The 60,948-nt window shown below is 37.1% G+C and overlaps 4 protein-coding genes and 1 long non-coding RNA gene across 10 annotated transcripts in view; 3 read left to right on the forward strand and 2 right to left on the reverse strand.

Moving 5' to 3' along the window:
- Window positions 1–2,475, reverse strand: part of LOC121253019 — a 5,456-nt gene extending 2,981 nt beyond the window's left edge. For 2 of the 3 annotated variants that reach the window (XM_041152909.1, XM_041152907.1), the window contains exons 1-2: window positions 2,321–2,475; window positions 529–776 (exon numbers count right to left, since the gene is read on the reverse strand). The gene's annotated coding sequence lies outside the window, so the exon portion shown is untranslated. Of the gene's footprint in view, window positions 777–2,320 lie in introns of all 3 variants that reach the window. The other variant, XM_041152908.1, reaches the window with a different exon arrangement.
- Window positions 2,476–13,040: 10,565 nt separating this feature from the next.
- Window positions 13,041–15,801, forward strand: LOC121253020 (sm-like protein LSM5). Its single transcript, XM_041152910.1, has 4 exons — window positions 13,041–13,217; window positions 13,320–13,443; window positions 15,245–15,317; window positions 15,571–15,801. The coding sequence occupies exons 1-4, from the start codon at window positions 13,181–13,183 to the stop codon at window positions 15,601–15,603; spliced, it is 267 nt and encodes an 88-aa protein (XP_041008844.1). The 5' UTR covers window positions 13,041–13,180; the 3' UTR covers window positions 15,604–15,801.
- An 11,738-nt stretch (window positions 15,802–27,539) lies between these two features.
- LOC121253021 lies at window positions 27,540–32,699 on the forward strand. 2 transcript variants are annotated; one of them, XR_005938321.1, is made up of 4 exons: window positions 27,540–27,749; window positions 27,886–28,064; window positions 31,243–31,286; window positions 32,305–32,699. It is a non-coding gene; the product is annotated as an uncharacterized LOC121253021 (long non-coding RNA). The 2 variants fall into 2 exon arrangements; XR_005938320.1 differs by having other exon boundaries at window positions 27,541–27,749; window positions 32,353–32,699.
- Window positions 32,700–39,096: 6,397 nt separating this feature from the next.
- Window positions 39,097–50,354, reverse strand: LOC121253022. Of its 3 annotated transcripts, XM_041152912.1 has the most exons (10): window positions 50,007–50,352; window positions 49,726–49,811; window positions 46,336–49,302; window positions 46,161–46,247; window positions 44,166–44,318; window positions 43,685–43,848; window positions 43,455–43,602; window positions 42,852–42,974; window positions 42,636–42,723; window positions 39,097–39,748 (listed from the first exon to the last, which is right to left on the reverse strand). In XM_041152912.1, the coding sequence occupies exons 3-10, from the start codon at window positions 49,273–49,275 to the stop codon at window positions 39,537–39,539; spliced, it is 3,915 nt and encodes a 1,304-aa protein (XP_041008846.1). In that variant the 5' UTR covers window positions 49,276–49,302; window positions 49,726–49,811; window positions 50,007–50,352; the 3' UTR covers window positions 39,097–39,536. The 3 variants fall into 3 exon arrangements, with proteins under 3 accessions (XP_041008846.1, XP_041008845.1, XP_041008847.1); XM_041152911.1 differs by having other exon boundaries at window positions 46,336–49,811; window positions 50,007–50,351; XM_041152913.1 differs by lacking the exons at window positions 39,097–39,748; window positions 42,636–42,723; window positions 42,852–42,974 and having other exon boundaries at window positions 43,461–43,602; window positions 43,685–43,843; window positions 46,336–49,811; window positions 50,007–50,354.
- A 351-nt stretch (window positions 50,355–50,705) lies between these two features.
- LOC121253347 lies at window positions 50,706–51,488 on the forward strand. The gene has a single exon (XM_041153373.1). The coding sequence runs from the start codon at window positions 50,706–50,708 to the stop codon at window positions 51,486–51,488; it is 783 nt and encodes a 260-aa protein (XP_041009307.1).
- Window positions 51,489–60,948: the final 9,460 nt, after the last annotated feature.

Consider the following 60,948-nt stretch of genomic DNA (forward strand, 5'->3'; position numbering starts at 1 on the left):
AACTTCCACTAGGGCTCTGTCAGCTTGCCAACAACTCCACCACTTGCCAAATGCACTACATTAAGCATAGAGGAACCATCCTCCAAACTTCTGAATTCCGACTTCCACAAGGGCTCTGTCTGCTTGCCAACAACTCCACTACTTGTCCAGGCATGACCCACTCAAACCCAAACTTACTAATTCCTTTAATTTTAAACCAAAGCCTACTAATATATGAATTTCTAACCATTGATGCAATGGATCACCCAAACAAGACATTTAACTCCCGAAACCTTACCCCTGCAGATTAAGATGAACACAACTCTGACTAATGAATAGATAACTATGAAAGCCACAAACACGATCAAAAGACAAAGTGATGTTGTGTTGTGAGAGGAATAAACACTGCTGAACCATATATAGCAGGAAATAAAACAAGAAGGCTGCCAATAAAACACAAATTTGTGTAATGTGAAAGTAATTAGTAAATGAGATGAGGCAGAAACTGACACGAGAGAAAAAAACATATTCAATTGCGTATAGACTCACCAAGAGTAGTAGTTGCTCTAAATATTTTCCTAATCAAGGCGTCTGAATCTCTACTTGTTTTGCCAGTTGAAAAATACAGATCTTTACGTCACTTTACATCCTAAATAACAAGCATACACTATGCAATGCTCCAGACTGTGTTCTAAATAATGCAGTGCAATAGTACTACAGAACTCGAAGCAAAAGGTCTTGAATAATTGCCTATGGACTGCTTCTCGAGCCACCAGGTCACCAATAAATAGTAAAAGCTGCAATTGTACAACAAACGAAAGTGACAGTCACATACTCGGATTCCAATCAACTATTTTATCAAAAAGCACACGGTAGATGACATGATTGTAAAAAAGAAAACTCATTTTAATTATAAAATGAAACAGCGTCTACTTTAAATTATAACACACAAAGGAAACTCATTTTAAAGAAAAAAGAAACAGCTCAAGGAAATGCAGCTCCAGTTAAGACTGTTCCTAAACTCAAGGGGCTATATTCCCATCAACTGGTGAGAATTTAATATAGTAGTGAGGACAACACCAGTTTAGAAAACCCTGCAGTTCAAAATCGCATAAATTCACATTATCGTCATGAAAATATTTCATGGCATCCAAAACTGACTTCCTTAAGAATCATATACCATATGTAACATTTGAAAAATGCATTCCCAGAGGGAAAAATTTAAAGAAACTTCAACACTTCTTTTTTTATATAAGTAATCGAGCATTTAAAAAAAAAAATTGGACAAGTACTTGAGAATTCTATTGAAGAATTTAATAAACAGAAATTCAAGAGAGATCTGATTTAAATATAACAAAGCAGCCAGCATTTATAGCCAATTACTGGTTAAGGTTTATGGAATTTATGGAGCTTCACTGGAAAATGAGAATTCTTCTTACAAACATTAGCATAAGTATAAGAAGAGATTATAAGCATGCATTAGGCATTATCTAAAAATAGTCATGATTATAAAATGAGAACAATAATCATTATCTAAAAAACCAATCATCTCTATGCTACTGTAGTTTTGATAGGTTCTTTGCTACTGTATTTCTGAGATTCCAAATGTACATTAGATTTTATTCACATGCATCTGCAATTATAGACAATTGCACAAGATAAATTGTCAACAAGATACCCATCAGTTTTCAGTTCGGAACAAATACACAAATTGAAATCCAGTAGATAGCAAATCAAGACAATTATTAACATGAAAAATGATATTCACAAACCTTTTAATCATCATCCCGTCATGTGGCAATAAAAGGATTATGAATAACATTCCTCAATTAAAAAAATAAATAATTTTGATCACCAATAAACCGTATGACTTGTAACAGATATTCACAAACCTTTTAATCATCATCCCGTCATTGTGACAATAAAAGGATTATGAATACATTCCTCAATTAAAAAAATAAATAATTTTGATCACCAATAAACCGTAGACTTGTAACAGGTTAAGCTTAGAGAGGGTATTGCAAGATCGCCCCAAAAAATCTCTTTTTTTATTTCCACGAATACCAATGGCTTCAAAACCTATGTAAAACCCTAAATCACATCCAAGTCAAATCCCTTCCCACAAGTTGAAACCTCTACCAAACGCTAACCCTAACTCTAACGCGCCCAATTTTAAAAAATCTTTCTGCAAATAAAAATCTAGAAAATGAAAATAACAAACGCACCATAAAAAATTTACCGATCGGACAACGATCGTATTAAATCAGAATCAGAATCAATCAGGACAATTAATTAAACAAAACCATTAAAATTCAATCAAGATCTGAGGGTGAGGATTTACGAAATAATTGAATTTTTCCGTCACCAGATTCGATGAGATTGCGGGAGGACTTCGTGAGAAAAATTAGAAAAAAGCTTGAAGAACTGAAAATTTTGTGCCTATGATAACGCTATCGGTTATATAGACAGACTCAAGATCCAAATGCCACATTTCTTTGTTTTTTTCTTTTTTTGCGCGTGCGAAGAAAAAGACGAATGGACCCCTGCAGGCTGCAGAAATTTTTTAACGGGCGGTTTTGAAGTGGAGAGCCGGTGGCCGCAGGATTTACTTTATCTACACGTGGCGTGCATCGGGTAGGGCTAAGACCTGTTACTTAATTCATTAGCATGTCCGGACGGGGAGAATCTTGTATTTTTACACGATTACTGTGATTAAAAATTAATGTATATAATGAAATATCATAATCATCCTCGTTTCTATACTATACATCTGTTTTATTTTATTATTATTTTTCCTTAACAAATATATAATATAAGGGTGATAAGTAAAACTATTCATATATAATATTAATTAAATGATAATTATTATAAAATAATAATAATATTAAATAGCTTGTTGCCAATTGATGTATGATATTCTTGTTGGTGTGCCCTATAGGGTATTAAGTATTTTGGTTTGTATATCACGTCTTATATGGGGAATTTCACTTATATCATGGGAAAACAATTATTTGGCAATTAAATAAAATATAAATATGAATTTCTCTAATAAAAAAACTAAATAAACTTCAAGGAGTTGATCCTAGTGGTAAATGTCTTAGTTTTGAGATATCACTCTTTTCAAGATCCAATGTTCAACACTTTATAGGTGCAAACAATTCTTTGAGACCATATTTCTGGTGAAAAGTCAGTGATTTAATCAGTTTCGTGAAGTAAAATTTTTGAAGATACAGTGCACGAGACCTTACTCTATAGGGATGAATCTGAAGGATGCTTTGGAGAGGTTCTCTAACAAAAAATAAAAAATTTAGAAAAAAAACATAAAATTTTTCTCATACATTACAAACTTGCCTATTCATTTTTTAACAAAAGACGTACAGTTAAAAAGTTGCGAGATAGGAGAGTCAAAAACTTTTTTCACACATTTGGATACAGAAATCTTGGCTAAGAACAAAATCTTGGCTAATCTAAAAGGAAATTCTCTCAATTCGATGAATCCAAGAATATGAAATCGGACTTTCAAAGTAATAACTAAGTAAGAAATCAAATGATGATGCATTGAATGTATTCAATGCCTTTATAACCTAAGTTTTTTAATTGCTTAAAGATATTTTGACATGGAAAGCTAAATCGATTTAAATGAATTATTTTTTTATTTTTTATTTTTATGGAGTATAGGCGTCTCAAAAGATAACAAAGGCGTGCAAAGGATTTTCTAGAGGCTAAATCAAAATTGGCTCTCGAGTACGCTTGGCCGCACGACCCACACATTAAACAAGAATGAAAAATAATTTAAAGTTGTGAATAGAATATTTTGTGGGTCTCATTGAGATGAATTTAACTTTTTTAAGTTAAGATAAGTTTAACTTTTAAGGTTAAAATGTATAAAGTATGTTGAGATTTAATTTTTTATGAAAAATCAGAAAATAGTGAGTCTCATCAATTATTAGTTTGAGATAAGTTGAATTTAGTTCCCTTTTTTTTTTTTTTAAAAAAAAGGACGGTACCCTTATTTTATTAATAACCCTCACTTATAGAGGAGGAATACTGTGATTACATCTTGATACCTAAGGGTTACACATTAAAAAACAAAAAAAAAAAAAAAAAACCCAAGTGTTGATGCGGAAAAAATCGCTCAGCAGGGCGAAAGGGGAGAAAGAGTCATTCTCGGTCCACTGAGGCGACTTGGGCCTTGTTCAGTGTTGTTTGGAGCCCCCGTTAGTGTTCCAGTGCAGCTGTACGGCGGTGGTACATACGTCCATGGCGATAAATAGAAAATAAGAGCAGAGAAAGTAAAGAGAGATGACACCAAGATTTATATGGTTCGGCACCAGGCCTATATCCACGGGGGTTTGGGAGGAGAAATCTGCTATAATATTCTTGTTTATAGTCTCTCATAGTCTCTCATATCTCATTGTACAATGGTGATACTGAATATAAATTTTACTAGAGAATATGCCTTCATTGGAGCTCCCTGCGTATCTAGTTTTGAAAGAGAAGTTGACTGGGAAGAAGGAGAACTAATGACCAAGAAGAAGAAGACCTCAAAGAAGAAGAACCTCTCCGTCTATTTATCTGTATCTCTTTTCCCATGTGCGCCTGCCAAGCCCTTTTTTCATGTCTGACTGCGCCCTTTCTGCCAGTCCCGGCACCCACGTTACCTCTTGGCCCCCCTGGCACCCACGTTACCTCTTGACAGCCCCACACCCCCATTACCTCTCGACCCCCCTTCTCCCTTCTTGTCCCATAGTTTCTACCCAGGTGGGCTAGGCTTGGTGGCTAGGCCTATATGAGCTTTTTTATTTTTCCTCCTTACACCAGGCATTCAAACTAACTAGAAAAAAGCTAAGCATTATACAGTACATCAGAAAACAACAAAAATACCAAAAACAACAATGATAAAGATGAACTAAAATAAAATAAACGGCAAGACAAACAAACTTGTAACCAAATCGGTTATTTCTTACTAAAAACGTGTAAACTAGCCTTATCCATACGAACAACTCCCAGAATGTCTTTCAGTAGACTGTGAGTGGACTCAAAGAAAGCTTCCTTACCATTTGGCAAGTATGTCGGCTATGTGATTCGTGTCTCGAAAAGAGTGGGAGATCCGTATCACCATCGTTTTAACTTGTTTCTAGTAAGCCTGACTCCTCCACAGGACAGGCCCACCTTTATCCCACCATTGAGTCACAAGTTTAAAATCAGTTTCCACTTCAACATGAGTTGTATTCATCCGTGCACAAATGATCAGTCTATCTGATAATGCTCAAATCTCAGCAATATTATTTGAACTAATGTTGTAGTATTTGGTAAAAACACAAATCATATGACCCTTCGTATCTCTAAAAACTCCTCCACCTTTGCTTCTTCTGGGGTTCCCGATGCTACTACCATCCACATTCAGCTTCATAAAGTTCTGTGTAGGCCGCATCCATTGCAGAAATTGAACTTCCTTTTTCTTGACAGACATAGTCTGTAAGCCGAGTTGATGTAAAATAGCATTATCTGAAGCCTTGTTGAACATTTTATTCGATTTAGTATATAAGACTTGAGTTAGGAAGTGCTTGATTTTAATGTATAGTTGCTCCCCTGAATCCACAGTCCCCTCTATGCGGGCTTTGCATCTGAAAATCCAGAGAAACCAACTAATAATAGAAGGTAGAATACCGATCACCACATTGATTTGAGAAACCACCTGAACCTTAGATAACCACTGATGTATTTTTTCCCCCATGTACGAGCTGGCCCAATATTCAGCCTATACTAGATTCAAATACCGTCTAGACATACGTGAGAATCTCACCTATCAGAAGCACATGATCCAATGACTCATTGGAAGCAATTTACAACATTCACATTCGGATGCCATAGAGATATTTAATTTCATAATATTCTTGTCACAAGGCAGTCTATTATTCATACATCTCCACATAAAAGTAGGATTTTTTTTAGGCAATAAAGAAATCCATATCCATTTAGTCCACTCCAATTTCTCTCTGCGATCACAAATGTAATTCCAAGCTGAAGATGTAGAAAAATTACCATTTTGTTCAGCTTTCCATATCGGAATGTCATGACCTGTAGCAATCTTCACATTTTGTAATTTCAGATTTCCAATAACGGTATTCCCCACTTACTCTTGTATTTTCTCCCAATTCCCCCTATCTCAGAATAAATATCAGCTACTTTCAAAGAGGAATTAGTGATCTAACGTATTTTACCCAGGATGCCTAAAGACGACCAGTTTTCAAACTAGAAAAGGATATTACCTTCATTAATAATCCATCCGGAACCCCTACGAGCATCTGCATCGGCTTCTTCAAACAACATTTCATATTCAAATTTAACTAATTTTATCAATAGTTGGCCCACATTAAATTAGCCAAACCCTTTTCATTTAAAATATAATCTACAATAATTTCATCTTTTTTTTTTCAAAGATGAAAATTACTGTATGAAGTCTAAATGTGTTGTTTATTAATTTTGGCTCCCTCTCTCCCGCGATTTCTTTCTTTCTCTTCTTCTTCCATCTTTCTCACTCGCGTCTCTTTTTTCTTCTCTTCTTCCCTCTTTCTCTTTTGCGTCTCTTCCTTCTTTCTCTTCTTCTAGTTTTTTTTTTTCTCTTCTTTCTCTTCTTCTTCTTCTCTCTTTCTCTCTTGTAGCTAAAAAAGCTTCAATCTTCTCTCCCGCGACTATTCTCTCTAGCACGACATCGTAACAACTTCACTCCAGCACGACAAGCAATAACACGGTAAAGTTCGAAACCTTAGCCTTGATTTTACTCTTGATTTTATTGTTTGGGTTTGATTTTGTTGATGTTTTTTGGGTTTGATTATGTTGATGTTGTTTGGGTTTGATTTTGTCTTAAGCAAGAGTTTTTCAATTTCTAGTTTTGATTTTAACACGATAGGGCTTGATTTCATTTCTATTTTCTAGTTTTGCTGCTTGTATACAAGTAATTAAAATTTTATTGGCTTCTGTAAACTACTGTTAGTGTTGTAATATTCTTAATGAAAATGATATTAAGAAAAGTGTTTATGGGGATTATATTGTTGGTGTAATATTTTGGGGTTGTTTTTATTTTGCAGTTGTATTTGTTTTGAGGTTGTAGCCTATGCTATTTTGTGATTTTTTGTTATTTTAGATCACAAATATTGGTGTTTGTGAATGTGGACAGCAACTATATATGAATGTTGTACTATGGGCAATGATGAAACTTTTATATTTGGATATAGTATAAATTGTTCTTCATATTGTTCTCATTTTTCTTTAAAGCATTTCGTGTATATAATAATATTCATTTGTTTATTGGATTATGAAAATGAAAACGAATATAATTGTTGGAGATTATAAAAAAAAATTAATTAAAAAATAATAGTTAATTAAAAATTTATAAAAATAAAAAATAAAAATATTTTATTATTATAAAGAGTGTGATGACTAATCTAATGTAGACTTCAAGTTTTGAATGATTAGCTAAAAATGAAAAAACTACATATTAGTCAAAATTTGAAGAACAGGATGGTCAATCCAATGCTAATGCTCTAATAACCATTTTCAGCAATGGTTTTAAGGCCTTCCAAAAACTAGATTCATAGGACTTATAATCAATTAAGAAAGGGTAATGCATATTACTATATCTGGCATGGAAAAAGTTGGCCCAAAGAGAATTACCGTACAGGAATTGCCACACAAATTTCATATGAAGTGCTTACTCCATATCTTATATTTTTCGTATTCCTAGCCCACCTTCTTCTGTAGGCCTGCAAATTTTATCCCAAGTCACCCATTTCTTTTTTCTCTTGCCATCTTTACTACCCCATAAGAAATTTGCAAAAACTTGATTAAGCTTGTGAAGCACACTACGAGGCATTTTAAGCACTGCTAGAAGATGTATAGGAATGCTGCCCAGCACGTGCTTTACTAGCACTTATCTACCCCCTTTAGCGAGTAAAGCTTCTTTCCAAGAGGCTAATTTCTTATGCATTTTTGAATTAGAGGCTCAAGATAAGTAGCATGAACACCATCCATACATATAGGTGCACCCAAATATAAGTAAGGAAACAACCCTTCATGAAACTCGGTAGTAAGAATCTCCATCGTTTTATGAGTAGTGGAGGTCTGATTAGCAAAATATATAGCAAATTTAGAATGGTTCACTTTCTGGCCAAAAATGATCTCATACAGCCTTAAAGTATCCATGCAAGCCTTCAACGAACTCTTAGATTCATTCAGAAAGATCATAAGCTCATCTGCATATAGAAGATGAGAAATAATAGGGCATCCTTTGTGCGTTTTGAATCCAATGACCTTCCCATCTACAACACTTCTATTACTTAACCGGCTCAAGACTTCTTCAGCAATAATGAATAAATAAGATGATAACAGATCTCCTTGTTTCAACTTCTGGGAAGATTGGAAATAGCTTTTACTAGTGCCTTTCATTAAAAGAGAGAAAGGAGTTGTGACGCAATTTGGTATCAGGTGTCTCCACTTAGCAGAAAAGCCAAAACATGGAGCACCTCCATAAAAAAATTCCATTCGAATCTATCATATGCTTTAGCCATATCTACTTTGATCATCACATTGCCTCCCCACACCTTGTCATTCATACTTTGAATCATCTCCTGGGCAAGAGTTATATTTTCATGAATATTATGGCCTTTGATAAAAGCCCATTGTTCTTTCAAGACAATTTTATGAAGTAAAGGATTGAGCCTATTAACCAGAATCTTGGAGAATACTTTATACACCACCTTGCACAAACTAATGGGCCTGAATTTAGCAAAACTCGAGAGATTGTCTTCTTTTGAAATAATAACAATAAAAGTGGATGAATAAAATTTAGGAAGAGAAGAGCCATGAAAGAAATCAGCAGCAACTTCTAGAAGGACTTCCTTGATAATATCCCAACAATGCATAAAGAAATGAGAACCAAATTCGTCAGGTCTCAGACTGCTATATTCTAGAATGTCAAACAAAGTAGTTTTGACTTCCTCTAACGAAGGATTTGACAAAGAGCACCATTTTCTTCATCTGTGATAACCGATTGAAAGAGATCCTTCCAATTATCCATATGATGCAACCTTTTTGTGTTAAGAACATATTGAAAGTAATTAACAGCTTTCTCATAAATCTCCTAGGGAGAATTGAGTTTCGTTCCATCTTTTAGCGTGTCATATATTGTTACATCCCTCTATTCATTTTAGTCTATAGAGTTGCATGAAAAAATTTAGAATTTGAATTCCCTTCTTTTTAGCCATTTCACGAGTGCTTTTTGTATGTTCCAACTCGAATAAAAAATTGTCCTAGCTAAGACATGCATGTACTGAGTAATTAATTGAGCCTTAGTATTCATGATTTCATCTTTAGCATTTTGCACATATAATTTCACCTTGCCAAAAATCTCTTTATTCCAAGTTTGGAGGATAGGTTTCAACCTTTTTACTTTAGCAGCAAATTTCATGAGGCCTCCCCCATTAAGGGGATGGTTCTAGTTATCCGAGATGACTATTGTAAAAGACTTATGTGTGCACCACATCCTCATGAATCTAAAAACAGGAGGGTCATATCTCAGAACTTCCTCTTTGAATTGAACAAGAAGAGGACTATGATAAAAACATGTCCTAGCTAAGACCCCAATATATAAACGAGGAGAATCTGCAAGCAAGCCGTGTGAAACTAGAGTACAGTCCAACTTGGCCCATATACATGCTTGTCCCTCACGCCCATTACACCAAGTATACTTGGAACCATCAATACTAGGTTCCAATAGATTGCATTGAGAAATAAATTTATTAAAATCATCTATAACCACTTACGGTTTGGCTCTGCCTCCAATCTTCTCAGAGTTGCTCCTTAGAGTATTAAAATCACCACATATCAACCACTTATTACTAATGATGGAGATTTGTTGTAATTCATCCCATAAAATCTTTCTATCTAAATACGCACAACTCGCGTAAATAAAATAAACCATGTACGACAGATTACCACAATTAATGAAACCTATAATGGCCTGTTGCTGAATGGAAACAGGAGAAAAAGAAATATCGTCCGTCCAAAATACCCAAATTTTATCGTGTTTCTCTTCATTGGATATAAAATTCTGCATCTGCAATCTTTTAGCTATTGCTTCACACTTATTGAAACTAATAAAAGGCTAAAAAATGGCAATCATTTTAGGTTTAAACTTGTTGACAATTTTCTTCAGTTTTCCAATTGTGGGCATATTACCGATCCCACAAATGTTCCAGACCAGGGTCTTCAGGATCATGTATAATTCGTAAGTATAGTCCCATTAACTAGGGACTAGTATTTTTTTTCTTCTTGCCTTCTTTCTAGCCTTTTGTTTTTGTCTTACATAATGTGACTTATACCCCTTATGAGAACTGACTATAGCTTGTAACAATTCTTCCTCGTCATCCAGGTCATTGAGAGAATTTGAAATCGGGTTCACAAGGCCCTCTTCTTCAACTTATTCACCATGTGAATTTTGGCCCTTTGATAGATTTGTTTCTCCCAAGCTAGACCCTCTCATGTTATCCACCTCAAACGGCGGTACTAATCCACAGGTAGCCTCAACATTGTTCTTTGCGAGACTATTGCCTGAGATTTCTTTGGATTGAATGGACCTCTTCACACATTTGGACATGTACATCAAGCCTTTGCCCCTTTGTTTTTTCCTCTTTAGCAGTAATGTCTTCAATATCCACTTTTTCTGCGTTGTGTCTATTATTATCAAGAAGTTTCTCCTCCATATTCTTTCCAGCTATTACCATTACCTCATGTTTACATGTCTCCTTTTGACCTTCCATTTTGTCGTGTAATATCTCATTGTCTTTCGTATTAGCCTCCTGAATCACTATAAGGCTTTCATTTTGGCTACCCTGTAGATTTTTAACAACATACTTCATGTTTGGGGCTTTTCCTATGGGTTTGGTGGATTTACCCAAAAGATTGTTCTTAGAGTCATTTTAACAAACACCTGCATAGTGTCATTGTTGCTTACATTTGGAGCAGTAGGCAGTGACTTTTTCGTATACCACAGGTTGCCAAAACCATTATGCTCCGATGTCCTCACCCAGAAACCATCACTCAAATTTTGTAAGATATCCACTTCAATACATACACGAGCACATGAAGGTCTAGTTCTATTTTTAGTCGGATTGTCAGTACATAAGAATCTACCCATATCACTTCAAAAAATACGAAGATAAGGTAATTCAAAAAAATACAGAGATAGATATGGAAAATTTACACAAATTGGAGCCAGAGGAGGTTATTCTCTTCCATTGAAAACCACTTGAAAACTTGATATGTGAAGCTCTCCATTTCTTGTCTCTCTTGCCCAAGTTTTAGCGAAATCATCTTCACTCTTCATTATCACCATGATTAGGGGTGCTACCCGCATGGTGCGGGGTGGGGGCACCCCCTCCTCGCCCCCGCCATCTCCTTCTCAGAAACAATAAATGCAAGGGAGCTGTTCAAAGTCATTGAAGAAACCATGGGAATAGTAGTAGAAGAGGTCGCCAGCACTTGAGTTTTGAGCAGCTCGGCATAGGTGTGGGAGGAGCCTGCAGTCGGAGCCGGCAGGGCGATCCTAACATAACAATCATTCGCGGGCAAAGCTATAGAGCTCTTTAGGGTATGCCGGTAAAGGGGTTTGCTGTCGCCAGAAGCATGGGCATCTCAACCTGGGTGAGGGAAGGCCCCACTGTTAGGGCCGACGGGGCCATGGACTCCAATAGCAGTAGCGACGATCACAAAAACCCTAGGGAGAAAAAGATGAAAGGCGCGTGACCTCACGTGCACCTTTAGCCAAAAACTCAGATACAATTGAGTTTAATTCGACCAACAAACAAAGCCTAAAGTGATCCGACAAACATAAAAAAAAAATGGTCAAAAAATGGTGTTGTGTGAGGCAAAGAAGATTCAAAGCACAAACATTTTGCAACTTTTTTTTTTTTTTTTTGCAGTAAAACATTGCCATTCATATAGAATATTTTGCAACCTTGATGCACCATTTGGTCCTAGCATTCATTCCTTGATAGTACCTTTAGGTCGATCCAAAACCTTGCCGATCACTCAAGATTTCTAATTATTCTAAGAAATTTTCATCTTTTGTAATCCCAATTATTTATATTCTATTATTTATAAGTAATACTAAATACAATTATAAATGAGAAATGCTACTGACATTTTTTAAGCAAGTATACAATCATATGGGGCTCGTGACATTTTTTTTAAACTTAATGATCAAACAAGTATTTTTTAATGATGATGTGAATTTTTTTAAAATATTTAAAAGTGTTAAAAAAATACATAAAAATATACTGTTGGGAGCCCTATGTGTGGTTGTAGGTTCATCATCATAAGTTATACAATAAATCTTTAGAGCAGCCACTGTTTCGCAGCATCCGGGCGCACACTTGATGTGTCCATCAAATGGTGTGTTTTGTTGAATGAGTTCAAAGTGACTAGTATAGACGGATGAAAGAGAGAAAGTTGATAGGAGAGAGAGTGCTGATGGGAGAGACCTGAGGAGGGAGAGAGAGAGTTGATGGATGAGAGAGAGAGAGCTAATGAGAGAAAGTCATAGACAAGAGATAAAACTGATGAGAAAGAAAGGTAGATGAGGTCTGGTGCGTTTTGCGTATAATAATAATAAAAAAAAAAAAATTAAAAGAGATTGGCACGTAACTGCTGTGGCTGATCCTAAAATTTATTATAAAAGTTATATAAATGTCACGTATTTAATAAAAAAAAATAGAAATCACCCTCAAATTTTATATTTTTACTCATTTTAAGTAAAGGGTAGTGATATTTACTACTTATTTGAATTTTTTTTAATCAAATTTTTAAATATTTTTTAACATCCTTAATTATTAAAAAAAATTAAAAAAAATGTAATTTTACTAATAATTACCTTTTTAACTATTAAGTAAAATAAAAAAATTAAAAAAAATTAAATACAAAAATAATAATAAATGAGTAATAAGAAGAATAAACCTATCATTTTCCTTAACTAAATTGCGCGACAGTCACGCACTGCAAATTTCATTAGTCATTACTGTTGTTCTCTCTCGCTATTGTCAAAAATAAAGTTCTTCCTGCGTATCCCAGAGCACACTTTCAAACACGAAGGCTAATCTCGATTCGCGCAGTTCTGCCACCGGTCTCTGCTTTCGAACTTCGAATGGCTGCCAACAATCCTTCACAGCTGCTCCCATCAGGTCCCACTCTTTGCTTTTTTCTCTCTCTTTCTTTTCCCAAGAAAATCGAAGGCCAAATTATAACTGGTTTTTTTTGGGGGTTCTGTGGTGGAAAATGTGCAGAGCTAATCGATAGGTGCATAGGGTCGAAGATTTGGGTAATAATGAAGGGAGACAAGGAGCTCGTTGGTACTCTCAGGGGCTTCGACGTCTATGTCAACATGGTCCTCGAAGACGTTACTGAATAGTATGTTCCTCACCGCATTGCTCATGTCTTGTATTAGGATTTTTAGATTTATTCTGTGGTTTATGCTAATCGGCTGGGAATTGTTTCCTTATTTGTGTACCTGGGCCATGGGACAAGGTAACAGGGGTGATAAGTAGCTTTCCAGGTTTCTATCCATTGCTCAGGAAAGTTAACAGACAAAATTCAGATATTTGGTACCATCATCTATTAAGTGCCCAGCACACAGGCTTTTATTTGAATAGGCAAATGCTCCTTTTTATTATAGAGGAATCGAAATCCTAACAGGAAAAGGAGGGAAAGGGACACCTGATTTAAAACAAATAAACAAAGGATCTCATATATCTCTGCCGGCCTTTGTGTTGAGGTGATACATTGTGATCTTGCCTAATAGAGTGGTAATGTTTATTCCAAATAGCAATTTTGAGTCTGGCCCCTGGCGAGGACACCCTCCTTTTGAGTTTTTGCAGGGTCCTAAATGGCTGTGTAAATGCAAAACCTTTCTTTAATTTTTCAGTTAGGTCCCTGTGGTTCTCTTGTTTAAATTCATTGTTGCACCCGATTTCTCCATCTTGTGATGAATATTTCTTATCCAAATATTTGGAAAATTCTCATCTAGGAAAAGAAGGAAGCAATTTTTTAGGGTATCTTTAGATCTATGGGAGAGGGTGCATGTATTATTGTTTTCCTGTACCTTGGTGTCTATATTTTCTAGGGGGTTACATGTTTCTAATTTTGAAGTACAAGGGGTAAGGAACACAGTAATGCTTTCTCTACCACAGTATATTGTATTTCTTTTTGATTGGTAACTGACTTGACTTGCTGAAAAAAAATTAGGTAACTGTGTTGTATTCCAAATCTTTGAGTTTAGCGCATCCTTCTCATGACGTCTTTCAACTTCATATACTGTTCTTTGTAAAGAGTCCAAGATGGGAATTAGTGATACTTAATTCACTGCTTTATTCACTTTCTCCAAGCCTTTTGTGGTCAGAAAAGCTAATATTACGATATTATGTTGAGATAGGAGTTCACTTGCTCTCAAATTTCCTGTTCAAGGTTATCACACAAATGCTATTGAATAAATCAAGTGTAGTTTTATTTTATTTTATTTTTATTTTATTTATTGTTGTCAGAGGCTTATTTTAAATGCATGACTAAGTGGGATTGTATGCCTGTGTGTTGCATTTTTTGAACTGATCTTTTTAGCAGTCTTTTTGCTATTCCAATTCCTGTGTTTCTTCTCAATGGACAGTGTCTTTTTAGTAATGGAAAGTCTATTTTTTGCCGACACAATTTGAAGGTATGGCAAAAGTAGAACTAGCTTTCTTACAAAGCAGAAAATAATTTGGAAAATGTAGATTATATTTATTTGTATCTTCTTCTTCTATATCACTTTGCAATTACTTTTCTGTATCTTCTACAGTTGTATGGTCTTAATAAGAACTTTAGCGAACCAATGTGTGTATAGAATCGGTGTTGACCCCCCCCCCCCCCCCCCCAAAAAAAAACCCAAAAAAAAAAAGAGATTGAGATACAAAAACTTAGTTTCATTTAGTGACAACGGCAGAGGCTTTACCAATCACTTAATGTTTTTCCATGGTATATTCCAAGATGCTTGTTTAGTATGTAATGGTGTTGCTTTGACCCGCCCTCTGTTATTCACACCTCCAGTGTGCGTCCATGCTACTTCCAACTATGCTCTGTCTACTTTTTTTTTTTTTAATCATAAAAATTCTTGATGGTAAAAGGATCTTCTCATTCTTCCTGATTATATTAGTTTTTCTGCTTTAATGTTTGTACACAGCGAGATCACTGCAGAAGGGAGGCGGATAACAAAGCTTGATCAGATTTTACTAAATGGAAACAACATTGCCATTGTAAGTGTGACACTGTTTTTTATTCCCTTTCTGGCCATAAATAAATCAAAAGTCACAGGTCTCTCATTACACTTGAGTCTTTGAATTCTATGATTTAAACTACTTTCCGCAAGTCTTAGGTTTTTAGCTGGTTTTTGCTTATCGTAACTAATGCTAAAGGTAGCCTTACCACAAAAAAAAAATAAAAAAAAAAAAAGGGATATATGTTTTAGATATCTAAATCACCGTGCTTATACTTTTGTGTGAAATGCAGCTTGTTCCCGGTGGTTCGCCCGATCCAGAATGAGAGTGCAGTTAACCTTATTTGATTCTCGATTTTTCTCCTTTTTATTGTGGTTGGGGTCAGATTACTCCTCTGTTTTAATGAAAATTCTGGCCACCAGCACGCTCTTTTTCTCTACCACATTGTTGTGTAGTAATTGTCATGGTTGTAGGATAATGGGAAGTGGGTTTTCCAAATGATCATGAAGTAGAGTTTTTTGTAGTTTGCTACTTTTAATGTATTATTTTTTTTCCCACTTCAAGTGCCATGAGCTCGACCTTTACTCCAGATATATCTTATGGCTTGTTTCAAAAATGTTACTGACCTTCTCTGCTGCTGTCAAAATCAAAGGACTAATTACCTATTATGATAAACAAATAATTTAGTACTTACATTTGGAGTTTTGAATTAGTCATTTGATGTGTAGAACATATCATTTACATAACTTAAATGATAGGATTTAATTTGTCAGATTCATATTTTAAAATTTCTTTTTCAAATCAAATTTTGTTATGTAAGCAATTTACTTGATGTGCTTTACACACCGACTTAAAAATATGATTTTTCTCAAATGTGTGCTTTCAAGAAGAATTCCTCATCACTACATGGGCAAGGGGATGTCTTTTTCTATTTTCTTGGCATTTTCAATGTCTTTTGGTGGTGTAAAGATCGAATCATTTGAGGTTGGCAGTTGGCACAGCTCCTCGAAGAATTTATTGCTCGTCCTCATCGGATTTACAATATCAAATATGCATTAAAAAATACTTCTGATACCTTTGTTTTATTCTACTAAATTGACGATGATTTTTATGAATGAAAGTGAAACCCTCTCAAGACGGTGCCTCTCTCAACCGCCAAGTATGGTGCTCGTAATTTCTTCCACCCATTGGCAAGTGTATCCACAAGTTACTAAGGTTTATTAAAAGTTACTCAAGTTCACGTATCAACAAATTTTTGTAGCTCAAAATGTGTAACACACGAAGACAAAAATGATTCAGACACTGGGAAAAAGCTCACTTCGAGGGAAGCATCTCCAGAAAGGGATGAGAGATAGAGAAGATTAAAAAAAGAAACTAAGTTTTCATTACTTTCTAGATAGTTCCTCCTTTCACTAGAGAGAGCATATAAACTAAAGACTTGCAAAAAACAGCCTCAATCTTGTACAGGCGTGACCCAAGAGATAACAACAGCCAAACAAAGCAAATTTAAAAGTGATGAAGCCCGATGAGCTTGGCCTAGGCCCAGCCCATGATCAATCTCCCTTTGACTTCCACTTCCTACCAAGTACACGGAAGTCCTTCATTCACTTCCTCAGAAAGTCTCATTCGACAAACACTTCACTTGCAAGTGGGTTAGGTTTTCTGCCCTAACCACTTCGTCGCTCACCTCCTTCCAGATTCTTTTCTCCATCGCATGCAGGGGTTGCCGCTGAGACCTGTCACATACCGCTCCCCTTAGTACACCTTGCCCGCAAGGTGTGAGAAGCCCTCCTTCAACTCCGAGTAAGTTTCCCAAGTGGCGTTCGCTGCCTTCTGGCTGTGCCAACGGGTAAGTAATTCCACCACTACCTTGTACCCTACTTTTCACATTCTTCTGATTATGATTTCCTCTGGCTCTAGGTAAATGACACCATGCTCATCAATCGGTGGTAGGATCTGGATTGTAGAAATTTTGGAGCCCAATTTCTTTTTAAGTTGAGACACATGGACTGTTGGGTGGATCCGTGAGGATGGTGGAAGATCTAGCTTGTAGGCGATGGATCAATCCATTGTAAAATTTTGAAGGGGCCATAAAATCTGGGTGCAAGCTTGAGGCTTCTATGCTGAGCAATACTGGTCTGGCGATAGGGCTATAGCCTGAAGTATACTGCTTTTCCCACTTCAAAACTTTGTTCTTTCCTTTTTAAGTTTGAGTATTTCTTCATTCGATTTTTTGCCTCTTAAATGTTGTGTTTGAGGAGCTTTGTGATTTGATCCCTATTGCATAGTGTCTGGTCGATTGAGTCAACCCTGGCTATCTTAGGGATATAGTCTAGAATCCAAGGTGGAGGGTAGCCATAAAGTGCCTTGAAGGGTGTCAATTTCATGGATAGATGTTGAGTGGAATTGTACCACCACTCAATAAGGGAAATCCATAACACCCAATCCTTCGGCCTGTCACGTGTGAAACACTTTAAATAATTCTCTACCATCTTGTTGACAGCCTCGATTTGGCTATCTGTTTGCGGGTGATAAGCCGTGCTCAAGTACATCTAAACTCCTTGTAGGGAAAAGAGTTCCTGCCAAAATTGGCTTGTAAAGGTGTTGTCCCTATCCGACACAATTGATGTTGGCAGCCCATGTAATTTAAATATGTGCTTGAGAAATAATTCAGTCGTTGTCTTGGCAGTGTAGGGGTGCTTCAGTGGGACAAAGTGACTATATTTCGTTAATCGATCTACTACAATCTAGAGGCTATTGTAGCCTTGAGAGTTTGGGAGACCATCTATAAAATTCATCGTTATGTGTGTCCATGGTTAGGAGGGGATAGGTAAGGGATGTAGTAGTCCACTGGGCAGTGAATTATCATATTTCACTCTTTGACAAATATCATAGGCCCTAATAAATTTTTTGAGATCTTTCTTCATCCCGGGCCAATAAAAATTCCTTCGCATTATGTGGATAGATTTGTCGTAACCTAAGTGGCCCCCCCACGGGCTGCTGTGTGAGAGTTCCATTAGCCTATTCTTGAAGTCTTCATTGTCAAGAATGTATAATCTACTTCTGTAAAGGAACAGACCCTCGGTTATGGTGTAGCTTGGATTCAAACTGCCCTTATTGTAGTTCTCTAGGAGTATTTGCAAGTGTGCATCTGAACCATAAGCTTGTTTCAACTCCTTGACCCACTCCACACTAGGAAACGTAATCAACATAAGTGTCCCATCTTCTATTTTCTCCATTCTGACAGAGCATCAGCAGCTCTGTTTTCAGATCCCCTCTTATATTGCACAACAAAATCATAACCGAGAAGCTTTGTAATCGACCTTTGCTGCATTGGCATTCCAATTTTTTGATCCAGCAAGTGTTTAAGGCTTTGCTGGTCAGTCCTCACCACAAAGGTACTTCCTAGCAAATAGGGTCTCCATTTCAACACTGTCGAGACAAGGGCAAAAAGTTTCTTTTCATATGTAGACATAGAAAGTGCCCTACCCTTTAGAGCTTGGCTGTAAAAAGCTATAGGTCTGCCCTGTTTCATCAAAACAGCTCCCACAGCAGTGTCGGATGCATCACACTCAACCATAAAAGGCATAGTAAAATTAGGTAGTGCCAACACCAAGGGTTGGCTCACTACTTCTTTCAACTTGTGAAATGCCACCTAAGCTTCTTCACTCCAACAAAACCCATCATTTTCAAGCATTCTTGTTAGAGGGGCTGCAATTGCTCTATAACCTCTAATAAATCTCTGGTAGTATCTGGTAGTATCCCGTTAATCCCAAAAATCTCCTTAATGCCTTTAGGGACTTTGGTAAAGGCCATTCCATCATATCTTTGAGTTTCTCAGGGTCCGCCTTCACACCTCTAGCGGAGATTAAATGACCTAGGTAGGCTATCTCCTTGCAAGCAAAATGACACTTAGATTATTTTGCAAACAACGAGTCTATCTTAGCGTCTCAAGAGTGAGCTTTAGGTGAGTAACATGCTTCATTTTAGATCTGCTATACGCAATAATATCATTAAAAAAAAGTATAAATTTTCTTAGAAATGGGCAAAATACCTCATTCATAAGGCTTTGAAAAGTGGAGAGTGCATTAATAAGTCCGAAGGGCATTACTAGGAACTCATAGTACCTTTCATGAGTTCTAAAAGCTATTTTGGGAATGTCATTAGGCCTAACACGGATTTGATGGTGACCGGACCTCAAATCCAGCCTTGAAAAGATAATGAACCCTTGCAGCTCATTCATTAATTCCTCCACCACCATGATAGGAAACTTATCCTTGATGGTCACACTATTCAGCCTCCGGTAGTCCACACACAATCACCAAGTGCCATCAGCCTTTTGAACTAGCAGTACAGGGGAAGAGTAAGGGATTTGGCTAGGTTGAATTACCCTCGTCTTTAAGAGTTCTTGGACTATTTTCTCAATTTCTCATTTCTGATAGTAAGGGTAACTGTAGAGCCTTATGGAAATGGGGTTGGTGTTTGGGGTAATGTTTGTAGCATGGTCATGAGTACGTGGGGGTGGTAACCCTTTTGGTCCAGAAAATACATCATTAAAATGGTCCAACATGGTCTGAATATTTGTTAGAATGGCCTCTTCAGCTTGTTGGTCAGTGGCAGTGTCTTTTCTAAGAGCTGCAAAATGACTCCCTTGTGTTCTATTTTGTCACTTTTGTATAATGACCTTTCTTTGATCACATGTACTGTTGTAAGGCCTTGCAACATAACCTCTTTGCCCTCATAGCAAAATTCCATGTACATGTTTTTAAAATCCCATAAGATAGAGCCAAGCTCCCTTAGCCACTTGACACCCAACACCATATCGCACCCTATCAATACTTGAATTTGTACTTTTAAAAGATAGGCAATTCCCTGAATGAATAATCTCACATCTTTGCATTTTCCCTCACTTGGGATGAGATCCCCATTAGCAACCCTTACTTTGACTCTTTTCATGTCATTTATAGGCAAGTTGGATTTCTTAATGATAGCGGGGTCTAAAACATTATGAGTGGATTCGCTGTCAATCAATAGAGTGACCCATTGGCTTCCAATTCTTCCTTTCACCCTCATTGTGTGTGGATTATGTGATCTGGTAATTGCATGCAATGATATTTCTGGGTTGGACGGGGTTAATGGTGGTTTCAAAACCTATTTGAGTGGGCTCACTTTGTTCACAAATTTCCTCCACAATGGGCTCACTGTACTCACTGTCCAACAACACTTCTTCTAGCAAATATAGTTTGGGATTTTGGCATCTATAGCCTGGGACCCACTTGGTATTACAATGATAACACAATCATTTCTCCCTCCTCTCTTTCATTTGATTTTGGGTGATTTTGTGGATGAGAAAACTTGGTTTGTATTGGTTGATCTTTGGTTGGGTCTGTTTGGTGGGTGGGTGGTGTTTTCAAAATGCCTGGGTTAGGTGAGTATAGTAGGCTGGATCTGGGGTTTTTTTTTTGTTAAGTTCACATTTTCTTCTTGAATTTTGGCTAGGCTATATGATGTGGTTAGGTTGATGAGGTTGAACATAGGCAATGTTATCTGGATTTCATCTTCTAGTCCACTCAAAAAATAACTTAACTTGTACATGTCCGACAACCCTCTCAATCTGTTAGACAAGGTTTCAAACCTTGCTTTGTAGTCCTCTACAGTACTAGTTTGCCTTAATCTAGTGAGGGCTTCCATAGGGTCTTCATATGCATTGGGCCCGAATCTAATCAACAAAGCCTTAGTGAATGTGTCCCAGTCCCTGAATTGGACTATTTCTTCCATTTCTTGAAACCAAATGAGGGCTTTACCCTCCATGTGAAAAGAGCAAGCCTTAGTCTCTGATGTGGCATTGTGTTGTGAAAATAAAAAAATTGATTAACCTTATAAATCCAACCTGCAGGATTTTCTCCATTAAAAATAGGAAAGTCTAACCTCACTATTCGCGCCTACACATCGCCACTATTTTGTTGCTGAAATTGCTGGTTTTGGTGGGGTTGCTGCTGGTATTGTTGCTACTGAAAATGTTGCTAAAAAATTTGATGTAGCTGCATTTGTTCAGTGTCTTCCCTAATTTGTTCACTGGAGGATGAGTCCCTAGGGCTAATGTGAGGCTGCCTTTTCTGCATCTCTATTGTCAACACAGCTGGGTGTTACACTATCACCTCATTCTTCCTTTTGAGGGTAGCCATTTCAGTATCCAAGTGTAAAAACTTAACATCAGAAGCTTTCTGAAGATTTGTTTAGGACAATGAGCCCATCTTGTAGTTGGTTGAGTCTTGTCCCCTTAGCCATTGTAAACAGTGCAAGTAATCGGTGGCTCTTGATACCACTTATAACACGTCAAGACAAAAATGATTCACACATAGGGAAAAAGCTCACTTCGAGGGGAGCGCCCATAGAAAGGGGATGAGAGACTAAGAAGATGAAAAAAGGAAACTAGGTTTTCATTACTTTCTAGATAGTTCCTCCCATTCACTACAGAAATGATATAAACTAAAGACTTGTAAAATATAGAAAAAAGGCCTCAGCCTTGTAAATGTGTGACCCAATAGATAACAACAGCCAAACAAAGTAAATTTAAACGTGATGGCCCATATATCCTGAGGCCCAGTTCATAATATCCATTAACATAAACTAAGCAAGTAATTTAAGAGGCCTGATAAGCTTGGCCCAGGCTCAGCCCATGATCAATCTCCCTTTGACTTCCACTTCCTACCAAGTACACGGAAGTCCTTCCTTCACTTCCTCAAAAAATCCCCTTCGACAAACACTTCACTTGCAAGTGGGTTAGGTTTTTTGTCCTAACCACTCCGCCGCTCACCTCCCTTCAGATCCTCTTCTCCACCGCATGCAGGGGTTGCCACCGAGACCTGTTACATAATGTTATAAAATAGGCTCCTGACATTTACAACTCGTGAAATATCTCAGATTCAGATCTCTAAATTCTCTATTAAAACATAAAAGCTTAAAATGGACTTTGCAATGTTTATAAATACTCAAATGAAATCTTTATAGAATATTAAAATATTCAATAAATATTGTTAGGATGTGATTCTCGTTACCTAATTTAACATTTATAGACTATAGTCATTCGGCACCATTAAATTCTCAATAAATAGTATAAAATAGTATAAAACTTACATTCATGTATCCATCTTTCTATTTTAGGTGATGTGAATCCTTATAAGACTTATTTTACATATTTAATCTTTATAAAACTTGAGAACATCAAGTAGGAGAGATATATACACACACGAGGTGGAATATACAATATTTATTAAACATTTAATATTATCTAAACAATCCATGTGAGAAGCAAGGTTCTCTCAAGTTCTTGTTCGAATATGAGGGTTTTGAGTTCTTTTCCAATTTTTAGGGGATCCCAGTTCTTATCTGAACTTGAAGATCTCAAATAAAAGAGATAGATACGTAAAGAGTAATACCATTTAATAGTGTTTGTATAAATATAAGTAACAAAGTTGAATGGCTATAAGTTACTTTATGTCTATGAGAGCCTCGACTTATAATTTAGATGTTTTTTAACATTTAGGTATGTTTGGAAACACAATTGTTTTCAAGTATTTTAAGATATTTCATTCCCAAATATCACTCAAATACAAAATATTTTTAATTTTTAATTTTTAATTTTTTCATCTGATAATTATCTAATAAGTATAAATTTTCCAAACTACCAAATAAAATACAAAAAATAATACTACTAATTTTTTTAAATTGTATTAAAAAATTATATTCAAATAAAATTTTAATATTATAATATTTTTATTTAATTTTTTCTTTCTCATTTTTCAAACCTCAAACTATTTCACTGCTATTTAAAGATATATTGAGTAATTCTTAATACCCAAACAACCGTTTATACTTTCAAGAAAAATGCTAAATGTACTTAAAACAAACTTATAAAAAATTTAGTTATTCACATATTAGTTATTGATATCATGAAATTTAGAATTCAAAATTTAAATTAAAAAAAAAGGATAAAATGAATCTATAAAATAAGTAAAATTGTAGTTACTCCACTCTCATTCCTAAAGAAAATCCAAATCAGCTAGCGAGACAAGCTTAAAAATGACTCCACAAGCCAAGTGAAGACAATGGCTTGGAATTGTAGGAGATTAGCCTGCCCCAAAGCAATAAAAAACTTAAGGGCTAATATTAGGAAATATAACCAGGATGTAGTTTTTTTGTCGAAAACCTTGGTGACGGATGATCGCACCATATCTATTATTAATAATATAGGTTTCCATCATTTTTTTTATAGTCCTGTTGTATGTAAAAAAGGGGGCCTTCTTCTTTTGTGGCAATCGGGTGTAGAACTCGAACCTATACATATTAACAGTAATGCAATTTTAGTTTTAGTTTACTCTGATCCCTCACACCAACCATGATTACTTACTTATGTATATGTACTAGCCCAGTGGAACAACAAATCTAATTTTTGGAGCCATTTAGATTCTTTATATCAAGTTTTTTGGTGCCCTGAGTTTGTATGGGAGACTTCAATGATCTCATTAATCAATCTGAAAAATATGGTGGGAGGCCTGTTTCTTATAACCCCAGAAATGACCTGATTGATATTGGTTATATGGGTCCAAAGTTCACTTAGACTAATAACAAACAGGACAAAACACTTATAAGAGAAAGATTAGACCGTGCCATTGCAAATCAAGAATGGAGACCACTTTTTTTTAGATGCAACATTACAACACTTAGCATCATTAGCATCGGACCATCATTCAATCTTATTGCATACCACGACTAATATACGCCAAGCTCCCTCTTTCAAGTTTGAAAAATTTTGGACTCGCGAGCCATTAAGCCACCAAATAATAAACAAAGCATGGAAGAAACCTCATTTGGGCAATCTATCTTGCATCCTATGCAAGAAAATCAAGTCCATCAAAGAAGCGCTCAAAATTTGGAACAAAAGTCACTTCGAGCATATCAACCACAATATTCTTCAGATTGAAAGTGAACTTGTTGAGGTACAAGGCAATCTTATGACTCCTTCAAACCAAGAAAAAGAAAGACTTTTGCAACTTAGACTGCACAAGCAACAAGCATATAAAGAAATCTTATGGAAACAAAAATCCAGACATACTTGGCTAACTTCAATGGATCTCAACACCAAATTTTATCACTTGACAACAACCATCCGAAGAAGAAGGAATGCTATTGAAACAAACTGGGACCAGGTATTTGGTCTATGGACCCTCTTGAAATAGAATCTACTTTTATTAATCATTTCAGCTCTATATATTCCTCTTCAAATCCAATTGTTCTGAAATATTTGGATAATCTCTTTGATAAACAAATCTCGAACATAGAGAATGAATCTTTAACTACCATATCAGAAGAAAAGGAAATATTTGAAGTTTGAAAACAGATTCCCAGTAACAAAGCTCTAGGGCTTGATGGAATGACGATCCTCTTTTATAAGCACTACTGGAATATTGTCAAGAAAGAAGTTATACTAGCAGTGTAGAATTTCTTTAGCAGTGGACATCTTCTAAAGCAGATTAATCATAACAACATTGCTCTTATCCCAAAGATTTCTAGTCCAAATAGTCCAAGCCAATATTGTCCCATTAGTCTTACAAATGTCAGCTATAAGATCATAACCAAAATCATGGCCAATTGTCTCAAATTTATACTCCTAAAAATTATCTCTCCACTCCAAATAGCCTTTGTCCCTAGTAGAAACATTAAGGAAAATACTATCATAGCTCATGAGCTATTTTATCATCTCAAAAGGAAAATAGGGAAAAAAGGTTTGATGGCAATTAAATTAGACATGGAAAAAGCTTTCGATCAGGTGGAATGGACATTTCTCTTCAGAGTGATGAAGAATCTGGGTTTCAATAAAAAATGGATAAATTTGATAAATGAGTGCATAACTACAATGTCGTTTTCCATCCTCATCAATGACTCTCCAAGAGGTTTCTTCAAATCTCAGAGAGGTATCAGGCAAGATGATCCAATTTCGCCATTTCTTTTTATACTGGTCACAAAAGCACTATCTGGAATCTTATTGAAGGCCGAAGCTTAACAGAAACTGGAAGGGATACAAATCAATAGAAATAGTCCAACTGTGTCACATTTACTATCTGCAATGACAGAATTATCCTCACAAAGGTAACAGAAAAAAATGCATAAAACATATCAGAATGTTTGGCAAAATATCAAAGTTGGTCCGGACAAAAGATAAATCTGAATAAATCTTCAATGTTTATTACAAGGAATACAAACCAAACAACAAAAACTTCTATTTCCCAATGGTTACTTTATAAAACAGCATCGGCTAGAATGAAATATTTGGGCTTACCAACCTCGTTCAACAGAAGCAAACAAGAAAATTACAGTGAAATGCTAACCAAAGTGGGGAAAAATTGGAAGGTTGGAAATCAAAGCTACTAGTCTAGGCAAGCAGAACGATGCTAATCAAATATGTAGTAAGCACGACACCAACATATCATATGAGCTCTTTTCAGCTACCAAAATCAGTCTGCAGATCACTTGATACATTTTTCAAAAACTTTTGGTGGTGATTCTCAAAGGACAAAATTCATCATATGACATTAAAGTCTTGGAAGTCTATCTATTTATCAAAAAAAGAAGGTGGCCTGGGTATCAGATTAATGGAGAAAATTAATCAAGCAATGCTAGTAAAAACATGATGGGAATTAGGTGGACCTACAAATGGTTCGTGGCATTCAATCATAACTGCTAAATACCTAAAGAATACAACTTTTTGGGAGGCAATACAGAAGGCAACTGACTCATGTATGTGGAAGGGAATACTCAAAATAAACGATTTGCTCAACAAAGATCGTTGCTTCCAAATCTATAGTGGAGAATTTGTAAATATCTGGTCAGATCTATGGATTTCTTCACTGAATAACTTCAAACCACAGTAAGTACAAGGTATGGCCCTTGATTACCCAACTCTTATAGTTTTAGATCTCATAATCAATAATCCTAGGAGTTGGGATGTTCCAAAAATGTGAAATCTCTTTGATCAATAAAGTATATCAGAAATACAAAAAATCTCGCTCTCAGTAAGATCATTTGAGCAAGAAAAAGTTTTTTGGGCACTAAGTCACAATGGAAAATACTCTGTTAAAACAGCTTATCAGGCAACATTGCAAACCCAAGTATTAGTTCAACCTGGATTCTCAATATCACTCTTCAAGCCAATGTGGAGCTTTAAAATTCATGATTGCCATAAATTACTGATTTGATAACTACTTTGAAATATTTTTCTTACTAAATCACGAATTGGTGATTTCATTCCCTATCAAGATTCAGAAGAATGTCCACTCTGCAACCAAGAGAGAGACTATAAAGCATCTTTTTATAGACTATCTTGTCATCAAAATTTTGTCACAACAGAGAAATTGGCCTCTAAATCTAGCAAGATTGCCAATTGATTCTATATCAGTTTGGATTAGAATGATCATCTATCCAGAAAAAGAATTGGAACTTCGAACAGAAGAAAGGCACCACTTCCAGCTATTTGCAGTTATAATGCTAGATTTTATTTGGAGAAAGAGAAATGACATTGTTCACAATCACACATTCTTATCACTTGAAGAGGCAAATGTCCAGCTGAAACACTTCTATGAAGATTATAAAGAAACTTAGAAAGAAAGACAGAGTCAACATAGCAAAGAATAAGAATGGAAACCCCCTCCTTCATGTTATCAAATCTTCTCTTTTGATGCAGCAATATATGAACAATTCTCAGTAGTCTCAGAAATACAAAGAAATCACAGTGGAGACATTCTGGGGATAAAAACGAAAAAACTACAAACCACTATCCCTCTAGTGGTGGAAGCCTTGGTAGAGCTATTAGCACCCAACATGACTTTCAATCAGAATCTAGCAATAATAGAAGGGGATGCTTAGTCGGTATTTACATCTATTGAGAATCTTGATTTCACTCATTTCTGGAACATATCAACAATTATTGGGGACATTCTTCTCATCTCCTAGCATCATCAAGATTGGAAATTTACTAAGATACATTGATCTCAAAATCAATGTGCGCACTCAGTGGCATAATGGGCAGCTACCAATCATGTTTTTGGAAGCATACCCTTAGATAATATTTCTAGTTGTTTCTTGTATATTGATAGCGGAAATGATTCACCTTAAACTTTTGTACATTTATTTATATATAATATCTTTATTTATATATAATATGCTTGATTATAAAGAAGAAAAAAAAAACAGTTTTCTTAAGCATTTCTGGTTGCTAAAGTTATTTGCGGAAGTGAAGGTGGAATGGTGTGGAAGAGTTCAGGCAAAGAGAGAGAATGAGTTATGAGTTACGTATTAAGAACGCTGAGGAAAAAGCGAGAGGTGGACACAATCATTAGAGACACCATCGACAAGGTCCTCGTCCTACGTTTTGGCTACTCTTCCGACCCCGTCTATCTCCATCTCGATGACGCCGTACGCATCTCTCTTTTCCCCTCTTCTTCCAATTCCCCCTTGTCTCTGGATTGAATTTCATCATTGGAACGAATTCTCAAATGAGTGAATTTGATGATGCATTTTGCTTTCTTTAATTAACCATCTATGCATGTAGCTTTGCAAATCGGCTCGGGAGGTGTCCAAGTTTGCTAATGTAGTACTCGTTGATATCGATTCCGACAAAATTCAAGTTTATGCCAACTACTTTGACATTACTTTCATATCTTCCACTGTTTTCTTTTTCAATGCTCATCACATGAAGATGGACTCTGGGTACCTTTTGTTTCATTCTTAGTTTTCACTATACTCCCTGTTTAAAAAAATATCTTTCAACGATATATTATATGTATAACTAATTTGATTACATGGATTGAATCTTCATATAAGTAAGGCGAACAATTGATTAGGTTTCTCCTGCTGGAATTTCAAATGAAATTTGCCCCGATACCGCTTTTTCTTTGACCTTTTACAAATTTGTTACGTATTTCTTTTATGCTGCAGTGATATTTGATGTTTTTTTTTACCGCTACATTCACAAATGAATTACACAAAATTAATCACACAAACTGATGTAACTTCATATGATCCGTTAAATCTACTTTATAATTAAAGTAACTTTATAATCTGACAAATCACATCAAATCACGTCAGTTTGTGAGATTGCTTTTGTAACACCCGGGCCTAGCCAAGCCCGCTTTACAAAATTTTTGAGTTTATAGGTAAGAAAAGCCCATTTCGGGTTAACAAGTATTTTTTTTTTTTATGGACATTGAGCCCGATTTTTTTTTTAATGGCGGACTATGATTTATCAATAGGTTTGATAATTAGGTTTTGATTCTTTTAATAGACCGAGTAGATATTCACTCGAAAAATTTATGGAACAAGTGTAATTTTTTAGGTTGGGTTGAGGTCCAAAACTTAGAGAAAAAGGCCATGCATTAACCCCATTCAAGATCCATGACGTGGGCTAATTATTTTCAGGTTAAAGAGCCCTAGCTGTGAAAAATAATTTCAGACTCCACGTTATGCACGTTCGTGTTCGTTTAGTCACTGCACTCACGTTTGCACTCTCATGCATGTTGGCCTCTAATCTCCTCAGCTTTAGGGTTTTTGTTTTTGTTTTGTTTCAATCACTTTTTTTTTTTCACACGTTAACTTCTCCGCACTACTCTTTTCCCATCCGCATGCATGTCTACCTCTTTTGATTCTCTAGGGTTTTCTTATCACCCATATAAATAGACACTTTTATCTCATACCTTTGGAAAACCAGCCACAAGAATCACCCAGCCTCTCCTAGTCCGACGCCTATCCCTCCACTGTAAACGACAATCACCCAGGGCCCAAAGCCTCACCTTGCGCCACCACCTCCTGACGGCCTCAGCTGCAGTAACAAGCCATTTTCGTGAGAATGTCCCACTTATACGTGAAGTTCAGCAACCGCGAGCAACCACTACACCATGTCTGGCCACCATCGCTTGCCCACTGCCCAACCTCTTCCCCTCCGTAGCCCACTTCTCCTCCTCACTGTGAGCCCTCCCCCTCAGCGTAGCCGTGCAGCACCCCCAACCACTGCCACAAACGAGCCAAGCCTATAACCCAGCACAATATTTTTCCATGATGCCGCTGCCCTGCCACACGAAGTTGTAGCCAGCAACTCCTCCTTGCAAACAGCGCACCACCCTCCAGCCCATCCTCACCACCATGGAAAGCCAACCACCATCGCCCAGCCGTTGAAGGAAAAACACCCACGTAATACTCTGTTTTTACATGCCAAAACAGGGGAAGTATCCCCATCATGAGCCACGTCATTAGCCCCCCTCCACTTCGACTCCACTGCCATTAGAGGACATCGGAGGTCGAGTCTTCACCTTCGAACACTGCCTTGGTAGACGCCCAGCCCCAGACCGTCGCACGCCTCGCTGCATCACGGTGAGTTTCTCCGTCTCTCTCTCGCTCACCACTCTCTCGTGTTTGCTGGTGCGCAACCCAGCTCGACAGAGTCTACGCCGCACTCCTGCTCTTCTGTCGCGCCACTTCGGTCCCTTCAGCCAACCCCGTCGTGCCTCACCCCTCCACGCGTGCCTCAGTTTCCCTTGGGTAAGCTGCTGCCGTCGCATACTAGGTGTTAATCCCGTATGTGTGTTTGTTTGGTTTATTTCTTATAAGTTATATATACATACATAATATATATGATATATATGGAAAGTTTTGTTGGGTACTTATCAGTTTTAACCTAATATATATATATATATATATATATATATATATATATATGGAAAGTTCTCAGGTTTATGTTTTCGGGTGAGAGGTCTTTTTTTTTTTTTTTGGGTTATGTTTTTAAAAATGGTCTTGGTTTAATTTTACTTAAGAAAATACATTATTTTTATAATGATAATAATAAAGATTTGTAATATGGTATTAGTACTATTATATTTTTTTTAATATATTTCTAGAAGTACAATGTAGTGCAAGACTTTTATTTTGAACTCTTTAAAGAGAGATTAATTAAGTCTATTTTAATTAAATGGTATTTTTGCTTTGTATACTTTAATAGTTTTTCTTTTATATAATTATGTTATACAATTTTATTATTTTATAATTTGATCTCATTAGTAAATAAGTTAGATTTTGTGTTTTGTTCGGACTGATTATTGGGGCATTGATGAATTTGGAAAATGTGATGATATTTTAGGATTACGTGAAGTTATGTTTTTAAAGAACTAAAATAGGTCATTTTAGCATCTTAGGCTTAAATATTTAAATATGTATTGGATTGGAAATTTATGAAAATTCCGTTATTATGTATAGGTGGCGATTAATTATTGTTCGACATTTTTGAAGAAAATTCTGAAAAAACTAAGAAGTCCAGGTAAGCGGGGTTCCTATGCTAGACTTTGCATTAAAATAAAATGAGCTGAGGTTGATTTTTTGAAAAATATACATATTTGGTTATGGAAAGAAATTTGAACTACCTCAGTTATTTGTTCTGCATTACTCATGAGATTCTGTTTAAGAAGAAATTATTTTCTGTCACGAGTGGTGTAGACATGAGCTTATTTTTGACATTCTGTTTCTGAACTATGCAAAAGAGAGCGAATACGTAATTTTGTGCATAAATTATGTTTTTGAGATATGATTATGTTCTATTCTGAAGATGTTTTGTACTCTGATATGATATGATATGATTTCTGAAAACCTCTAGCATAACATTATATTTTTGTTCCGTTCTGACCTTACCACGGGTGTAAAACTGTGGCCTCTATTCGGGTTGGTACTAACTTTTCTGTTTCTGGTGCACCCACTTTGGAAACAAAGTCGTTTTCTGCGTGGTCTTTTCTATGTGCACACTCGGGACTCCGAGAATGAATAAGGGAAAGATTCACATTCTGTTTTTGCTCGTTTAGCTACCGGAGTTTGCACAACCCTACCACGGGGGTTAAATATGGTATCTATTCTGATATGATAAGATAAGATGTGATGTTTCACAAGAAGCAGAACTCCATTGATGTTGTAGAGGTAAGCAACCTCAAAAACCGAATGACTTTGAGACTCTCTATTATGTACATTTTTTGCTCTTGCCGTAGGAATGAATGTTCATTTTCATTTTTATGCTCGTGTGAAACTTGTCTGCCTTGTCATTCAAACCATTATAAGCTTCTTCCAATCTACATCAAGACATGAAGAAATTTAATTCATCACGGGGATTCTTGTGATTGCAATATGTAGCAGTTACATTGGTATCCAGAAGAAATTTTTCTCTAAACCAGTTCTTTGTAAGGTTAATCACAAGATTAAGTCACCAGTTCCGAATTGAGATTTTGCAATAGTCAGGAACTATGTGTTCTCTTATTTACAGCCTGCCATTTGCAACATTTTCTTGAAAGAAAAGATCTTCGTTGCTTCAACCAGTGTTATGGCCTTCAACCATTACAAGAGGCATAATACAAGGATCTACATAGCCCACATCAAAAGTTTCTTGACTCAATGAAACTGCTTTTTTGGCTAGTTGATGTGCCACTTTGTTAGCATCTCTTCTCACATGCTTGAATTTTTTAGTTTGTATCAAGCAATGTGGCCAATACAAGGCCTCCATCTAATTTGTCATCAAATGGAGGAAAAATATCATGTACAATTATATTAATGCCTACCCAACTACAGTGGGCCCACCCACCGTCCTACCTAGCACAGCATGGTTGGGTAGGCACCGCCAAAAATGGCCCTAACTAGTCATGATGTCATTGTTGGGTGTAAACTTTGTTATTGCAATTACCTCTATATATATATATATATATATATATATATATATATATATATATATATTTTGTAATTGATTTCCATTGTCGATTTGACAAGAAATATGGTGGAGACCTTATATTGAAAAAAGGGACGAAAGTTAGATAATTGAAAAAGACAACATAAAATGATTCTCTTATAATTTTTCTAAACTTTTGTTACACAAGATTTGAAAGTTGCTTGCTTGTCCAAAGGATGATATGCAAATAACTACTGTATTGTAAATGATTGGTGCTTGTAGATATATGTATGGTAGAAGTATGCATAATGCTCTTTAACATTCTTGCAGGCAATGTACAGAGGGGCCATGAAAGGCATGCTGATAGTGAGTTGCCCTCTGCCTTCAGAGAGAATACCGAAGAATCAATTGTTGTACAGGGATGTGTAAAAGGTGAAGTGACCTCAGTAAGACTCGATGGAGCTTGAAGATTATCCTATACAGTACATGTTGATTTGAAAGAATTCTAAGTGTTTTTTTTCTCTCTCTCTCTGGGGGAATTTCCGCAGAAAAAATTGTTAAAGAGAGTGAAAGTTTTTTGCATTGTAAATTTCTTTGGTAGATTTGACATGAACAAGAAAAAATAAATAAAAGAGAGTGAAGTATTAGAGAAATTGCAAAGTTTGTTTTGCATGCTACCAAAGGTGCCCAGGCCCGTTGCCTTGTCATAGTAGATATTGTACCATTCTGCAGAAGAGAGAGATGGGTTCTAGATCGCACTACTTTAGATTTCGTTTATTTTCACAATTTATTTTATTTCATTTAATTATTATAATTTTTTTAAATTTACATATAAATTAAAATAAACAATTTAATTTTTTTAAATCTAAAAACAAAAATTATATTAAAAATATATATTTTAATAATATTTTATTCAACTTTCATCTCATTATCAACAGACAGCTTTGTTGTGTATAATTCCTTTCTTATTTCTCCATTTAACAACAAATTATTTTTTTGTACAGTTAGCATATCAGTTGACAGATTATAGTTTCCATGTATAAGGCTAGAATAATGTGGGCATTTATTTCTTTTTATGTAGAGCATTTATTTGTAAAGTCTATATAATGAAAAACACCCTCAAGGCCAATTTTCAGCCATATTCAAACGCTTTGACATGGTATCAAGAGCCGTCTCTTAATTTTTCTTGCTTTTTCTGATTTTTTTCTCGGGACTTTCAACATTCGTGTTTCTAGGTTGGTGATTTCGGCACTTCTTTGGTTGAGTGGCTATCGGCGTAGCCCTCTCTTGGTGATTTCAGCACTTCTGTGGTTGGGTGGCTGTCGGAGCAGCCTTCTGGTGGTGAGTCCGGCATCTCTGTGTGTTCGTGGCTGTTGGAGCAGCCCTCTGGTGGCGATTCCTGCTTTCTGCGACGTTACTCTATGGTTGGGTGCCATTTGCTTCTTGCTTCCTCTCGCAGACACGATCGTAGGTTTTAAGTTCTCTCTTTATTTCGGTCTTCTTTGGTTATTTTTTGTTTTGCTTTGTCTCGGGTTTCACTTATTTGCGATGGACTCTGCACCTGTATATGTCAAGTTTGCGGGAAAAAATTACTCTACTCAGGCATTTCAGTTTGAATTTTTTCTCAAGAGAAAAGATATTTGGGGCCATATTGATGGTACGGATGTTGCACCACCATCCAACATTGACAAATCCAAGGATCCAGTGTCTTCTCTTTCATGGGTTGTGCTTGATACTTGAGTCATGTCTTGGCTTCTTGGTTCGATAGAGCCACATATTGTCACCAACTTGCAACCTCATCGCTCTGCTCAATCCATGTGGAATTACTTGAAGAAGGTTTATCATCAAGATAATGATGCTTGTCATTTTCAGTAAGAGCATGCGATTGCTATTTTTCAACATGGCAGTTTTTCAATCCAAGACTACTACTTAGCATTTCTGAATTTTTAGAACGAATATACAGATCTGGATACAGCGGATGTTCCTGTTGCCGCTCTTCCGCTCTTTCAACTATTCAGGATTTTCACAAGACTAGTCGGCGTGATCAGTTTCTTATGAAACTACCGCCAGAATATGAATCTGTTCACTCCTCTCTGCTGAACAGATTTCCTGTTCCTTCTCTTAATATTTGTTTTGGTGGGTTACTTCGCGAAGAACAACGTTTCAGTACTCAAGCTACTCTAGAGTAATCTCATGGCAGTTTAGGGTCAGCAACTGTGGCTTATGCTGCCCAAGGATGAGGATCGCCTATGCCTTCCAAAAACTTATAGTGTTTTTGCTGTAAGGAATATGGGCATATCGCTGCCCATTATCTCAAAAAATTCTGCTCTTATTACAAGAAAAAAGGGTCAGATTATTAAGGAATGTCACATCCGACCTTAAAATCGTCAGGCTCAAGCATTTCAGACTTCTGTCATTATCTCTCCAACAGCGATTTCTACGGCACATGCCTCTTCTCCAAGTGATTCCTCTGTTACTGCCCCTTATGTAGTGAGTTATTGCACACCCAAAATGGTGTAGCAGATGCTAGTTTTGGCATTCTCGGCAATGGGGTTTTAAGGTAAAAATTCTACTAAACTATATGGTATGTGGACTCGGGGGCCTCTAATCACATGACAAATAATCCCACGGCTCTGTGTCATGTTTGACCCTATGCTGGAAAATCTGTTATTCAAACTGCCAATGGCAGTTCCTTGCCAATAGCTGATGTTGGAGATGCATCTTCTAAGTTTACTAATTTGTTTCTTGCTCCTCAGCTTTCCATGGATCTAATTTCTGTTAGTCAGTTAGTCGATAACAATTGTACTGTTAATTTTTTTGGTGATGGTTGTGTTGCGCAGGACCAGGTAACAGGGAGGCCGATCACGAAGGGACCTAAGGTGGGGTGATTGTTTCCACTATTTTTGCCTGTTCCAGCACTTTCTCCAGTTCCTCTTATTTTGTCTTTTGCTTGTAATAATGTTCTAGATCTTAGTATGGTGTGACACCGTCGTTTAGACCATCCCAATACTCAGATCTTATCTCATGCATTGAACTCTGGTTTACTAGGTAATAAAGAGCGATGTTCTTCCTCTCTTGAGTGTGCTTCTTGCAAGCTTGGTAAAAGCAAAACTCTTCCCTTTCCTTTGTATGTTAGTAGAGCTTCTCACTACTTTGATCTTATCCATAGTGATGTTTGGGGACCATTGCCCGTTAGTTCACATGAAAAATTTAAATATTGTGCGACTTTTATTGATAATTATAGTTGATTCACTTGGGTATACTTTATTAGCTCTAAATCTGAGGTCTTTCGTACTTTCATTGTGTTTTCAGCGCATGTTGAAAATCAATTTTCTACTCCTATCAAGACATTACGCACCGATTCCAATGGTAAATATTTGTCTAATGAGTTTCATAAGTTCTTGACTTCTAAAGGTATTGTTCATCAATGTTTGAGTTTAGCTACTCCACAACAAAATGGAGTAGTCGAATGCAAAAATCGTCATCTTCTGGATGTGGTACGTACTCTCTTGTTAAAATCCTATGTTCCCTCCATGTTCTGGGTTGAGGCTATGAAAACTACTACTCACTTGATTAATCGTTTACCTTTCCAAGTCTTACAGATTGAGTCTCCCTATTTTCACCTGCTTGCTAAGCAACCTAGTTACGATAATCTCTGTACCTTTGGTTGCATATGCTTTGTCCATTTACCTCCTCATGAGCGACATAAATTATCTGATCAAGCTGTTAGATGTGCGTTCTTGGGATATAATGTGTGTCAAAAGGGATTTGTTTGATATGATTCTACATTACATCGTACACGTATTTCTCGAAATGTTATGTTCTTTGAAAATCAACATTTATTTCCTATCTTCTTTGCCCTCCTCTTCTACCATCGTTCTCCCCTCCTTTGAGCAGCAATTCTTGGATCTTCATCTAGTCAATTCTCTCTTTAAACTAGGTATTGTGTATACAAGACATCCTCGCACACAGTCTCATCAGGTGGCTCACCCGATATCTGATCTTGCTACACTCTAGATCCAGTCAGTTGTAGCACCTCCAACACCTATGGTACGCTGCTCTCCTTGAGTTTCTGCACCTCCAGATCAGTATGGATTTCCTTCTTCCAGTTTTGGCCATTTTATTTCAGCTCTTACTACTACATTGTCCAATTTTGATACTTTCACGTCCTACTCACAAGCTGCCAAGCATGAATGTTGACGACAAGTTATACAGGAAGAAATCACTGCTCTAGAGGCCAATCACACCTAGGACTTTGAGTCTTGTCCTCCTACCATTACTCATTTGGGATGCAAATGGGTTTACTCAGTCAAGGTCCGATCTGATGGGAGTTTGGTTTGTTACAAAGGTTGGCTCGTTGCACTTGAGAATAATCAAGAATATGGTGTCAATGACGAAGAGACCTTTGCTCTTGTGTCTAAGATGACTATTGTTCGTACTATTCTCACTCTTTCTGCTTCCAATGATTAGCCACTACATCAAATGGATGTCAAGAATACCTTTCTTTATGGGGATCTTAACAAGTGCATTTATATGAAGCCACCCCCGGAATTATTTTCCTCTCCAACTCAACATGTGTGTAAGCTTCGTCGCTCTCGTTATGGTTTCAAACAAGCCCCAAGGGCATGGTTCAATAAATTTCGAACTACTTTATTACAATTTTCATTCAAGCAGAGCAAGCATGACTCTTCCTTATTTCTTCAGAAATTAGACATGGGTATTTTTATCATTTTGGTTTATGTTGATGATATTGTGATCACTGGTTCATATTCTACTTTACTTGGCCAGCTCAAGACTCATCTCTCAGAGTCCTTACGAGAATAGTACAAGTGCATTTATATGAAGCCACCCCCGGGATTGTTTCCTCTCCGACTCAACATGTGTGTAAGTTTCGTCGCTCTCTTTATGGTCTCAAACAAGCCCCAAGGGCATGGTTCGATAAATTTCGAACTACTTTATTACAATTTTCATTCATGCAGAGCAAGCATGACTTTTCCTTGTTTCTTTGGAAATCAGACATAAATATTGTTGTCCTTTTGATTTATGTTGATGATATTGTGATCACTAGTTCCGATTCTACTTTACTTAGCCAGCTCAAGACTCGTCTTTCAGAGTCCTTTCATATGAAAGATCTTGGGCCTCTCACATACTTTCTTGGTCTTGAGGTGCATCGTAATCCATTTGGTATTTCACTCAATTAACATAAGTATGCTAATGACATGGTGGCTATAGTTGGACTATAGGAGGCCACCCCTATTGATACTCTCATGGAATTGAATGTCAAGTTTCGTAAAGAGTAGGGTGACTTACTTGTTGATCCAAGTTTATACCGAAAGTTGGTGGGTAGCCTTGTCTACCTCACCATTACTATCGGACATCTCTTTTGCTATACAACAAGACAGCCAGTTTCTTCAGACTCATCGTCATCTTCATTTGGCTATTGTTCGTAGGCTTATACGCTATGTTCATGGCACTTTTGCCTGTGGTTTATTCTTCCCTACAAGCACTTCACCTCGCCTTGCTGCTTATAGTGACGCTGACTGGGCTGGCTATGCTGATACACTTTGCTCTATCACTGGTCGGTGTGTGTTCTTAGGTGATGCGTTGATATTCTGAAAGAGTAAGATGCAAGACAGAGTCTCTAAGTCATCTACAGAATCTGAGTATCGGGCGATATCTCTTGCTTGTTCCGAAATTATTTGGCTTCGCGGTTTACTTGTTGAGTTAGACTTCTCTCAGACCTATCCTACCCTTTTACCTGCAGATAATAAGAGTGCAATTCAGATCAAGGCCAATCCTATCTATCAGGAGTGCACAAAGTATATTGAAGTCAACTATCATTGTATCCGTGAAGCCTTTGAAGCTCGTGTTGTCACTCTTCCACATATTTCCACTGAACTACAACTTATTGATATCTTCACCAAAGCTCTCACTCGCCATCACCATCCCTTCTTACGTGGCAAATTGATTCTTGTTGATCAACCCGCATCAATTTGAGGGGGGCTGTCAACGGATTATAATGCTGTCCATAATTCCTTCCTTATTTCTCCATTTAACAACAGATTATTCTTTTGTACAGTTAGCATATCAGTTGACAGATTATAGTTTCCATGTATAGGGCTAGAATCATGGGGGCATTTATTTCTTTCTATGAAGAGCATTTATTTGTAAAGTCTATATAATGAAAAACACCATCAAGGCCAAGGTAGATTTTCGGCCATATTCAAACACTTTAACACTCATCTCATCTGTAAAAACAAACGAAATCTTACATCACATACTTCCATGTAACCAACATGTGATTTATCATCTTTATCCTTCTATTTAAACACACATTTAATTATTAAGATTGAATGATAAAAATGACAAATTACATGTCAATTAAGTGGATGTGTATAGTATAAGACTTTCATATAAAATTTGTAAAAAAGGATTACAACATTTCCCTTTTGTGATGTGGCATATTTTGCATTGTGTTGCATATTCTTCAAGGCAAGTTGCCATTAGGGTCTGTCTTCCAATCCAGAGATAGTTACTCCCGTATAAAAAATAGGTTTCTGTCGATATCAATTTGGATCCTTAGAGAAGAGGAGAAGCAGCAGCTCTGTGGAAAAGGAAAAAAAAAAAACGTTCACTTTAAATGGGGTGTTCTATTTTCTTCTTTTCTGCAGCTCCTAAATCAACTTCGCATGGGAAAGGAATCAACTTCCTCCTTGAAAACACTCCAAGGACTCGTTTGATTATATAGATGAGAAGAAATTAAATAAGCTATTATTAGAATATAATTTGTATTTTAAGATTTAAAAAAATTGAATTATTTTTTATATTTTATTTGGTAGTATAAGAAAATTATAATGATTATTTGATATGAGATAAGATGATTTGTAAAATCAAAACCGGCCTTAGTCTTGCAGTTTGAATTAACTCTATCGTTGGCATATAATCGGTATCGTGTAAATGTCAAAAAAAAAAAAAAAAAAAAGAGGATTAGATAAAGTGTTAGCTTATGATACAAAATTGCAAATTACAAAGTTGCACTCAAGATTTAACAAAAGCGACACAAATTCATCAAACTATAGGAAAAGAAAGGAACATAATATATTTTGGCCTCAACTGTTATATATCACAATAATATCAAATATTACATGGCGATCTCTCAAAATGGAGAGGGAAAGAAAAAGGCAAGACTCGTAATCCGGACATGAAGGAGATAACCCAATGCACAACTCTATGCCTTTTGAGTGCGTATGTACAAATGAACTCATGTTTTTTGGAACAAAAACGCAGTTAAACTAAGCAGAGAACAGCCTATGCACTCTTTTTCATTTACTACCCAAAGTAAATTTTGTTACAAAAGAATAAACAAATGGAGATGTCTTTATTGACAAAAGGTCATCGAATAGTACTCATGCTCATCCTTGAAGCCTTGATCCTCAACCCCAAGGGCTTTCTCTCGAAGATACTAGACAATCCTGGTACCTGAAGAAGAGAATAGGCGCATATGTATTCATTCATCACAAAATGTTCGGTTTCCCTTGCCTTACCACCAGATTATTAGATCCCTTTGACTGAAGCACTATAGCCATACATCGCAATCGGTTGGTTATCTCAGTAAATGATGGCCGGGTTTCGGGATTTGGGGACCAACAATCTTCCATCAGCTTCCTCCACTCAGGATCACAATGTTCTGGAATAGGAGGTCGTAGAGTGTTCTTCACAATTCCCCCTTCATTCACAATACACCAAATCATAGAATCATAGTTAAAAGAAAGATAGAAAGCTGTTGATATTCTTTAATTATGATGTGTGGTGAAAGAATCGAAGGAAACTAAGAAAATCAGAAATAAACCAAGTCTCTAGTCAGATAAGCTAGTGAAAAGGTTCTTCAAATTGATATTTTACTTGTTGGAATTGTCTGTGTGAAGAATAACTCCAGCCAGCCAATATATTGACATCTTGTAGCCCATTTTTTGTGTTTGAATTATAGTATTAGAAATCGGTATTAAAAATGAAAATATAGATGGTGCGCTAAGTTATATGCAAGTTTGCTATCCAACTTGAAAAGCACAAGCAACCTGCTTTACTAGTGACAACTTGACACAGGCTGAAGCACCACCATCAGTGTACCAATGACAATACCGCTTAGACCATCTTCATCGCAAATGAGGAATTATAAGCATTGCTACCCTAAAGTGCAAGTACACAGGTTCAAATTTTTTAGAGTGGCCACTTCATGCAAAATACTAAAGTTTAGAATAACATCCAAATTTAGACCGCAATACCCTGCTTTGGCAGGTAACAACGGTCTTTGAGCCTCCATCACCACCATCAAACCCAGCCCCCATGCCTTGTCCCTCACCCTACAGCTTTTGTCACCAAACAATGGCACAAACACTATTGCAAGAAAGATGCAGGAAGAAGAAGGGTGGTTTTGTTTTACTTTAGTTTTATTTTCTTAAGGAATCGGGGGCAATTTATATTACAAATTCAAGTATGGGCTATAGTTTTCATCCTTGGGGTAATATTATGGATCTCTGATGTTATTAAGTTCTTTATAAATAGTTTTCTCAGTTGTTTAGGATTAATAGCCATAGTCCTACTTGTGGTCAGATTAGTTGGCAACACATACTGAAGTTAACTCTTTCAAGCATAAAAAAAAAACAAAAAAAAGAAATTTACTAAAATTTTGCAACTATGATCCTTTTTCAAGGGGTGATGTTGAGGAAACCCAGGTGTGATGTTTAGGGTAACTAGGTGTGATGTCCAAATTTATCTTTTCCTTCTTTTTTCTTTAATTTCCAGCAACTTGAAACCTTGCAACCATGCCTGAGTAATCATCCTTAGAACAATGAAATCAACACGTTTAAAAACGTGTGATGTCCACATTTATCTTTTCCTTCTTTCTTTAATTTCCAGCAACTTGAAACCTTGCAACCATGCTTGAGTAATCATCCTTAGAACACTGAAATCAACACGTTTACAAACCTCAGCACAACAAGCCTTTGCTAGTGTCAACCCATAAAGCTAGATCTGCTAACGTTCCAGATTTAGGTCCCGTTTGGATACAGAAACACTCTCAACCCATCTCATCTCATCTCATCATTACAACTTTTCCAAATTTTCATACAAAATATAATAAACAATTCAACTTTTTCAAATCTCAAAACAATAATAATATTAAAAAATAATATTCTAACAATATTTTATTTAATTCATCTAAAACAATCTCATCTCATCTCATCTCATTATCCAAACGAGTCCTTAGTGTTCACATCCCCAACTCAGATCTGAGTTTTTTTTCCTTCTCTCACTTGCTTTGAGCTCCAGATCATACCAACTTGTTACTCTGTAATTGGAACCCCTTAATCCAACCTATTTTCCAGTCTATTTCCACAACTCCTTATCCCAATCAATTCTCCTCAAATACAAACTTAAATAGTCTAATTTTTTTTAGTAGGTAAAACATATTTTATTAATACTGAAATAGGCATAGCCCAAGTACACAGAAGTATAAAAGAGAATACACCTAGTTAGGAACTAGAAATGGATACAAGGAAATCATGAAGGGGAGACCATTAAAATCTGTAGCAATGGCCCAAGTAAATAGTCTTCAAGAAAAAACTCCTAAATTCTTCCAGGAAGTGCTCCCTATCATCAAGATTCCTTCCGAATGCACCATAGTAAACAAATTAAATCATCTAATTAGAGACATAAACCTAGATAACCTATCCCATCCTTCAGAAATTCAATCTATAATATTATTCAATAAGGTGGAACTATTAAATGTAGACTAAGAACTTTGGTCTGCTCTCCACATCAATTCAGTATCAGATCTCTTCTACACATATCATAGCTTTAGCACCACACAACTAGACAGCATACCATAAACCTCACTTCACCGTTGCTTTACTGCCAGAAAACAGTCACTACCCACCATAATATTGTCCACCTCAACTTTGAGTTCAACTCTTGATACATTTGAAAAGATTAGCTTTCTCAATGTTGAAAACCTATAACAATAAATTTTTTTCCATCTTAATCCAATTCCTAAAATGGCCCCACTTCCACATCCACCAATCGCCGGTTCATTTTTTTAATTTACTTTTAATTAGCTAAATATCTCCTACATTTTGCACCCATTTCTTCTTTTAATATTTAAAATTTTAATTGATGAACCTTTTCATTGATAACTTCCAGCACAGCCTCTTTCTCCCTCATTACCATTTGTAGTTGGATACCATACATGCATGCGGATACATTTTTTTAATGAAGGGGACACAGCCCATAATTTTATTATGAGTATGTATACGCATTGAATGTTCCACATTTTCGTAAATGAATTTTTTATTTCTATTTTTTCTTCTCTTCTGTCAGTTTATTGCATTGTCAATTTATTGTTTACTAGTTGCACCAACTGAAGTGATTTCCAAATTAAACAAATCGTTTATTCCCTATTTATAATCATTGCAGCAGTTTTGCCAATGATTCCATTTTACATGAAGAACAAACATGTTAATATTTCAAGGAAATCAGAAAATAATTATTTCATTGCACTTTGAAGCACTCCAAAAGTAGAGTGGCATTTCACGATCAGCTCAAAAACATAAACTTACCAATAATTGCACCACAATGCATATTTTCATAAGGTTCCTCCCCAGTCAAGATCTCCCACATTGAAATGCCAAATGAGAAAACATCGACCTGTCAAAAGCAATACCATATAATTAACTGCTTTACCAAATGATTTTTTTTTTTTTTAACATTGAGTCAGAACTAAAAACGATTTCTTCCTTCCTTTACACTATGACATATAACATGGCCCCACTAACCTTCTCAGAGACCCGACTACTGCTACCATTTAACAATTCTGGTGCCATCCATGGAAGTGTTCCTCGCACACCACCAGACACCAGAGTATTACGTTTAATTCTTGATAATCCAAAATCTCCAACCTGCAAAAACAAACACCATAGACAAATGCAAGTGGTAAATCTGAACTTGCAACTTGAATCAACCAGGATATTCCCCCCCAACCAAAAAAAAAAAAAAAAACACATAAAACTTGTAAACTTGTTAGTATCGTCAAATTATGGCTTCTAGTAGAAGGTTTCCAGCAGAAATCAATTAAGCCAAGTCATGTCACTATCATGCCTCTTGGGGGAAACACTGAGAGAAATGGTCGGTGTTTTGAAAATCGGGAACATTCCTAGGACGAGCTCAAGAGAATCTTCTTCAACACTATATTTTTTTGGGCTACTGCAATGATTTCAATGGGGCTAGTTTTCATGATTTCCTTGTATCCATGACTAGTTCCTAACTCGTAGAATGGTTTTCTCTTTGTACCTCCTGTGTAGTTGGGCAACGCCTAGCTGCTTCTATCAAAAAAATTTTATTTGACCTATATAGAAAAAAGAGCGTTTGTCCCATTTTACCTTGCAGATGGGTCGTTGTGGATCCCTCAGGTTGACAAGCAAATTGTCACATTTCAAGTCAAAATGAACAATATTTTTTGAATGCAAGTATTCCATGCCAAAAGCTGCATCCATGGCAATTATAAGCTTTTTACGACGGTCAAGTGCTCTGCACAAAGAATCCAAAGATGCACATGTGTATAAATAATTATTGGAAGAACATATACAGAAATAATTGGAGGATAAATTACCTATCCTTCTTAAGTAGGACATGCCTAAGTGACCCATTCACCATATACTCGGTTACTGTTGCCAAGGTTCCTCCAGTTCCATCCGGGACGACACCATAAAATGCGACCACATTTGGATGGTGAAGATTTGACAGAATCTGAGCCTCTCTCCAGAAGTCTCTGGTCTAGTAAAGCCGTCAGTTGACAATTTAAAGTTTTGTTCAGATAGGTAAAAGAATTTGGCATTTCAAATTGGGTAAAGGATTCATAGATAAGCGTGCATACATAAGCATTGCATACCAAAAACCATTTGCAATCCAAATAACAGCTTTTATATGATAGAAAACGACCCATATATTCCAGAATAAGTGCCATCAATTATTTTTAAGGCTTCTCAAGATTTCCATCTCACTTGGAAAAATTAACTTTTTAATTTTCATACTCACTATTGTTATTTGAGTATGAGGAAGAACATTAAGAAGAAAAATATGTAGGTACCTACCAACCGTTCTTGTTCCGATGATCTCCCTGAAAAGCAACTCTTTTTTATTCTCTTTATGGCAACATCTGTTCCTCGCCATTTTCCATGATATACAGTCCCATAAGTACCAGATCCTAATTCCCGCAATTCTTCAAGATCAGCATTCTTTATAATCTGTATATTTGAACAAAAAATAAAAAAATCAGTTGCAAGTAGAAACCACACCATTGGAAACATAAAGTAGGGAAAATCTCAGAGAGCTGGTCACTTTTCAGAAAGGAAAATACTACTCTTACCACTAGTCTCTACCGCTATGAGTTTTTTATTTTTTTATTATTATTATTTTTTACTTAATGATTAAGTAAGTATTTTTTAATAATATTATGAATTCTTTTATTTTTTAAAATATATTTAAATGTGTTAAAAAATACATGTAAAAAAATACAAAAAAAAAAAAAAAAACTCAAACCAAAACCGCTAGCGGGAGCCCCAGCGGGAGCTCCCAGCGGTGGGAGTAGCACCACTCTTTCAGAAATAGTTGTATCAGTATCCACAGACAGTCAGCCCAGAAGGGATAAAATCATAGTAAACTAAGAAAATCCCATCTTTTGGGCTATATCCTGGACAGAGGTTATTAAAGAGATATCAGTAGAACCATGAATTCAAATAGAGGCTTCTTCCTTCCAGAAAATCCAAATATTCCGGCAATTGACCATTGCCTTATTAAACTATTGCCTAAGAACCTAGAAAACAAAATTGAAGTCATCCATGCAGTACCTACACAAGAGAAACATAAAAAAACCCTGACCAAGTTCGCTTCTTCATTTCTACCTTTTGAGGGTGAATTTCCTTCAAAGTCACACCAAACACAAGATTTTCCAAGAAAAATTATCCCCCTTATAGGGAAGATCGAATTTATCTAGCACAAAATTTATGTGCACCAATGGATAAATGAACCTTTTACTTACAAGGTACATGACCATGAGTTTGCAAGCTCTATAACGGAGGTAGAAAAGAATTTAGGTCTAAATGCAACTTAGCATACCAACTTCTACATTTATAATTGAATTCTAAATCTTGCCCCGCAGTTATATTAGAAATATATTGCCCATTCAACAACTCTTGTATGATACACTATGGTGGAGCAAGTTATACACTATGGAAAGAAAGATAAGAAGGTTCACGAATTTCGTTCACTTATTTTGGCTAGGGATTAAGAATGCACCAATTCTTGTCTTCTACTTGACCTTTGAGCACACATAATTTCCTTTATCTTTGGTGGGTAGATAGGGATCAAATCCATAGCCCATGGTTCATCAATCAACACAGCTCAACTTAAGTTGGTTTTGGAGTTCAACAATACTTTATTCCCTTGTTGAGCTCTACGCTTTTTATTCAAAGTGGATCGCTAGCTCACCTACAGCTTGCAAAATGTTCCTCTATAGTCCAACTCTTAAAGCCCTTCAACTTTTGTGATTAAGAGGCTAGAGGGCCATAACAAATTTTATCCTTTTCACTTGTCAATTCAACAATTCATTAATAGCTTGAAAAAGGTTTGACAACTTACACTGTTGCTTTCGTCACAGAGTAAACAAACTTCACCTTATACGTGTGAGGGTGAGTTTGGAGAGAGAGTTCAGATGAGATGAGATGTTTTGTTGAAAGTCGAATAAAATATTATTAAATATAATGTTTTAGTATTATTTTTATTTTGGGATTTGAAAAAGTTGAATTGTTTATTATATTTTTGTATGGGAATTTGAGAAAGTTGTAATGATGAGATAGATGAGATGAGATAGGTTTGTGTATCCAAACCCACCCTTAGTCTCTGACTTAACCTAGAAGACCTCAAGGTCTCAGAAAAAAATAGTATGTCCCCCGCTGCCTCAACAAGGTGGTGGTGACAGGGTCTTTTAGGTCAGCAAATAAAATGATAAAGTATGATTTTCCAATCAAAAGATGCTTCCAAAAAAATAATCACATTGAACCATATGATCTAAGACAGGAGCATAAGACCTGCAAGCCATATATGCTGGCTTCCATTTCAGCTATCATTGCATCGCTAATTGATTCAGTCTTGTCCTCATCATCAGCCACAGCATCCTATAAAGAAAAGCACGAAGAAACTCAAGCTTCCTAGTATATAGTAAATTTACAGAACCACAGACCAATCAAGTTCAAGCAATCTTACCTCAAACTCTAGAACTATGCTTCCTTCTTCCTCTGTTGCTGTAGGAGATAAAATATTGATAATATCGTCGCTGGTTTCATCCAGTATGCATGGGGCAGCTCCAGATGAAGACTCTATGCCAGCATGATTAGTCTCAAGCACATCTTCCACAATAATAACAGGCTCCTGCAGATTTCTATCATGAGTTCTACTTGGAGGTTTAGTTTCTGCCAATGATCGATCTTTGGCATTTGATTTCTCATTAACAGGCCCAGCAAAGCCCACACTCTCAACCTTCTGATCAGGGTAATTAACTAAGTTTTCATCTAGGAGAGAGAACTCTGCCTGAAACAAAGCATCTTTGTTTGGATTCTGAGTCATTGTGTAGTCATGCTTATTCCAATTTGAGCTCAAACCAGAATTAGCATGAGCTGTAGATGGGCACAAATCCACAGAGTTCCTTTGAATGGGCTCTTGGATACCCATATCTTTGTGACTTGTAACAGGTTTTAGCAATGGAGGTTCAAGGGAAGCTAGCCCACAGGATGACCCAGTCATAAGATCAGTTGAAGAATCTGCATTGTGATACTGCTGTCTGACACTTGGATATAGGCCTGCAACTTCATAATTCCCAATCTCTGAAATCCCTTTTCCTTCTACACCACTTACTGTTATAGTCAAAGCACAATCCTCATCATTGGCAGTTCTTTGGCTCTCAGGAGGAATTTTTTCCAGTCGGTGGTTTTGGGGGTGCTCCATCAGGTTATCTACAAAAGGCTTAAAATTAATGGCTGAGGATGCAGGAAGCACTTGACCTGAAGCTTGTAACACTTGCATAGAAGTATCAATGCCAAAAGGAGATACGTTGGAGTTCATATCCGGCAATATTGTCTTATATCCCCATCCAGTAGCAGGAGATCTCTCCTCATAAAGCTCTCCACCTTGACACAGAAAAGGATTTTTTTGACCAAACCTTTCCAAGGTTGAAAAGTTTTCTTCAAATTTTTTTGGTATCAAGAAACCAGAATTATTTGAGTCTTTTTCAGCTGTTTGTTCTTTGTCATCAATGCTGCCAGTACCTGTATCGTTAGGTTCATTCCTCCCTGATATTTCTGGACATGTGGAAGAATTCAGCCAATCCGGTCTACTCTGAGATACGGTTTCCACTAACTTATATTGCACATGAGGATAAACAAGATCATCATGCTCATGTGGTTTCAGTGGTTTGTCTTGTGAGACAGTTGAGTTTAGTTGTGGAGATAATTGAGGCTTTGGAAATTTCAAGGGGGACAATGGGTTCATTCCATCTTGTGAGCAGAAAGCAGGGTTTCCTCCATTCTCGTGCAACTTTGAATCAGAAAATGCATGTGGCAACCCTCGATGAGAATCGATGTAGTCACCGGATCCTGAAAATAGACCCAATGGATCTTCTGTGTGAGAGATAGGCTTCTCAGAGTGGAATGTTCTTTCCTTGTGCATTGGTTTCTCACAGGAGAACCCATCAAATTCACCCTCATCTTGATCAAGAGCTGGAAACACAAATTCTTTTCTGGGGTTGTGGTTATGAAAATATCCTCCACCGGGCTGACTGCCATCAACTTGTTTATAAGGATGAAGATGATTCATCAAAGGTACTGCCTCTTTTATAGGGTGTTTGGAACCAGTACTGTCAGTGCTCGAGTCCTCAGGTGTTTGTTGAGTACTGAAAAAGGAAATGCTGCTCTCATTACTAGCCCGGCATGAGTTATCACCACACAATTGCTTATTAGCACTCCTTGAATCTTCCCCCTGAAGTGGGATTGAAGAGAAAGGAAGAGATTTATCAGGAGACCTGCTCCTATTCTGGGGTTGATTAAAAAACTGGGTGGGATGCAAATCATTAAAACCACCCTTTCTCTCCATGTGAAACAGGGCAGTTGGAGAATTTCTGTAAAAACTGGGATAGCAGTCCATATTAGTTCTCAAGTGAAGGTCACTTGCAAAACTCTGTCCACAGGTGTTCTTCCTAGAACTAGGATCCAGGATCCCGTTCACAGCAACAACATATTGGTAATCAGGACTGCTCTGTTGAATAGCATTTCCCTTAAGGGAAGATGTTTCCTCAGATTCACCCAAAGGTATCAAAAAAATACGGAGTCTTTGAGAACCTTCATGCCTTTCAAGCCCATTATATTCATCTATCATGTTATGAAGATCCTCATCAGAAGACACGGATATCAGGGCATCAAGATCCTCACCAGGAAGCTGATACTTGATCGTGTGAGGATGGCTACAAATGCCAAAAGTTTTCTTCACAAACTCTTCCCGTGTAATATTCTTTCGGATCGAAATAATATGTGTCTCACCACCAACATATCTAAGTTTCCCATCACTTGGCCTGGGAAAAATTTTTCCACCAAAACTGCAAAGAAACTTCATTTTCCCAGATTGAGAACCATCTGATGCTCCTGACCCAGGAAAGTTGTTGGAATGAGGGGAGTCAGATTTATATATTGGAGAAGACATTGGGCCAAAACCAGTCCCGTTACAATTCAATTCACCGCTACCCTTCCTTGACCCCTGTCCATTATTACGATCTTCCTTGTGGTTGTTGTTTGATTTATGAGCATAAGCCCCATTTTCAAGCTCCTTCACAGAACCTCTTGCGGAGGCATACTCAGACATGTCAGAGGCACTCTCAGAATCCATTCTGTTCAGCCCAAGAATACCAGTGAGATCCTCATACACCAGATGTCCATTCTGATCATAATTGAATAAGACCTTCTTTTCTCGTTTGTGAGCCATATTAGGTACATCAGGAACTCTTCTAGCAGCAACACGGTCCTGAAGAAACTCCATTGAAAATTCTTCACCTGTCCGTACAGAGAAGTTCTTATTTACGTTGCTTCCTACATTCGGAATGACCGAGGATGGTTGTTTCTGGATCCATTGACCTGATGGGCCAGGCGCCTCTCCAGCCATTGCATCAAGCAACTTCAAAGACTTTAGCTGCAAAATTAATGGTTTCTCAGCTGCTTGAGAAGCTAATTCCTTCTCCAAATCACAAAATTAAGAATAGATTATCTGTTTGTCCTCCATATCAGCTAACCTCCTCACAGATTCAAGCCTACCGTTTTCCATTCCCTAATCATCAAATTCTCCACTTCAGTCTTTGAAGTAAGAACTCAATTGCGCCAGTTAAAAATTTGTTGAAGCCGCGCAGCGGGCAGTATTGTTACTGAAAGAATTCCTGTACATGAGTTTCCTTTATTCTTGATTAAATTTATAATAATGTGTATGTCAGCAAACCGACCGCACAAACCCAATCCCCAGAAAACTCAACAATATCCTCGAGGCTGTCTGTCCCGCTTTTTAATTACACGGATGAAATAAATCTTGGATCATCTATAACAATAGAAGTAAAACCCATACCCAATTAATAAAAATTCCTCGTATTCGAAAGAAATCAGGGCCAAGTCACAACCAGCGCAGCGCCAAAGATCCAAACAGGAAAATTCCTGAGACACCAATCATTTGAAATCAACTTAATATCATGCACGATCCTCCATCAACATGTGAAAGATAAAAATATCAAAATCGACCGATAAAATAACGAATCGAAAACAATTTCCAAATGGGGTCGCTCCAAAATTCAAGACGGATTAAAATAAACACAGAATTAAGAGCGAAAATCGTACGTCCAACGAAAGTACCTGATTTTTGGCGTACCCTATATCTCCCTGTTTCTAGCTCTGTTGTTGGAGCACTCAGAGCTCGCATTGAAGCTGGGGGAGAAATCTGTTCTTTTTTTCTTTCTTCTGTTCGTGATTAAAGCGGGGTGAGATCGAATGGGGGGAAACGGGAATGTGAGCGATTGGGGGCTGAGGAAAGAGATGGGAAGGAAAAGAAAGAGAGGCGAGGCTTACGGCAGCGGAGTGGGTTCTATACAAAGTTCTCTCTGGGTCGTCGGAGAGCGACATTGCCGAGAATTAAGCGCCATCGACTGATCGACACACGAGGAGCGGAGAAAAGAATGCTTTTATGTAACTGTATATACCATATGGCATATAACTATATTTTATATTCCTTTCGCTCACCCTCTCTCTCTCTCTCTCCTACGTGGGAGTGGGATTCAATTTTCAAACTACAATTTAACCTAAATAATAGGATACACAAATATCTCACTCCTAACAAGGACTTGAATTGTTTCAAAAAAAAAAAAAAAACGACTTGAATCCAAATCAAATCATACTTGATAGCTTCTCTCCCATGCTGCTGCATTAAGATCTGATTAACATGCATCACACTTGATGGCCCTTCTCTCTCGTGGGAGTAAGGGTTTTTCTCTTGTTTACCACAGATTATTGTCTCTCAGATTCTATCTGTGGAGTTTTATTTTTTGCTTTGCATGCATGGCTGAGGAGAGGTTGACTATGTTATGGGAAGGTCTCAAACTCACAGAGGAAGAGGAACAAGTAGTTCTTCTCTATGATCAATCCCTGCAAGAGGCATATTGGAAGGGGAAACACTGCCTCATGTCTCTGGTTACATCTGATAAGCCGATCAACATTGAAGCTTTCAAAAAAACTATGGCATTGGTATGGAGGTTGGAGGGATGGGTGGAGTTCTTGGTGACTAGTGACAACTCCTTTTTCATTGAGTTCCAAATGTTGGTAGATAAGGAGAAAGTCTTAAAAGGTCGTTTGTGGACTTTTGATCGTTTTCTAGTTGCTTTGCAAGAAGTAGATGGCAGCCTCCCTTTTAATGCTATCTCCTTTACTCATGAGTCGTTCTGGGTGCAACTTCATAACATGCCTTTATTAGGTATGAACCAGGAGTATGGGAAGCTTGTTGCGTCTGCAATTGGCAATGTGCTCTTTGTTGAAGTGAAAGAAGATGGGATGGGTTGGGGAAGAAGCCTTCGTGTGAAAGCTGAGGTGAATCTCACAAAAGCCTTGGTGCGTGGTAGATGGGTGCAAGGTGGTGACCAGAGGACCTGGATAGCTTTCAAATATGAAAGATTACAAAATTTTTGTTTCAAATGTGGAGTCTTGAAGCACAAAGGTAAAAGTTGTCCCTTAATGCATAGAGATGATGGTGAGGCGATTCAATTTGGACCTTGGCTGAGAGCCACTCCATCTAAAACCAGGTTGTCTGAATCCAGGAAGTATGGTGGCGATGGTAGTTTTGATTAATCAATGGCGGCAGAAGGTGACCGGAATTCAAAAGGGAAGTCCTCCGAGGAATCAAATATGGGGGCATCTATTCAGGAACCTTTAACCAATGAGAAACATAACTCCCTTTATCTGTATCAATCACCCTTAATTAGCCATAAAGATGCTAGTCAACTGTTGGACTTAGACGTTAGGAGTGTAACAGTTTCTAAAAACAGCAACTTTGATTTACTGTCCAGTCTAGATACAATTAAGGCCTTTTCCTCGGGTGAGAATCTACAGAATGAACATTAGTTATTATTGATCCCATGCTCATGGAAATGGTTACAACAGGACTCCTTTCTAAAGCTAACCCAACCAGTTTCACATTTCAACCCCAACAATCTTTAGTCACAAAAAAGTCCACCTGGAAAAGAAAGGCACATGAGGGGATAGGTAAGCCTGATCATTCTGATCTTATTTTGGAATTGAGTGGTGAGAAAAAAAGGGTTCTGAGATCTAATACTTTCATTACTGATATTCCCCAAAGTGATAAAAAAACAAGTGTGGAGATTTGTGATGTTGAATTGGTGGAGGCTGCTTGGCAGCCCCACCACCCTTTATGAATTGCCTAAGTGGGAACTGTCGAAGACTTGGGAACCCTTGAACAGCTCGGGAGTTACACCATTTGGTGCATTCTAAGTGCCCAAACTTTGTTTTTCTTATGGAAACAAAGTGTAATAGACAAAAGATGGAGATTGTTCGTAATAGACTTGGTTGTCAACGTAGTTTTGTAATTGATAGTAGGGGGTTAAGTGGTGTATTTGTTGCTTATGGAAGGACCAAGTGGATGTGGAATTAGTGACCTATACTCACCATCATATCTCTCTTAAGGTGACCTTATCTGAGGGAGAACAAAGAACCTTTTTGTTGACAGGTTTCTACAGGTTTCTTGAAGCTGCTAGGAGGGCAACAAGTTGGGATCTTCTTAGAGCCATCAAGCCTAATGACAATTTGGCATGGCTTTGCATAGGAGATTTTAATGAACTCTTGCATAGCTATGAAAAATATGGTGCTGTTGAGAGACTTTTTAGAATGATGGAAGCTTTTAGAACTGCCATGGAGGATTGTGCAGTGAGAGAGATCCCTTTTCAGGGCGATTTCCATGGAGCAATATAAGGGAGGGGAATGCCTTTACTAAAGAAAAACTGGACAGGGCGGGCATTGGGCAATCAATGTTGGTTTGATGGCTTCCCAGATTGCTTTATGATGACTCTAGCTGTTCAAAGTTCTGATCATGCCCAAATTTTTCTCTCTATGAGCAGTGATGCTTCTTTAAGAGGATGTGGCTTGAGACCTTTTAGATATGAGGTCAACTGGTTTACAAAGGATGGCTGTGAGGATGTTGTTAAAAGGGCATGGGGGAATACTCTTCTCCTACACACAAGGATCAGAAAACCTACTCAAGGACTCCAAATATGTTGAGAGGAGCTTTTTGCATGGAGTAAGGATCATATTCAGAACCATAAGCAAGTGATCAATGAGAAGAGAAATCAAATTAAGCACTTGCAAAGTTTTAATTAGGGAGATAGAAACTCTGATATTTTTGCTTGCAAGAGGGAAGTTGACTCATTATTGGAGGAAGAAGACTTGAGATGGAAACAATGGGCAAAACAACAATGGTTAAAAGAGGGTGACAGAAACATCAAGTTCTTTCATAGATGTACTTCTCAAAGAAGGAAGGTCAATGCAATGAAGAAAATCACAGATGATGATGGGCATGTGGTTGATAACCCAGAAGAGGTGAGCTCTTTATTTCAATCTTTCTTCCAGCATCTCTTTATTTCTATTAATCCTGCCAATGTAGAAGTGTGCCTTCAGAATATGAAGCCTGTTGTTACCTCTGAAATAAATGTTGTTCTAATCCAAGGGATTTCTAACAAGGAGGTTGAGCAAGCTATTTTTCATATGAATGCATTGGGGTCACCTGGGCCTGATGGTTTCCCAGCTATCTTTTATCAAAACCACTGGAATGTGGTTGGAGCAGACATATGTGCAGCAGTAAAAAAAGCTTTCCTATCAACTGAATGGCCTCAAGAATTCAATGCAACACATATTGCTCTTATTCCTAAAGTGAGAAATCCTTCAAGAGTAACTGAATTCAGGCCCATAAGTCTCTCAACCACTTAGAGTGCATTTGTTCCCAATAGGCTGATTACATATAATGTTGTGGTGGCTTTTGAAGCCATGAATTCCATGCAAACTCATATAAAAGGAAGAGAGGGTTTTATGACCCTAAAGCTTGATATGAGTAAGTCATATGATAGGATTGAATGACCCTTTCTCAAAGCTGTTATGGTAAAGATGGGGTTTGACTGTAAATGGATTGAGGTGATTCTAAGGTGTGTCTGTACTGTTTCTTATTTAGTACTCTTAAATGGCATCCCACAAAACCCTTTTATACCTTTAAGAGGAATTAGGCAAGGAGACCCTCTATCTCCTTACCTTTTCATTCTATGTGCTGAATCTTTAAGCAACTTGATCCAATGTGCTAAAAGTTCTAGAGCCATTACAGGTGTTCCTTTGGGTAGACATCATTTAAGGATTAGTCATTTGTTTTTTGCAAATGAATGCCTTCTTTTATATAAAGCTAACCCTTTGGAATGGTCTAGGTTATCATATCTATTAGACACTTATGAGCAGGCTAGTGGACAAAGGCTCAACAAGGACAAAACCTCAATTCTGTTCAGCAAGAATACAAAGGCTGAATCTTGAGCTCTCATCACCCAAATTGCAAGCATCTAGTGCTCAGAGCCTTGTGCCAAATATCTAGGACTACCAGTGGTGGTTGGGAGATCTAAAACTAAAGCTTTCAAAAGTATCATTGACAAAGTAAAATGGAGGATCAACAACTAGAAAATGAAGTACCTATCTCAGGCTGGAAAATAAATTTTACTCAAATCAATCATCCAAGCCATTCCTACCTATAGTATGGGTGTCTTCAAGATCCCTAAGTCCCTTTTGATGGAAATGGGTCGTTTGGTTCAACAATTCTGGTGGGGTCAGAAATCTGAGGAAAAGAAGATTCATTGGTATCCATGGGATAAAATGTGCAAGGCTAAAGCAATTGGTGGTTTAGGCTTTAAAGATCTTGAGCAATTTAACCTTGCTATGCTTGCCAAACAAGGGTGGAGACTGCTTCAGTATCCTGAGTCCCTTGCTGCAAAAGTTCTTTCTGCTAAATATTTTCCTGATGGGTAGTTTCTCAATACTACACTCATAAGGAATCCTTCTCTCATATGGAGAAGTATCATGGTTGCAAAACCATTACTAGAGGAAGGCTTGTTTTGGCGTGTAGGAAATGGTGCAAATACTAAAATTTGGTATCACAAATGGCTGCCTATTCCCACCTCCTTCAAAGTTCAAAGCCCTGTAGAGGTCCTGGATCCAAAGGAAACAGTTTCAGCGTTGATTGATCATGAAGTCAAGGCTTGGAGAACAGATGTGATTGACCATATTTTTCTTCAACCAGAAGTGGAGATTATTCAACAGATTCCCATTAGCCTTAGTAACAGCCCAGATAAAATTATATGGAGGGGTAACTCTAATGAAATTTTTTCTGTTAGAAGTGCTTATCACATGCAAATCAAGCTTCATCAGAGAAGTAAGGGCCAGACTTCTCATTCTCCTATCAACATAGAGAATTGGAACAAGCTTTGGAGAATCAAGGTTCCTAATGCTGAAAGAGTATTTCTTTGGAAAACTTGTCATAACACTTTGCCTACTAAACTGAACCTGTTCAAAAGAAAGGTTTTCTCAAACCCTTGGTGCCCAATTTGTAACCTGCATGAAGAATCTGTGGAACATGCTTTGTGAGAATGTGTGGCTACTAGGGATGTGTGGTGTCTTAAATCCACTAAATTCAGAAACAAAGTGTGAATCAAACTAGCTTCAAAAAGTTTATGTTTCAAATGTTTGAGGATCTCAATGATGAAGCTTTACTTGAACTATCTATGGTGGCTTGGAAATTATGGAGGAGAAGGAATGATTGGGTTTTCAACCAAACCTTCTCTAATCCTCAAAATCTTATGAAGCAGGCCAATAAGAAAATAGAGGATCTTGCTGTCATTAACTTTCAGGTTTTTGCTAATCCTCTTACCTTTCCATCTCAGACTCACCAATGGCTGTCTCCACCTCTTGTTGTCTACAAGGTCAATTGGAACTCTACTGTGGATAATGTGCATTGCAAAGTGGGTGTTGGGGCAATAATTTGAGACTGGGAAGGAAGAGTTATAGCCTGTATGAGGATGTGCAGGCCTCTATATCCTGATCCTTATCTGGCTGAGGCTTTTGGTGCCCTGCAATCAGCAATTCTGGTTGCTGATATTGGTCTGAAATAGATCTACCTTGAAGGGGATGCATTGAACGTTATAAATGATGTTAAGGGCAACAAAGAAAGCTGGGGCCAAGTTGGATTACTTGTTCATGATGTTCAATAAGTGATGAAGAGATATGATTCAGCTACTGTTAATTTTATTCCAAGAAGTTGCAACAATTTTGCTCGTTGCCTAGCTAAAGATGCACTCAATGTTGCTGATATCCTCGTTGATCTTGAGGATGTTCCATCTTGTATTGCATCATTATTGTAGTCTTTGTTGATGAATAAAGATGTTTCTTTCAAAAAAAAAAATCAAATTTATTATTTAAAAATATTAGTTCTTTTATTACAAGTTTTATAATTTTTTACCATGCTTGTCAATAATGACAGACATATGAAACGACTTAAAATATTTAATATCAATGAATACTAGTTAAGCGTGATTTGATTTTCGTACAAATTAATAATTTCAAATTAAAAAAAATGAGTCCATCTCTACAAAGTAATAATATTAAATTGAAAAATGAAGAATTTAATCTAAATATGTCAAATCCACAATCAACAATATTAAGCAAAACAAGTTGATGTGCATGCTTTTGCGAGCATTCAAATACCATAATAGTTAGTGGGTGCTCAACCCCACCTCAAGGGCAAGAACTTTTGCTCTCCTAGTGGGGTGAGTACTTTGCATTTCTACGATATTCGCCGAAGTCATAAGCTTAATGCTCTTTCACGTTTTTGGCCTAAGGGCTAGTACTTTCTCTTTCGTGATGCTTGTAGGCGAGCATTTTTGTGCTCCAAGGTACTCACCTAGTAGGTAAGCACTTTGCTTTCCCTGTTTCTTATTAAGGGGCGAGAACTTTTTCTCTCCTTAGAGATTGCATGGTGGGTGAACATTTTTTTTTTTTTTTGTCCTCGCACGAAGCAAGCTTCATGCTCTTTAATGTTGGCAAGCACTTTTGTGCTCTACAATGCTTGCCTGGTAGGAGAGCTGTAACGCCCCGTCTCCGAGGGTCCGGAGAGTTAACTCATGTCGCCTAAAAATCATTTTCCATCCACATAATACATAATCAAATTTTTCTCTATCTCACAAACTACTCATTAATTCACATCAAATACTCAAGTATAATTAATCCAAGACAATACAAAGTTTTAATAAAAACATCAACCTCCCAACAAATCATATCATCAAAACGCAACAAACTTATTGAATAACAAAATCCTCAATACTCATGTAAACCTCCTATGCTTAAACCACCATTCTTAACTCCTCTTACCTATGCTCCATATTCTTGATCCTTGACTGGAATATTCAAATCATCTTAAAATATTGTGGAGATAAGCGGTGAGTTATCAACAACTCAATAAGCAGAGAATATATAATAGCGTGCAAACATGAGCCTTTTCAGAAAGTTTAGTATGCAGAAACAAAACATTATATTTTTATATGCAAGAAACGTGTTATCCAAAAATTAGAGCGATTTTTCAATCTTTTCATACTCTAAAAGAGTCAACTGTTCATATTTAAAAATCCATTTCATATTCAAAAACACTTTAGCATAACATAACCTGAGCATCTTCGTCATATCAAAACAGAGCATCTTACAGAACAAAGACCATGTTTCACCCCGTGGTAGGGTTGTGCTATCCCCGGTGGCCAAACCGGGCAGAGACAGAGGTAAAATCTTTCCCTTATTCTTCTAGGAGCCCCGAGTGTGCACACAGGAAAGACCACAAAAAAAATCACTTTGTTTCTAAAGTGGGTGCACTCAGAGATAGAGAAGTTGGTACCAACCCAAACAGAGCAGAGCAGAGCGAAGCGAAGCAGAGACAAAGTCAGATACAAAATTAGTACACCATGCCAAAGGTTTTCAGATGCCATATCAAAATAAAACAGTGTATCAAAACATAATCAGATCATTCTCATATACTGAAAAATAAAAGTCGGAGCATCTTTCTAAATAAATGCACAATTTTTCAGATTCTCAATATCGTTCTTTTTTAGATTTCAGAGACAATATGACAAAATTTAGCTCATGTCTACACAATGCATGTCAGAAAATATTTTCTCCTTTTCATACAAATTTCGTGAGTAATGCAAATAAGTGACTGAGGTTGGTTTTTCCCAAGTTCTCATTTCATCACAAAAATATGTAAAGTTTTCAGAAAGTCAACATCAGTCTCAATAATTCATGTAAGGTCTAGAATAGAAACCCCGCTTACCTGGAATTTTTAGCTTTTCAAAAATTTCCTCAACAATGCTGAACTAAATTAATCGTCACCTATAAGATAATCACGTAAATTTTCATAAATTTCCAATCAATCTCGTATTTTGATATTCAAGCCTACAACTTCTAAAATAATCCATTTTTAATTCCTCAAACCCAAAATTCTCATTATTCCTGAAATGCTAACATTACTTTCTAAACTCATCAATATCCAACATAATAATTCCGACTAAAACGTTAAATTCCAACTTATTTACAATTGAGATCTTACTAAAACTTATAAAACTAAAATAACATAACCATATTGAGATCATCATAAGTAGAAAATCATACTTTTGTTTAAATCAAAAATATTCTTTTAAAAGGATTCAAAACAGTATTTTGCACTTACTAATCTTTCCAAAATTTAACAGTATTTACTTAATAATTATTTCGATAAAAATATCAGTCTATTAAAAAAATACTAATTTAAAAAAATAAGCCAACGTGTGCTTAAGTCCAAATAAATAAATAAATCACATGCAGCCCACGTTCCACACACAAAAATACACAGCCCGTGGTGCATTCAGACAGAAAAAGGGCAAAAGGGTAATAACACCTTTCATCTACTTGGTTACCCGTGACCCACATTTCCTTTTTAAGCAACTGCTATCAACAACCAAATAAAACCAGTAGAAGCAAAACGTGAGCGACGACAGGGACTCACCCACAAAAAACCGAAGCAGGCGTGGAGGGTAAGGCGTGATGGGGCTGGCTGGCGGGACAGTGGAGGCGTGGTTGACGAGCAGGAGTGCGGCGGAGATGCTACCTATGCTGGGCTGAGCACGAGAGAAGGAGAGGGAGAGGTGAGCGTGAGAGAGGGCGGAGAGAAAATAGGGAGTAACCAAGAGAGGTACTCACCGTGAGGGGTTGTTACGGCTGAGGCGGCTTGTGGGTGTCCGGCACCCTTCTCCGAGCGGGTGGCAATGGCTTGGAGTGGCTGGTGCAGTGCAGTGCGATGCAGTGGTTCAGTGGGCAAGTCCTCTGTTTCGGGTAGCTAAAAACAGGGGAGTTTCATGGCTTGCAACGGAGGCTATGGGGGCATTGGGCGGCAGTTTTGTGTAGCTGGGCAAGGTGGTGTGGTCTGGGGTGATGAACTTAGAGTTGCTGAGGTACCGGCGGGACTGTGCTTGGAGGAGTTGCGGCACGTGAAACGGCTTTGCGGGTGGCAGTTTACTTGTTGCAAACCGAGCCTTTTGGTTTGGTGTTTTACAGAGAAACGATGGCCTTCTGTGAAGAGGGGAAAGAGCGGCACAAATATTAGGGTTGAGGATGATTAGCATATATATAAGATAAAAATAGTAAAGAGATAAAACCTAGATGGAAAAGGATGAACGAACATGCATGAAAATGGAAAAGAAAATGGACGGGAACCTGTGCAATGGATGGCGTGAACCCGTGCAAGAGATTCTGAAAATGTGAACCACGTGCATGGATGGCAGTGGGTTGGGTCTTACAAGAGCACTTCATTTTTCTCGATTCTCATCTGGGACAAGTATTTTGTCTCTCCTTAGTGCTCACATGGTGGGCAAGCACTTCGCTTTTCTTGATTTTCTTCTACGAGTGAGCACTTCTTCTCTACTTGGTACTCGCATGATTGGGTGAACACTTTGTTTTCCTGGTGCTCACTTGGGGGCGTGTTTTGTTGCACTCCATCATGCTCGCCTAGAGGCGATAGGCGAGCACTTTATCCTTCCCCGGTGTTCGGGGGTGAGCACTTTATTTTCCCACGGTTCTCGCTGAAGTAGCGAGCTTCATGCTTCTTATCGTTGCTCGCTTGGTAATCTAGAGCAAGAGCATTGGCCTTGTTCGTTGATCCCAAGCAAGAAATTTTTTCTTCCTCTACTCAATTATCCCAAACAGTTTCTTGTGAAAATCGGTTTTGCTTGATAATCCCGAGCAAGAGCGTGTACCTAACTCTCCCTCATAAAGATTATTCAAAATTTGAAGAAAAATAAAACAAGTAGTGATGTTTTCAAAACACCATGGGAAGCAAGTGCTTGGACCTAGGGGAAAACAAAGAATGCTTGCATCCTAGGGTGAGTAACGAGTGCTCATATGAGTGTGTCCAAAGAAGAGTACTTGGACCCAGGGGCGAGCAAGGAGTGGTCGAACCCTAGGGCGAACAAAAAGAACTCGAACGTCGGGGAGAGCGATAACAACTCCCAATTGGGAACGACATTTGCGCTTGGGAGTGATTCAGAACACGGGTTTTGGTTCTAGCACTTGTCTTCGTCCTCAGCTGCTAAAGAATCTGCCATGGCCTCCCAATCGTCCAAGCATCCATCATCTTCTTCTCTTCCTCCTTCCTCGTATTTGTTAATACACTTGGAACAACACCCACCACTGCTATTAATGTTGCTGCTACTACTGCCGTTGAGTTGGGCTACCAGGGGAATTGACGATCGGCATATTTGGGAGTGAGATGAGAATTTTTAGTTTTAGGTGAAAGTTAAAAATATGATTTTTAAATATTATTATTGTTTTAAAATTTGAAAAAATTGAATTTAAATTTAAAAAAAATTAAATTATTTATTATATTTTATATAAAAATTTAAAAAAATTATAATAATAAAATAAAATGATATGAGAATTTTGTATCTCATATTATATCCCAAAAATAAAACATTGAGAGAGCATGGGAGGAGAATATAAAGTAGCGTGATGTTAAGGCAAGAGGCGAATTGTCAAGTGGAATTAATTTACTGGTTACTTTCTGATTTAAATATTAACTGGTGTGACGTTAAACCAAGAGGCGAACTGTCAAAATAGAGTTAATTTTTAAGAAAAGCTGAATATTAGTTGGAAGGTTAATAGAAGAGGTGTAATTTCTGAGGGGCTAGTTTGGAAGAGTATT

The sequence above is a fragment of the Juglans microcarpa x Juglans regia genome, chromosome 2S, assembly GCF_004785595.1.
Source record: "Juglans microcarpa x Juglans regia isolate MS1-56 chromosome 2S, Jm3101_v1.0, whole genome shotgun sequence".
NCBI lineage: Eukaryota > Viridiplantae > Streptophyta > Magnoliopsida > Fagales > Juglandaceae > Juglans > Juglans microcarpa x Juglans regia.

Excerpts from the sequence above, each read along its gene's own strand:
- LOC121253020 (XM_041152910.1), top strand. The coding sequence starts at position 13,181 with ATGGCTGCCAACAATCCTTCACAGCTGCTCCCATCAG. Across the intron at positions 13,218-13,319 it reads TTCACAGCTGCTCCCATCAG|AGCTAATCGATAGGTGCATA; the intron begins GTCCCACTCTTT and ends GAAAATGTGCAG. Across the intron at positions 15,318-15,570 it reads ATGGAAACAACATTGCCATT|CTTGTTCCCGGTGGTTCGCC; the intron begins GTAAGTGTGACA and ends TGTGAAATGCAG.
- LOC121253022 (XM_041152912.1), bottom strand. The coding sequence starts at position 49,275 with ATGGCTGGAGAGGCGCCTGGCCCATCAGGTCAATGGATCCAGAAACAA. Across the intron at positions 42,975-43,454 it reads CACAACGACCCATCTGCAAG|GTTGGAGATTTTGGATTATC; the intron begins GTAAAATGGGAC and ends TTGTTTTTGCAG. Across the intron at positions 42,724-42,851 it reads GTAGTCGGGTCTCTGAGAAG|GTCGATGTTTTCTCATTTGG; the intron begins GTTAGTGGGGCC and ends TGCTTTTGACAG.
- LOC121253347 (XM_041153373.1), top strand. The coding sequence starts at position 50,706 with ATGGCTGAGGAGAGGTTGACTATGTTATGGGAAGGTCTCAAACTCACA.